We start from the raw sequence: 70203 nt of genomic DNA, 5'->3' as shown, positions 1-70203 counted from the left end.
GAGCAGCCCCCGATAGGTTTAATTATTTGCATTTTGGTACTTCCTTTTTTTTTTATATATATATATAACTTTTATTATTCGACGGCGTTAGCAGCAGCCGTGAACTGTTATGGCGGGAAAAGGACAGGGGTGCGCGGGGCCCACCGGTTGGATGCCATTTGCCGCCACATTACGGAACCCGCGGGGCCCACCCTCCCCAATTCCCCTTCGTTAATTTCCGTGGACCACATCCCCACCTCCACACCTTGTGGTATCATTACCCCCCAAAAAAATCTATAATTTTATTTTATTTTAGAAATAAAAATAAAATACTATATATTAATAAATATAAATGATCTAATTAACTTATATAATATGCCACTTATTAATAGCAAAAAATAACACACACACACACACACACACACACACACACACACATATATATATATATATAAGAGAAGAGAATTTGAATCAATATAATGTAAATAAAAAAACAAATTAAGCTTCAATTTAATTTATATGGTAATTAAGTAAGTTCGCATTTCGCCTGAGTTGCATGCACTGCAATTTAAAAATCTACAGTAATTATTAATTCATCAAACTTGCGGTAAACTAATTAAGTGCTGCATCATGAAGAGCTAGTACTCATGAAATAAAAGCGGCGTTAATAAAATTGTACTAAAACTGATTGGGATTAGAGATGCAAATGGATTCGGATTCTTGGAACTCAGTGAGAAAAAAAGATAATTCGTATGTTCTGAATCCGTCCCGATATATCTGCTGAAGAATTGGAGTGGGAGGCAGATCGAGGTTCGACCTATTCCTTCTCGCCCCGACCGCCTGTGAATGGATCGACGATCGAATACGAGCTAGTTCGCCCTGCCCTGCTAGGTAAGCGGGACGGGAGATGGGGGGACCTTTTCTTCCGCCCCCAGATCAACCCTGTTTGCATCCTTAATTGGGATGGGACCAGGTTGGGAGGGAAAAGCAATGTGTTTTATGAGATTGGAACCAACTGCTCGTCACAATCACAGTGATAGAGCTACAGTAGAGCATTTTGGGAGATAAAACGTCTAAAACTCCAAACAAACACAATAATTGCAACGGCCATTGTAAGGAATGGTAGGGCCATATTGGGAAGAGTCCTAAGTTAATTTATTGGCTCCCAAAATTTTGGACCTGCATGAGCCACTGTTCATTTGGCCGAGTCACATAACTAATATATATATATATATACCTCAGTAAATTATTAACTAACTATGGTTGCTACCTGTTTTCTTTTTGCATGTTTAATTACTTTTGTCTCTTAATTCATATGTAATAAACTTTGTTTTTACGCCAATTTGATTCAAAATATAATTTATTGTAATAACTTGTGCCTTTGTAATAATACAAATGATTGATATATATTGTTTAGCCATTTATGATCACGAGATTTATTGCAAGATTTACAACGATCGATCTTATTTGTTGCCAAACATTATTATTGCGACTAACAGTTACCAACTAGTATGAGAGAACAGATCATCGGAGGTACAAATGTGTCTTAGCTCTGGTAAATCATGGATTCAAATTCCTTTGTATTTCAAGTTGTGATATTTAGTTACTAGATCTCTATGTTATATTGTCAAATAATTAAGTATTTTTTTGGAGAGATATAATAGATATCTACAGTACTTAATATATTCCAATTTTAATTTTTCCTCTTTTAGATCTATTTTATGAAAAAGAAACAATGTTAATTAGTTGAATCTATCTCTATATCAGACAATGTTAATTCATGAATATATATCTTCTATATATATATATCTCCTCTTTTTTTCAGTGAAAATTAGAAACGAAAACAACCCCATAGAGTATTATAAAAGAAAAACGATAGTTACAGCGAGTATTATTATAAAAGAAAATTAAAAGTTAACAGTATAGAACACCATCGAAATGAAAAGTTTCGTTGACAAACTCTTAAAACAATGTGTCACAAAAAATGACCTGCTATTAATTTCCTCTCTCTTTCTCTATCTCTTTTAATTGTGGTACCAATGTGAAATTCCCTATGTGTTGATTGGACTTGTAGAAAGAAGACAAATGACTGTTTCCACCTCAGCATATGAACATCTCAAAGTTTCAGAATGGGGACAAAAAAAAAATCTACCCTCTTTCCTGATAACTTAGAATCGCAACAGGGAATGCATCGAATTCGAATTTACTTGTTTGCGTTTGCGTGTGAATATATTAATCCCCTCCCTACCTAACTCCCTTTTTGTTAATTCTCACCAAGTGGGGGGTATATCTTTGTGGTGCAACACACAAACACGCAGAGAGAGAATTGAGTTGGAATGCTTTCCGAACCTAGCACGACTCGTTTACATTATTGTGTTTAGGATTTGTGTTAGGAGAGGTCCCATTCGATCAGTTTCAAGCTACATATATGGGACTAACACAAATGTGACATGCATGTCTTTTGAAATTTGTCCATTTCAAATCTTAGGCCTCTAATTAGTTTGAACCTAATAGCTAGTCCATATCAGATCTCTTTACTTTTGATTCATATTTCATGTGGCGGGGACTAAAAGGATAGTTTTCTCTTTCTCTCTCTCTATCTCTCATCAGATAGAATTGATTACGATACTTTAGAAGCTAACGCGTATGATAGAGATCAAGTGATTCATCGTACCATGTATGCCGACGTACAGGAGAGGTAACAAAAGCAACAAAAAATAAAGAATTTATACCATTCAAAGATCTGAAACTAATTAGAGCGTATAAATATAAAAACAACATTCTCTATCAGTTTAAACTTTTAGAGAATAATGGATGTTTTATATAATTTCACATGGTATCAGAACAAAAGGTTCTCATCAGTTTGAGTCACGCGAAGGTAGCGATTGTTTTATATAATTTTGATAGGAAATAGCACGGTAATAATCTAACGCTAGCTTGATCGACGCGAATCAAGATTCCCACTCATCAAGCATTCCTGCACAATAATTTCATAACCTGTCTAAGGTGTGAAAAATCAGGAGTTTTAAGCAGCCAATGCAAATAAAAAAAAAATGTTGGTGGACATGTTATAAATTAAATAAATTATATAGTCGCCAACATACCTTAATATTTTACTTAATTTCCAAGGCTCGTGACTACACTCCTCACCAAACAATTTGGCTGCTTGATTCAGCCTCCTCTCCTCATTGATAGAGAAAGCTGACCCTCTTGACTTGTTTATTAATTCCATTGGAAAAAGTCATGAGGACATTTTCTCTAGAGTAATATATATATATACTAATTGTACCACTCTATGTACTACTCTACATAAGATTTTGTTGATGTATCGATCAAACTTTATATGGATAACAACTGCTGATTGATTTAGCTTTTTTAAATTTCATTTATAACAATACCTAATTGAATATCAAATGTAAAAGAGTATATGTAGTAGTGCTATGTGTATCTCAAAATGCTACCTAGCTTTATGGACCGTCGTTGTTCTTATTTGTTAATATATTATATGCGGATTAGTTGTGCAATATAGGCATGCACGTTAGCGATGACCGAGATTACCCTTTTAGTTGTCTACAAGTACTAAATTGCTCACTAGCTCTATTTTTCTTTTTTTTTAAAAATAATCTATCGCATATATGTATACTGCTGACTTATGAATAATACTTTTGGTACATTATGAGCAGTGTAAAGCTTTACTCGTTTCTGAATTCAAAGGTGCCAATCATATCGGATCAATGACTTGTGATTTTAGACAAGGACTTTCTCTCCATATTTTAAAGATTAAACTTTAGTCTAGGTATATATCCACGTATCTATCAATATGTACAAGATCCACTAGGTCAAAAGCGGAGGTGGCTTCTTCTATGATCCCAAAAGAACTTTCACAAGAGTAGTATATATATATCTTTACAAATTCTAGAAGCTAAGGAAGCTTAATTATATAGATATTAGACTCCATAGAGTGATTAAACAATGAAATCTATGTTTGCCCACCCCCACAAAGTTTCCAATTTAATTACATGGTATGACATGGCAAAAGTTGTTAGCTATTATCAAACATCACCTTGACTGACAACCGAGATGAAGCCAAATGGAGATGAAATTTATCAGAAATATTGACGGTTAAATCACTTTATAACTTTCTGCAGGACGGTGGAATCTATATATGACAGAAGCTTCTCTCAATTGTGGAAGATCAAAACTTCTCTGAAAGTTAAAATTTTTAGTTGGTTAGTACTGAAACAAAGAGTACTAACAAGGGATAATCGGTTGAAAAGGGGATGGACGGGAGAAGAGAGGTACTGGAGTGCTGCTGGAGGGCGTGCTCTGCATGAAAGAACCTGAGACGGTTGACCACCTTTTCGCATGTTGTTGCTTCTCAAGAGCGCTGCTGGAGTGCTTTATTTCTACCAAATAAACGATTCCTGACTACCTGCAATTCATCTGGTGCGCTCTAGAAATCTAGCAACGTAAAGTGGGGCAAAATAGGGAGAAGAGAATTATTTTTTTGAGAGATAGGTAGCACACTACATGTTTCGTTTATTTCATTTAGAAATAAATTTAGCTAGAAATGTGAATCAACTAGGATTCGAACTTGGGTCTCGAGTACCAACCACCAAGCCCTTTACCACTTGCTCTAGAGACGGTCGCTTCGTTTGTTGACCATTGTTTCTGCCTGGTGGGCTCTTTGGTTGGAGCAGAATAGAAGAATTTTTTAGAATAGAAAACTAACGTTAAAACAATTGTCAGTAGATTTACGCTCTTGTAGGAACCTTTGGGAGCTCTATTGCAACTTTTTCTTTTTTTTTTCGAAGCCTCTTTTGCTTAATTCACCTTCCAATTAAATGAAGCAGTAGCATGCTACCTTTCTCTCAAAAAAAAAAAAAAACTTTGTTGCATGCCTTTTCTTTTCTTCTTCTTATTTTTTTTTGGTTTCATGTTTTATTTAATTACACCTACCAGTAGATCACTCGAGTGCCCATCAATTTAAAGGCTATATACATGTTAGACCAACATTAGGAAAAACATTCAATTTGAGTGATAGTAAGGCTAGCTAGAAAGGTCCTTCCTGAACTTTCTTAGTAAATGAGATTTAATTACCACAAAAGCCCCAAAATAAATACTAAATTCAACTCAAATATTTATAAACATTAAACAGAGTCGATAGACGCAGAAGAAAATAACGTACACGTACAAGCTATTTATGTGATTCTGCCAAAAGCTTATGTACCGGAGATGGAGTGATACATTTGGGTCTAAAATTAATCAAGATTGGGACAATCTCTGCCCTATATATGTATTTTAACTGGCTCCAAGCTAGAATCTAGCAGCCACCTTCCACTTCCATCATAGATCGCAAGAAAATTTTCCGTTCAGTACTGCTCTAAAAAGTTTCGAGCCACAATAGAAAGCAAGCTGGCCCTAAGAAATTCAAGTCAATATTAAAAGAAAGTATGATTGTTAATAATTAATAGGTAAGTTAATTGTATGATTCGTCATCTAATTCAATGATTAGATCCCCTCCATTTCGTCATGATCGATGTAAAGAAACTAAAATATTCAACAAATGAAATACGAAATAGTTGGAAAAGTTGGTTAGTAAGGTATCAAGAGAGCAAATTATGTTGACCAAAAAAGGTGATCTTTGAGCACTTGGTCCCTTAATAACCAAAAAAAAAAGAAGATCTCCTTTAATTTCTACAATTTGACTAATCTAAATTATTTGAAGTTTTCTTCGTTTTTTTTTTAGCATAAAGGGAACCCCCAGAAAACTATATTTAAAAAGAAATTATACAAAAAAGTTTCACATGATCAAGTGAACCAAAAAACCGCATAGATTTCAATCAAATAAACCATAAAAGAAGCTGCCGTTACCTAACATATATGTACCCCCAAAAAAAAAAATATAGTTATTTGAAGTTTTCTATCACAAGAAAAGTTCAATCTTATTATGAATCTTTGTTTTTGTATACCTAATTCATTCTATGTAAATGGTGAGAACGACAGGTTAATTAGTTTCTATTGAATGTACAATTTGTTGACTAGCTAGAAACAGCCATTTTAATTGTTGACGTCGTCGACGATCAAATTAATATCTAAATGCTTATTATCGCCAAATTATTTTGAATGGATCAACAAATATTAAAAAATAATAATTAGGAGAGTGACTATATTTTTTTGAGAGAAAGGCCATTAGCCTGTTACCCACTTCGTTCATTCTTTTTTTTAAAAAATAAACTTAACTAGAAATATAAAATAACTATGGTTCGAATTTGAAATATCGGGTACCAACTAGGAAGTCCTTTGGCACCTAAGCTAGGGACGGTCAAGGGAGAGGCTAAGTTACACTTAACATATTAGCACTGCTCTTTCGTTTATTTTTGATTGTGTATACAATATTGTAACTAAAAATACTTTCAACAACTCCGTGATGAAGTTAACGTTGGAGTCAATTAAGATTTCGTTTGGGATTGCGGGGAGATTGCATTACGTGCGGTGAGAAACGATGATGGAAAAATATCATGTTTGATTCCGTATGTAATATAGCGTTCCGCTTATCGCAATGAGTCGGTTACGATATATTTTCTGCGGTCCCATCGGAGAAGGCAGAAGCATATCCCTATATGCTTTTTCCTCAACTCCATTTTATCTAATAGCGTTAGATAAATCTCAATACCAAACTAAGCCTAAATATGAGGTTGACGGTTTGAATTGATTAATCAAGCAATATTCAAAGAAATTTCTTTTATTAGCAAGTATATATGCATGGAATGATGAAGTGGTGGAAACTTTAGCTCTTTAACCCATAAAGTGACCCATATATTTTGCTACTTACTGCTACATATCATGCATGGTTGTTTAGAGAGAAAAGCGAAATGGTCCAATTGCATGCTATATATATGCATGGTGAATAATGTGCCAATGCCTAATCATTGGATGATTTGAAAGGTTGTTATCCACTAGTCTTTGTGAGCCTTTTGATGCATGGGGATTCTAGCAAAATCCACATGCAAAGGTTCGCTTAAAATTTTGTGCTTAATTGCCATTATTATAGGTCTTAGTTTATATAAGTTTAATTTTTTAGGCGTTGATGAATTGTAAAATAGCAAAATGATAGAAAAATGAAAAAAGGGAAAAAAATAAAATAAAATTAAGGCTTTGAAAGTTTATATCCACGAACGAAGACAGAGAAAGTTTTTGATTTTACTTCTATAAGATATAAATTAATAATGTTCAAGTAATTGTTACTTATTAATCGTCATGAAAACTAAGGGGTTTAGATGTTCACAAATAATGGATCCAAATTAGATTAGAATAATCTAATCTAATCTAATCTACTCCCACAATGTAGGGTAGATTACTTGGCTTGAAAAATTTGAGACAAGTCGCACAACTTAAATAAATATATTCTCTTTTCTTTTCTTTGCTTAGGCCAAGCGCGTAGACACACACAGAGAGGGCACTCTTAAAGTATGTGCACATTTGACCATGTGCATCTTAGCTAGTTGTACCAAACAACAAGTGCAAAAGGTTGTAGCAATATCTGAAGAGAGCGAAATGATTAAAGTTGTTGTTGGATGCTTTATTGCTAGTGGGGTACACAATACGAGTACATACACATCCTTCTCAATGCATGGTCCTTACTATATGTATAGCTACTTTAATTCATACAATATGTATATAGATATATGCATCATAAAATATTATTAGTATTAACAATATTATTTTTACTCTTGGGTTCATTTCCACGATGAAATGTGACATGCAATGAACCATGCAGCATCCTCCCTAGTTAGTCACTTTCTACTCAGAGTACCTTAAATATACCCTAGCAACATTCTCCTGTAACTCACCAGTGATCACTCTATTTCATCTCTCCTCTCCCCCACATGTACTACCCTTCCCTATCTTTTTCATTGTTCCATGAGATAAAGGCAAACCAAAAGGACTATTTAAAGATAACAAAAGTAAGAGAGAGAGAGAGAGAGAGAGAGAGAGAGAGAGAGAGGAATCAAATTAAATATTGGTGCTATGTGGTAAAGAACTGAGTCTTATATATATCCAAAGGTTAAAATGAAAGTAAGTGATAGATGATTAAATTGTTGCATAATTTATTTTTTTTTGAGGAAAAAGTTGCACGCTACCCGCTTCATTCATTTCGAAAATAAACTTGGCTACAAACAGTGAGACAATATGGCATGGAGAAGAAAAATATAGCTCAAATTAAGAAAAAAGAAAAGAAAAATAACAACAAAAGTAATCAACAGTTTATTTAATTAGCTCAACAAAAGTCCCTCCACTCTCTTACTAATTCCTTGATATGCCCGACTACGAAGAGAGGGTCTGCAAAGTGGCATTGTTGCAAAATATTATATAGCAAATAAATTTCTACAGTTTGAAAAACTATTGTTTTTAGAATATCCATTTTAACACAAGTTCAGTATGACTAGACGTCGCGAAGCAGACGAAACGAAATTAGGAGAAATGGATGAACAAGGTTTCAAGATAGCTTAACTAAAGAAAATTATTCAAAAGCTTAAGCTGATAGAAAGAAACCTCTCATGCATCATATATATTTATATATACGCATATATGAGTGAGAATTCTTATTTCTAATGATTAATATATGACTAATATTGGAAACGGGCACCATAAACGGGCACTTTTGTGCGTCAAAGCCAGGTGGGTAAGGACACTAGTGAAATTATTAAAGTGCATGTGGCACTTGGGAGATGAATGCGAGGCCGACGTGGACCAATCGCGGCTGCCGCCGACAGGGATGGACACGGCCACGTGGTACACGTGGTCCCCCCGGCGAGTGGTCCACGGTGGGCACCTGTGGACGATCGCAGGGACACTTGGCGCGACGCGAGTGGCGCCAGGCTGGGCAGGTTTGGTACAGGAGAGTTTAAGCAAGCATGTTTAATTAGGGGGAAGTTTAATTTGCAGTAGCTCATCCATTACATATATGTATGTGTACATGCATGTGCGTGTGCGTGTGTGTGTGCGCGAGTGTGTGTGTGTGTGTGTGGGNGTGTGTGTGTGTGTGTGTGGGGTACGTACGTGGTGGTGTAATTTATGAGTACATGGGACCCTCCTTTGTCTACACAGGAGCACAGTGGCCAACTTGCCCTTTGTGTTGTCCACACCTCTCACTCTATATATACATATATCCTGGGCCCATGCATCATCTTTTTAGCTAATTATTTAATTAATTCCCCAGGAGAAATTATTAATTCCATGGACTTGATGCACCATGTCATGCTCATGCACTGCCCAACGAACACAAATTGTTAAGATATCATTCTTTACTAGCTTAAGTTCAACAAGTTGTAGTTTTGTTTAGACAATCAGACTGAAAGTATGAGATATGATGGGCAGTATTAGATCGGTTAAGCCAGAGAACCAAGTGCGCGCAATCAATAATTTCTCCTTCTCAATCAACTTAATTACTCAAGCTTGTGTTATGGGCTAGATTCAATTATGCGTAGATATGTGAAGATATAAATGAGCATTCCTTTAGCCAAATTAGACACAATTTAGTTGAGCAGCTTTGGACAAACCCTAGTATTTGGCACGCAACAAAAGTTGTGCGTGATAGCTATGCATGCATTGTCCCATCTCCATTGTCTTCTTCCACTCACTGATATCTTGCGATTTCTTTTTAATTATTATGGAGATCTCATAGGCATGCATTCTTGTACTGCACAGAAACTGTTTCCAATGTGATAGGAAATTAAAAGTTTAGTTATCAACATACATAATTGCATGAATTAAACTTAAGTGCCAAAATTTTAATGTTAATTAACCTCTATTTTTCCTATTGAAATTGTTTCACCTCTATTAATTCATGCTATTTCTCAAGGGATTGTGAACCTTACTCATATCATACACGCTGTTCCAGGTCTCGAAGCAATCCAAAAACTAATTAAGCTGATTGATCGACAAGATACCCTACTGATCCATAGTATATATTGGTCGGATCCTTTTCGCTATAGATCGAATATAGGATTAATATATAATTTTTCTTAAAAAGTTTGAATCCGACAATTCCAAAAGCTTGGGATACGAACTGAGGCAAGTTCGTTTTCTAAGCTCGACAAAGGATTCTATTCATCTACCAGTCAACTTTTTCTTTTTATGATTAATAATAATTTCTTTCTCACGGATCAAAATTCAAATGTTTGGTGCAATAATGAGAAGTTGATTGGCTTCGCCCGCAATTCGAAGATAATGAAATTAATATATTTAGAGTAAATTTTATTATTGACAAAGTGATAGGATTCAAATCATCATAACTAGATATAATTTATCCCTTTTACTAGTATCAAAAATTACTGTGGATAGATAAAGATATATAGCTATAGGTTGCAAAATTCGATGATTAAATCTTTAATCTCTTTTGTTAGGCTGTTTTTTAAATTGTTTTTTTTTTTTAAATTAAATGTATTGTGCATGCAACGATTTATAAGTTGGATTAGTAAAGAAATTTCAGAAAAATGTAGGCAAAAAAAACAAGAGACTCCAATATATTTTACATTATTCACTGTTAATGGCCCATACTTTAGGTAAGGAGAATTTGAAGGGAAATTAAGTGGACCTTAGCCCATGATCATATGGCCCCTTAATTAATTGTTCTACTACCTAAATTTATATTTAAAAGTCCATGAACAATCCTCCACGTTTCTTTTCGAAATTTGAGAAACTTCATCAATTTGCATATGATTTTTGATAAATCTATGGAATTATCTAACCTTTTCTAATAGTTGATTGTTGTTTAAGTTATCCAAGAATACTGCTAAAAAAAGTGTTTTCAACTCTTATTTTGTATTTCGAATGATTGAAATTGTTCCCATCATTAAGCTGAAAAATCACAAACTACTTTGTTGTAAGCTTGCGATAATACATTTGCCGCGCAACTCGAGATAAACAGAAGGTTCTATTCTTGCCCAATCAGAATTTTTAATTTTTTCACTCTGTTAATTCTAAATTTTATGATGACTTATGTGTCAAATACATAACTTTTGCTTCTATTTTTTTTGAATATAGAAACGCACTTTACCATAGCACTTCACTAGTACGTACCCCGATTGCGCATCCACATTCACCAGGGACTCGAACCCGTGTCCTTGCCCAACCCCAATATATTCCTAGTTATTTGGCCCAGATGAGAAATAATTTTGCAACAATTAACTCAAATTAAGGACAATATTGCTTGGCCCATGCAGCGGCCATGAAACTTTCAATAGTACAAATCCAAAAAAGAATTAGATATATACGCATTTCGACAACACTAATTGTAGTATTTTTCTTTTATTTTTAATTTTTACAAGCTATATATATATAGAGAGAGAGAGAGAGAGAGAGTAATATAGGCAAATTAATTAACTAACGACTCTAACGCCCAAGCTTAATAAATAAACCGTGCATGATATATCCTCTTTAATTACATGCGAGGGGCGTCTACGTGCGTACGCTGTAACTGTAACCTACAGTAAAACATTCTCCAAAAAAAAAAAAATGATAAACATGCGCATTAATTTCACAAACATACGCACATTAATATTAATTCTTCTACCAAATATATATTTTAGGTGTCCACAACATCTGTTCTCACCACACAAGAAAGAAGAAGACATCTAAAAACATCTCCGAAACCAAAACAACAACACCACCTCCTCTCCTTCTCCTTCTCCTTCTCCTTCTCCTTCTTCATCTTCTTCATCTCTTCTTCTTCTTCTTCTTATTCTGCTGCTGATGATGATCATGATCATGATCTGCTTCCTTGTTCATGGAGAAAGTGTAGCTCCTCAGGAACTGCTGCCTCCAAACGCAGTTCTCGTGCCATGTAATAGTAGTAGTAGTAGTTCGCTTCGCCGCGGCCAAAACGCACTTCTCCTGATCTAGATCATCTTTCGCGGCGACCAACCTTAAGAACTCTGCGTCGTACTCCGCCCACTTGCTTAGCTTCACAAAGCTTACCTTTGTTGGTGCCTCTGCGTCCAAACATGCTCCTGAGATACAACTAGAGCTCACCATTACCCCCCTCCCTCTCTCTCTTTGCTCTCTCTCTCTCTCTCTCTCTCACACACACACTTAGCTTCCTCACTTTAAATTAGATTCTAGCTCTACAGAGAATAAATTAATTAGTGAATACTAAAAAAAAAAAAAAGGGTCACCTCAAATATAATAATATTTAAATACCGTTCTATGTCATTTTAACCTTTTAGAGTATGAAAGATTGTTTCATATAATATAATTTAACATGATATTAGAGTATGAGGTTCTGTATTCGAGTCACACTAAACTTTCAGCATTAATAATTTTTTCTTATTTAATTCAAATCCACGTCATGAGTCTAGCGAAAAATTTCAAGTCCATACATAAGGAAGAGTGTTGAATAGAAAAATATTTAAATATCATTTTCTACTAGCTTAACTTTTACAATATAATGGTTGTTTCATGTAATTTAACAAGTCAGGATAAAAATATACAGCTACGCCCTCATGTATTGGCTATTTTTGAAATTCACCCATATCAACTATATCTGTCTCAATTTCCAATTGTTTGATTTAAATTATTTGTCTTAATCAACTAAAGAGATTTAATTAAATTTGTATCTTTGAATTAGTTTAAGCTACTAAATTTGCGAATTTTCCTAACTGATAATCGCCGTTAACAGTTGGGGAAAATTATTTTTGATTGTTATTAATAGCCAATTTTCAATTTAGAAAAACTAGCTAGTCAAATTCAAATATTTTAATTGAAAAGTTATTATTAACTAAAGAAAAACACAAAATAGTAAAGTTAAAGGGTCTGTTTCAAAGCATAGTATACGCTAGCTAGGGGTCTCCATGCATTTCTTGTAGAGGGTGTGTGAGTGAGAATATATATATATATATATATATATATATAAGGATAAGCTTTAAATACCATCCTTATGATTTCACACTTTCTCATTTTAATATTCTATAATTTAAAGTATATCAATTTAGTATCTTGTGGTTCTATTTTTCTCTTTTTAAATATCCACCTATAGTTTATCGAATATGTATTTTAGTACTTTTTAATTTTAATTTTATCACTGATTTAGTAAGAAAAATTGATTGATGAGATAATAAAAAGAGAAAAATAAAATCACAGAGTATGAAAGTGATACACTTTAAAGTTTAAACCACACGATACTAAAGTAAAAAAAAAAAATCACATCAGTATTATTTGAAGTTTTTCCAATATATAATAATCTTTTACTATTGTTTTTATCTCTTCCTCTACTGAGATAAATAGTGGGTCAGTAAATAAAGAAACAAGCAGAGAGTGTGATCAGAATATATATATATATATAATTGAGCTTCTATACTTTTAAAAGTACCAAGCCATTAGTGCTTGTAAGTTTTTAGCCTTTAGATTAAAAAATATATGGTTAGGATGATGTGGGTCCCCTAGGGTTGAGTGGGTGGTTGGTTAAATAGTATAATCTAACGGGTGTAAATGATTAACAGTACTGATCTAACGGTTAAAAACCTACAAGTACAAANATATATATATAGAGAGAGAGAGAGAGAGAGAGAGAGAGAGAGAGAGAGAGAGAGAGAGTAATATAGGCAAATAAATTTAGTAACGACTCTAATGCCCAAGCTTAATAAATAAACCGTGCATGATATATCCTCTTTAATTACATGCGAGGGGCGTCTACGTACGTACGCTGTAACTGTAACCGACAGTAAAACATTCTCCAAAAAAAAAAAAAAATGATAAACATGCGCATTAATTTCACAAACATACACACATCTATACCTATACATTATTTCTCCTAATTTTTTGCCACGTGGCTAATTCTCCTTCACTCTTTTCTCTTCTCTCTTTCCACTCTCATTTTCACCCAATGTTTCATCTTCCTAAACCTCCACTCAATTAATATGTTTACATAATACCATCTCCATCCAATGCTTCATCTTCCTAACCCCCCTATCTCTCAATTAATATGTTTATATGGTTTCATACAATGTTTCATCTTCCTAAACCCCCACTCAATTAATGTGTTTACATAATACCATTTCTACTCAATGCTTCATCTTCCTAACCCCCCCTATCTCTCAATTAATATGTTTACATGGTTTCATCTCCATTTCTTCATATCTTTTTTTTTATATTATTTTTTTTCTCCCCCTTATCTCTCAATTAATATGTTTTCATGGTTTAATCTCCATTTCTTCATATCTTTTTTGTTTCTTTTTTTCTTGGCGCACAAAAATGGCTCATGTTTTGTAACTTTTTAAAATTTTTTGTTGTGTGTAGATTGAAATTAGGGTTTCGAGGATCGCGACGGAGCGCTGCAGAAGAAAATGGTGATGGATTTGGAGTCAGTGAGAGAGAAGAAGCAGTGGATGTGGATACGGGATTGATATGGTCGTGACTAAAGAGGAGCTGGACACTAGCGGCGAAGGCGATGTAAAGATCGGAATTTGTCTCTCCGATGTCGATAGTGCAATGAAGATGTGTATGGGGTAAAAAAAATTTTATTGCTTATTTTATTATTATTATGTGTGATTTATTTATCGAAATTATAAATTTTATTATATCTATACCTATATCTATTTTATATTTTATACTTGTGTTTATTGAAGTCCCATATCAAATCAAAAAATTTAAAACTTTTATGTTATTTATATTTTATATTCTATAGTATCATTCCGCCGCAATGCGCGGTAACTTCACTAGTTAATATTAATTCTTGTACCAAATATATAATTTAGGTGTCCACAACATCTATCCTCACCACACAAGAAAGAAGAAGACATCTAATTAAAAACATCTCCGAAACCAAAACAACAACACCACCTCCTCTCATTCTCCTTCTCCTTCTCCTTCTTCTTCATCTTCATCTCGTCTTCTTCTTCTTCTTATTCTGCTGCTGATGATGATCATGATCATGATGATGATCATGATCTGCTTCCTTGTTCATGGAGAAAGTGTAGCTCCTCAGGAACTGCTGCCTCCAAACGCAGTTCTCGTGCCATGTAGTAGTAGTAGTAGTTCGCTTCGCCGCGGCCGAAACGCACTTCTCCTGATCGAGATCATCTTTCGCAGCGACCAACCTTAAGAACTCTGCGTCGTACTCCGCCCACTTGCTTAGCATCACAAAGCTTACCTTTGTTGGTGCCTCTGCGTCCAAACATGCTCCTGAGATACAACTAGAGCTCACCATTACCCCCCTCCCTCTCTCTCTTTGCTCTCTCTCTCTCTCTCTTTCTCACGCACTTAGCTTCCTCACTTTAAATTAGATTCTAGCTCTACAGAGAATAAATTAATTAGTGAATACTAAAAAAAAAAAGGGTCACCTCAAATATAATAATATTTAAATATCGTTTTATGTCATTTTAACCTTTTAGAGTATGAAAGATTGTTTCATATAATATAATTTAATATGATATCAGAGTATGAGATTCTAAATTCGAGTCACACTAAACTTTCAGCATTAATAATTTTTTCTTATTTAATTCAAATCCACGTCATGAGTGTAGCGAAAAATTTCATGCCCATACATAAGAAGGAGTGTTGAATAGAAAAATATTTAAATATCGTTTTCTACTAGCTTGACTTTTACAGTATAATGGTTGTTTCATGTAATTTAACAAGTTAAAGATAAAAATTTACAGCTACACCCTGATGTATTGGCTATTTTTGAAATTCACCCATATCAACTATATCTGTCTCAAGTTTCCAATTGTTTGATTTAAATTATTTGTCCTAATCAAATAAAGAGATTTAATTAAATTTGTATCTTTGAATTAGTTTAAGCTACTAAATTTGCGAATTTTCCTAACTGATAATCGCCGTTAACAGTTGGGGAAAATTATTTTTGATTGTTATTAATAGCCAATTTTCAATTTAGAAAAACTAGCTAGTCAAATTCAAATATTTTAATTGAAAAGTTATTATTAACTAGAGAAAAACACAAAATAGTAAAGTTAAAGGGTCTGTTTCAAAGCATAGTATACGCTAGGGGTCTCCATGCATTTCTTGTAGAGGGTGTGTGAGTAAGAATATATATATAAGGATAAGCTTTAAATACGACCCTTATGATCTCACACTTTCTCATTTTAATATTCTATAATTTAAAGTATATCAATTTAGTATTTTGTGGTTCTATTTTTCTCTTTTTAAATATATATCCACCTATAGTTTATCGAATATGTATTTTAGTACTTTTTAATTTTAATTTTATCACTGATTTAATAAGAAAAATTGATTGATGAAATAATAAAAAGAAAAAAATAAAATCACAGAGTATGAAAGTGATACATTTTAAAGTTTAAACCACACGATACTAAAGTAAAAAAAAAATCACATCAGTACTATTTGAAGTTTTTCCACTATATAATAATCTTTTACTACTGTTTTTGTCTCTTCCTCTACTGAGATAAATAGTGGGTCAGTAAATAAAGAAACAAGCAGAGAGTGTGATCAGAATATATATATATATATATATAGAATTGAGCTCCTATATTTTTAAAAGTACCAAGACATTGATGCTTGTAAGTTTTTAGCCTTTAGTTTAAAAAATATGTGGTTAGGATGATGTGGGCCCCCTAGGGTTGAGTGGGTGGTTGGTTGAATAGTATAATCTAACGGGTGTAAATGATCAACAGTGCTGATCTAACGGTTAAAAATCTATAAGTACAAAATGATTGGTGCTTTTACAAGCACCATAGCAGGACTCTATATATATATATATATATATATATATATAGAGTGTATTTATACATCTAGTGCGAATAAAATATTCTCCGATAATAGCTTTTTTACATTATTATAGCAGCAATGGAGTGTAAAAAATTAAATATTGTAATTTATANGATTTAAAAAAATTTTAAAACCAAAAGTAGCTAAAATTCATTTCTTAAAATTCGATTCTGATTTTGGACTCAAATTTTAATTTCAAATTTAATTTTAAAATTTGAAATTTGAAGTTTTAATTTTTATATTTCAAACTTTAAATTTTAAAAACTAAAATTCAGGTATAAAATTTTAAATTTAGATTTATAATTTTACATTTTATATTTCAAATTTCAAATTTTATATTTAGATTTAAATTTGATTTTTCAAGTTCTAAAATTAAAAAATTTAAAATTTAAATTTAAATTCCACATTTTAAAATTTTAAATAATGAATTTCAATTTTGAATTTTAAGTTTTAAATTTTAAATTTAAATATGAATATTACATTAAAATTGTAAATATTAATTTTATAAATTTTAAAATTTTAAATTAAAATATCAAATTTTAAACTCTTTATCAATTTTTAAAATCAAAATTTAATATTTAAATTTAAACTAAATTTGAAATATTAAATTTTAAATAAAATTTAGTAATAAAATATTATTATTTGTAAATAGTAAAAACATCTTACCAAACAATTTCTATAAAATTTATTGAGAAAATTATCTTTTTGATAGACTTAGCCAGACGGTCTATAATTTTTCACCAAAATTAATTTTAAAAATCAAAATCAAGTTCGGAGAAATTACTTTTTCAAAAATTAGGCCAAAGCCCATTATTATTGTTGATGAACTTGTTTGAATAATTTCATTCTTAATACATAATTTCCAGTTATTCCTGATACTAAAAATTAAAAAAGCATAATCATGAATACTTAATTACTCCGTGTATAAACACTAGTAGTTTAATAGTAAGATGTATAGTATAATAACCACTTGATTATTTGTTTTTTTATAAAAATATTTTTTTTTTGCTTGAAAACATTGTAATTTTTAGCCTTAAAGCCCGGCCCAAGTGAGGCCCAATAGCCCAATAGATCTCGTCGATATCGGCCCATCTCTTAAGCGCGGCCCATCTCTTAAGCGCGAACTAGTCGAGTCAAATTCGGATTGCACCAGAATTTCAAGCTAAGCCCAAAGTAAGCTCCACCACATTAAATACAAATATTTTTATTTTATTTTATTTTTTTATCGTTTTTCTCGAGCTTTGACAATTGATTTGAATATATTTGTTTAAATCAAGGAATTTTAAAAAAGAAACACCAATTGAGAGACTCTCCTTTTTTTTTTCTTTTTTTTCTTTTTTTTTTTTCCATACCTCATTTTTCCCTTGACCAGACGCAGTTTTTGGTCCACTGCGCAGTGTAAATGTGTAATTCAATTGTGATTACATACTTTTGGTCAAACTCAATATATGAATAAAAAAAAAAAGCACAAAACTCAAAGCATGCATTGAATTTGTTGTTTTCCACCATTATTTGGAATTTAAAGGCCCGGTTCGGTAACGGGTCGACGCTGCTGCTATTATTTTTGCAATGTTATGGTGAATAGAGTAGTTTGTATTAAGTTGTTGTCAAAATTTTTTCCTTTGTCTAATTAGTCAAGCTTGATTGTAACATTTTGAGTGTACTTTAATTGCGTATATAGTATTGCAACCAATAGTCAGATACCACGTGATTTTCGTAAATCACATGATCCACATAGATTCCCAAGTACGCAATGTTTTTAATGACGTGGATTTTCTGTAATATATTGATCAACTTATTATGTTGTTGCTGTCTAGTACAGTTGATCAGTATTTTTTATTGCCGATCAAAAGAGGTTAGAGGTTCGCTTCGCATGGCGTGCAGCATATTACTCTTATCAGATCTGAGATTCGACCCTGTAATCTTTTAAAAAAATTCTAATATTTTTTTTAACACAACTCCAATTTAAAACTTGTATCTATTGTCAGAAAAAATTATTTAAAATTCTGAAAATTTTACATAAATCGTAAGAGAATTCCAGGGAAAAAAAAAAGAAGAGAGAGAGAACTTAAATGCTACGATTTAAAAAACCAAGATTCTGTAACAGCAAGCCGCGATTTGCAATTGGTGAAAACAGCTAGGACTATTCTGCAAAGTGGCCAATCACGGAGCATTCCCACCCTCAAAAAAAATGGACGGTCAGAAACACGCGGAGCATCCTTAGACACACGTACATTCTCCCTTTCTTTTTTTCTCTTTTTTTTCGTTGTTGTTATTATTATTTTTCCCGGCTTGGTGACCGTCCATTGCAATCAGATAAATCGGACGGCTGCTATGCTCCACCTATTAAAAGAAGCCACGTGGCGTTTTCGGATGTTTCCAGAAGCATGTATTATCTAAGCACGAATTAAAGGTGGATCACGCACGTAAGGAATGTCATGACAAAACGCAGCTAAAATTGTCGAGAGCATTAAAATTACAAGAATATACCTATACTAACATTAAATTAAATAATAATAATAATAATAATAATAATTTAGTGGAGAGTCCTAACTAGAGAAATATAACATACACCAGGTTCACAAGCAAGTGCGTTTGTTTTATCAAAGTAGAGAGAGGTGAAGTAATTTCCAGCCGTAAATATTTACTTCTATTACGTGGCTTACAGTAACTTCATTTTCCGTCGAAATTCAAACTATCTAAAATACTTTAATTGACTTTTGCTTGTTACGGGCCAAAGTCAATTTTTACGTCAATTTTTGCGTTATTTATTTCTGCCAAATAAAATAAATAGCCGAACTAAAAATACTATAGTTCAATAACATTGAAAACAAATAATAAAAAATAAGTAACTTTTACTTGAATTTTAGTTCATCAACTTCAACTTCATCTTGGGCGAAACAAGCAGATAGAATAGTTGGACGGTGCATGAGTGTACGGATGCACCAGGTGTAGCGTACATCGTGCTCGTGAGACGAAGGAGAAGAGATAAATATAGCAGCGCCACTCTCTCTCCTCCCCAATTCCAAAGCTTCGTACATCTGCTCCTCCTCCTCCAATGGCGTTCTCGACGCAGCTCGCGCGCTTCTCCCCAGGCCTCCTCGTCCCCGGCGCCGGCACCGGACCCCGCGCCCGACCCGGCGCCAGGATCCCGGTCTCCGTCCGCTGCGCCGCCGCCCCAGCCAGCGCCGGCGATGGATCGGCAGCCGCCGCCGCCGCCGCCCTGGATTCCGAGTTCGACAAGAAGGCCTTCCGCCACAACCTCACCCGCAGCGAGAACTACAACCGCCGCGGCTTCGGCCACAAGAAGGAGACGCTCGAGCTCATGAGCCGCGAGTACACCAGTAAGCGCAATCGATCGATCCGTACGTCATCGTCTTCGGTATTCGTTGTGGCGGATTTTGGTGATCAGGGTTAGGGTTTTGGTAATTCTCTTTGTAGGCGATGTTATTAAGACGCTGAGGGAGAACAACAACGAGTACACCTGGGGGGAGGTGACGGTGAAGCTGGCGGAGGCGTACGGGTTCTGCTGGGGGGTGGAGCGCGCCGTGCAGATCGCGTACGAGGCGCGGAAGCAGTTCCCCGAGGAGCGAATCTGGATCACCAACGAGGTCATCCACAATCCCACCGTTAATAAGGTTCGGATTCCACAATTTGGGGCTTTTCCCATCCGTAATCAGCATGACCAGCATAGGAAGAGTAAATTAACTTTAATTTCTAGTGAATTATGATTTGTTTGATTTACAATATTAGCAGGAATTGATGGAAAGAAACTAATATTTAATTCAAGTTGAGTTTTTGCAAAGACTTTGGAAGGGTTAAGTAGAGAGTTAAACTTGTCGAATTACTGTGGAAATCTCGTTGTTGGTGCCGTAAATATCATACATAGGAGGAGTCATATGCTTGGAGAATTTTGTCCTTACCGTCCTGCAGGTTAAGAATTGAACATGAAGTGAACAAAGTTTTGATGTCTGGGCTTGTAAAGCATCAAAATTACGCCCTTTACTCTGGGATTTCAAAGAGGAGGAGGGGATGCTCTTGACCGTATAGATTGTCTCATAAAAGTTTGATGAATTGGGATAAAATCCTGCATAGGAAAGCTAGCCCTACTGCAAAGAATAAGTTTGTGGGATTATTTGTAATCAAATTGTCTAAAAATTGGCTTGTTGCTTTTTTATGCATACAAGATGAAGGAAAATTCGTGAAGCAGCAGTTTGTATCCTTCTCCTTTCTCCTTACATGTTGAGAGGAACTTCACTTTGTCCTTCCTTGAGTGAATTAGCTTAATCCGGCTGAAGTAAGATGATGCAAGCTTCACCAATCTATTGCCCCTATAGATTTTGCGAAAAGCTCTTTTCTGGCGTGCTTTGCTTTAGTTTAAATTTTAGCATCATTTATGGTGGGTTGTCGTTATGTTTAGAAACAGTCCAAAAACAATTTAGTTCTCTAATATTTTAATTGGGCTCTAACTTATCCTGTATTGGACTGAAATGGTGATAATTGTATTAATATAATGGTTGATCAGAATAAAGGAAACAAAGGCCAACTGTATCAAATGAATTTAAGCAATAAGTCTATGTTCTAGTATAGTAAAATAGCTAGTTAGCTACCCTTTCAGAAAAAATATCATGATTAATAATCTGCATGGCATTGATTTGGTGATATGTATGTTGATTATAGTGAACTATCATCTTTGTATGATTTGCAAATGCAGAGGTTAGAGGAAATGGAAGTTAAAAACATTCCTGTCAAGGATGGAGTAAAGCAATTTGATGTTGTCGATAAGGGTGATGTCGTGATTTTGCCTGCATTCGGAGCTGCTGTGGATGAGATGTTCACTTTGAGTGAGAAAAAAGTGCAAATAGTTGATACAACTTGTCCATGGGTGTCGAAGGTAGAACAAGTTACTTATTGCTCTATTTATGACTCACTTTCCTGATTCGACGTTAATTAATGTTATCCATTTGTTATTTCAGGTATGGAACACTGTGGAGAAGCACAAGAAGGGTGATTATACCTCAATTATTCATGGTAAATATTCTCATGAAGAGACTATTGCCACAGCCTCTTTTGCAGGAAAGTATATTATTGTCAAGAACATGTCAGAGGTACACTATACATGTTTCCAATGAATTTTTCCTGAACTTTTGTACATAAGAGTCATTTAGTGAGGAACTGAAAATTTTGTTATTAAACCTGTATAAGAACAGGCAATGTATGTATGTGATTACATTCTTGGAGGTACACTTGATGGATCTAGCTCAACAAAAGAGAAGTTCCTTGAGGTATCAAGTTTGTGCTGTAATTTTTATAAACAGGTACCTGGAAAAGATGGTGATGTGATAATGTTTCTATCTCCATTGCAGAAATTCAAGTTTGCAGTTTCGTCAGGATTTGATCCTGATGTTGATCTAGTGAAAGTAGGCATTGCAAATCAAACTACAATGCTCAAAGGCGAAACTGAAGAAATCGGTATGTCATGCATCACTTGATTACTTTGGTCCTCTTTCTACCAATATTTTATATCCAAAAAGCTTATTGGCTGGAAAGTTGGTTAGGTTAAGTCTTACTTAAGCATGGCATTATCATGGCATGATAAAATTTTTGATATCATTCACTGTGGATTTCTATATTTCATTCTCTAAAATATGTAGGTTCAGTTTTGTTAGTACATCAAATGAAACTTTTTGATTACATATCAAAAGGAAAAAAAAAAAAATCTCGATTCGAACCTTGCTCATCCAGGTTTTAAGACCTTGATATCTAGTTTTTCAACATGCTATGTGGTCTCACTGTTTTTTCTTTTTTTCCACTTCTCATTATCAGGCAAACTGGTTGAGAAGACTATGATGCAAAAGTATGGAGTTGAGAATATCAATGAGCATTTCATTAGCTTCAATACTATTTGTGATGCGACTCAGGTAAATTTTAGAAATATTAATCTCCAACCAAATTGTTATTCTGCAACTATTGCGTAGTGACTTTTCCTTCCAGCTGTCTTGTAGTATTTTGACTAGTATTTTGACCAGTTAACACTGACAGGACGTTCTCTATCTTCTGTTTTTCATATATTTATGAGGCCATTGAGCACACATCTGGAAATCTGTAAGAGGACTAAAAAAATGCGGTCCTCTTATATTCAACAGAAACATATTTCAAGATAACATTTTTCCTACATCAGCAGCTATGTTTTCTTCCACATATTTAAGACTCTTGTTCAGATGACTACTGTTGTTCAATGACCATTTCCGTCAACTTCTGCTGGTCTTACGCAGTATTTCTGTGTTCATTTGATCATTAGATTTGGCATAACACAAACAAGATTATGTGGACATCCCTGTGTTTTATTCTCACGCTTTGCTTTATCGATGCTCTGTACTGTGTGTAAACCATACTAGTGTCGTGCCTGCATCATTTTGTGAACACTTTAGAGAGAAAACCGGAGTTTAGAATTGAACTGTAATGTTTTGCCCCTGTTTAAAAAAACGTGCATTGGTGAATACTTTTGACCGTGATGTTGTGTTTCCTTCTGATGTTGCAATGTCAGGAAAGACAAGACGCGATGTATAAGCTTGTGGAAGAAAAACTGGACCTAATGCTTGTAGTTGGTGGATGGAACTCCAGCAATACCTCACATTTGCAAGAGATTGCGGAACTGAAAGGGATTCCCTCATATTGGGTTGATAGCGAACAAAGAATCGGACCTGGAAACAGAATAATGTACAAGCTAAACGTAGGCTTTCTGTTGTCAACAAATTCATCTTTAGCCGCAAGACTTCTCTCGCATACGGTTGTTAAGTTGTCAATATTTTGTCCCTTTTCAGCACGGAGAGCTTGTAGAGAAAGAAAACTGGCTACCTCTCGGCCCCATCACAATCGGAGTAACTTCAGGCGCTTCTACCCCTGATAAGGTGACTTCATCAAGTTTAATCAGCATAATAGAACCTATACGGGCTATGGAATTATGGATATGTTATTCCATGTTTCTATCACTTAACAGCGGATAGTGTTTCTCGGCGGACACCACAATACCTAAACTTTTCAGTAGACTTAACTATGGAAATAGGTTAATACGGTTAACGATGTCTTTTGTGCTGCTGATGCAGGTTGTGGAGTTGGTCCTTAACAAAGTCTTCGACATCAAACGCGAAGAATCCTTGCAGGTAGCCTGATATTTGAGGGCTCGGCTACACGGATGGTGCCACCGAAAGGTATTTAACAGAGTAGTATATAACACCGCATTGTACAACACCAAACCGGGCGATACGCCCTTTGCGATGTAAGCAGATACTGTGTCCAAGAATTAATTGATTTAAAAGCAAGCGGCAAGTTTTTCTCTCCATCATATGACCTAACAACATCTAATCATGCTTTAAGAAGCAGGAAAATAGCTTGGTCTTGTGATAGAACACCAAGAAATGGAGAAGTGGTAGATCACTTTATTTGGTAGAGTAGGAGATGAATTAGAAGCCAACACTCTTTGAATGAATTGACTCTATAGCCAAAAATGATAATGACGAATCATGTGTTAGTCAAGTTGGGTAGGTAAATGTCACTATATTTTCTCACAAAATGTGTGTGTAAATGCATGTGGTGCCTACATTACTAGTATTGCCAAATGCCCATTTTTATTCCTACTGTCTATTCGGCCAAACTAGATACCTTTTCATGTTGTTGTTTGAGTCGAGTTGTTTCAAAAAAATCGTAATATATTTTGGTGCTTTCTTGTAGTCTTTTTCTTCTTCTTCTTCTTCTTCTTTTTTTTTTTTTTTTTTTTTTTTTTTTTTTTTTTTTTTTTTTTTTTTTTTTCCTGTAGCTATGTGGCTAAACCAAACCTTAGACAAGTAAAGCGGGAGAAAAATAGGGGGGCCTATAATAATATTTAGTTGTATTATCAGAAATTTGAAGTGAATTTTATTCTTTTAAAAGTATCAAGTTAATGGTATCAGTAGGTTTTCGATTTTTGGATTAAGAGATATACTGTTAATATGGTGGTAGTCCTTTAGGATTGAATTGGTGGTTTGTTGAATAGTATGATCTAAGCAGTGAAAATAGATCAAGAAATAGATCTAAACTTGAGAAATTTACAAACACTAAATGTTTAGTGTTTTTAAAAGCATCATAGTCGGGCTCTAAAAATTTAACTAAATAATTAACAAATTAATCAACGCTGCATATGAGAATACTTTTTATGACGAAGTAGTCTAATTAATCTCAAATTAATCGTTCATCACTGACAAAGCTCTGATGTTAAAAATAAACTGACCAGCAGTTTATTTTCGGAACAAGAAATGTAAAAAATTATTTAGCTAGAGAGTGACGTGGCAATGCCACTTGGCCGCGTCAGCGTAATCAGATAACCGCGACCCATGCAGGCTCGCAGTACCAACTCACGCTTTCTTTGTGTGCGGGGGACTCGTGGGTTGTGCCCTTCCCTTTCTATGTATTTTGCAACTTCCTCGTGATCACTTTACCCTTTAACATTGCAAAATTTATATCTGTGGTACTTTCCTTGTTGAAATCTAAAATTAAGTGCCATCATTTTTCGTATTTTTTCAAATATGAATTCTATATAATTTGATATGTGGATATTGATTAGCTTATAATACGGTACTCTTGCTAACAGGTGAAAAATAATTTATTTTAAAATAATTTTAAAAGCAAATGAAAAATTTTATTTTATATTGTCGCACAAATATTTTGGATGTAAAGACTAATACTAGACGAGCCTTGGAAGAATTATTTATTTCTATTTTATTTTTGATGATGAGATATTCAAATCAATAATTTTATACCATGAGAATTTAGGTTATTACATTTGAACTTTTCGTAAACTGAATTTTGTGCTTTTGCAATATCAATTAATTTATGTAGTGTTTTCATGTGATCTAGAAACCATTTTGGACAAGTAAACTTTAATCATAAATATACAGAAGATTATATTATTGTATTTTAACTGGTCACGCAAGGGAATGGCCCAAATCGAGGAAACAGTTTACAACCCCCATACCTAACCAGATTCTTCGAAATTATGTAGATAACAAGAGAATGAAACTTTTGAGAATTTGTATCTACACACATTAAACCTTAATTAAGAGATATATATATATAGTACATCAATATTCTTAATATCTCTCTCTCTCTCTCTCTCTCTCTCTCTCTCTCTATATATATATATATATATTTATTCCCATGCAGTTCAACCACCACTTCCCTATAACTTGCTAAGAAGATACAGCAACAACAACAACAACAACTTAACTCAATGGAGTCTCCCCTTCTCCTGCTGCTCACCTTCCTCTTCTTAGGTAATCTTATTATTATTCTTATAGTTACTGTTATTATTTCATTCCCATAATGCATATATGCATCTAAAACAACCAACATTTGTAACTCAAATTCCCAAAATTAATAATAGCCACATTGCTAGCTAGAATTATCTGCTCAGGATGTCCTTGCAGGGGCATTGTGGGCTAGTTCGGCGGCGGCGGCGGCAATTGTGTTCACTTTACACAACAGCTGCCCCTCCACGGTGTGGCCGGGCACGTTGTCGGGAAACGGCGCGGCCGTCCTGGGCGGCGGCGGCTTTGAGCTCCCCTCGGAAGCCACCGCCTCCTTCTCCGCCCCTCCCGGGTGGTCCGGCCGCTTCTGGGCCCGCACGCACTGCAACTTCTCTGCGTCCTCCTCCTCCTCGTCGTCTTGTGCCACCGGCGATTGCAGCGGCGCCCTCCGTTGCACCCTTGGCGGTGCCACCCCCGTCACTCTAGCCGAGTTCACCCTCGCGCCCGCCTCCGGAGGCCAAGACTTTTACGATGTTAGCCTGGTCGACGGCTACAACGTGGGCATAGGTATTCTGCTGCATGTTAAGACTATTTCTGAGCTATTTTCTCTCGGTTTCAAAAAATTGCGAGTTCAATTCCGAACATCAGTCATGCTCTCTGTATATATAATTAATGATTTTCTCTTCTTTTGATCACCTTCGTCACTGCACGTGGCATGATTCATATTCAGGTATAACAGCAATGCCGCCACCCCATGCGGCGGCGGCAGCAAAGGTCGAAAGCGGTGCTAACACGACGGTGTGCGGGTACGCGGGGTGCTTGGGGGACGTGAACGAGCAGTGCCCGCCGGAGCTGCGGGTCACGTTGCCGACACTGTCAACCTCCGGGGCGGCGACGAAGGTGGTGGCGTGCAGGAGCGCGTGCGCGGCGTTCGGGGCTGCGGAGTACTGCTGCACCGGCGCCTACGGGGACCCCAGCACCTGCAGGCCCACGAAATACTCCCGGATCTTCAAGATGGCGTGCCCGGCGGCATACAGCTACGCCTACGACGACCCCACCAGCACCTTCACCTGCCCCGCCGGCGCTCGGTATCTCATCACCTTTTGCCCCACATCAAAAACACCGTCGACAACAACTCGCACCGGCCGATCATAGTAACAATGATTCTATATTATGAGAAAATTAGTTATTGATATTAGTCGCATTCAGCTTAGCATTCCATCTTTACTTTCAATCTGTATTTTATTTTTAAAAATATAATAGTAATTTAGTTTATTTTGGGTCGACTTTCATATTAATATTAATTGTTCTTATAATAAAATCGTTGATTCGTGGACATACATATATTAAAGTCAAAATAATTTCTCCTTGATTGGTGGTACTCTCAATATTTCCTACCTGCTCACTTCCTAACTCCATATGATTTTATTTAGTGTACATATATTAAAGTCAATACGAGCTAGTTCCCCTATTATATTTACAGCTGTGCGTAATTAAGACACCTTAAAGTTGTTGATGTAGTTGGAGCTAAATGCAAAATGAAGCTAGAAGATATATAAAAGAGTTGTAAGGCATATTTATTCACATATAATATAGTATGATACATATATGTTAATGTAATTTACTGGAAGGAAAAAAAAACCAAGAAATTTTTTTATTTTTTGGAAGTGGATAATAATCATATACAATTGAATGATCGTTTCTTACCGCAAATTCTAGCGCAGCAGATCATAAAAATATACACCCGAAATTGACACGATCTCCCTTGCTTTTCATACACCAACCGAAAAATTAAGCGGATTGTGGTGATATTTCTACCGTCTCTTTTCTCATATTAAAAAAGAAAGAAAAAAAAACTATACTAAGCAACAACTTCATAATGCCAGGCAGAAAACATAGAAAACCAAATTCCATTAGAGGTGAGAATTCATTAAATACAGAACATTATTTTCGTGTCATTCTTGGCCCATTTTCAACATATTTGGTTGGTTTAGATGTATTGTATATTATACTATACTGCTCTTCCTATATTTGGCGAAACCCCTCATTCGTACCTATTCCGATTATCTCTCGAATCATAAGTAATGAAGGAACACGGATCTCTCAATGCTGGAACTAGGCGCGGCTGGGATGGCGCTTTATTCTGTTGTGGTGTTCACAACCGCTCGTCTAATCGAAAGACGCGGACAGGCTGTCGATGCTTAAAGACTTTGCTATCGGGACACTTCGACCTATGCGACAGACCGACTCGTAAATGGCGTTGGACGCTTCAATCATAGCTATTCACGTTAAATCCATCTTACATTCATCATAGGACTCCTGGATCTGCGTTCGTCCGACGAATAAGCACATCAGGATAGCTAAAAATTCCTGTTAAAATTAAATCTTCATTTGGCTATACTACTTCGAAAATAATTACTCATCAGTTCGACAGATTGCTCAGGCCGAGGCATGCAGCTGTAGACAAAAATCTGTGCTTCTGCGCAGTCTGCACAGAAAGACTGTGACCATACTTATCAACGCACTGTGTGTACGTTCGGTACTCTTCTTCAATAGGAGGAGTGGACGCACGTAACACGACAACTTCAGCTGACGCTCCGAGTTCTGGCCAAGTACGAAATTCCTGTCGAAATCGTCAAAAAACATGCTTGAAATTGTTCTGCTGGCAGACTTGATAGGTAATCTTGGGATAGAAACAACATATGTTTTAATGGAAAACCCTAATGTCGTCGCGACTCTAGAACGTTTCAAACTAGCTGGACAGCTGAATCACTATGCTTCTGAGCCCTCCTTGTACTTTAATCTTGACGCTTCCTTTCTTTTCTTTAGCTTTTTATTTTAATTTTCACTTTTTGCCGAGCCCCTCGGGGCCTTATATGCTTCCAACTTTGTTATGCTCAGTTCATTTATTAATGAACTAAGCAGATAGCTTTGCTGCTATTTCTCTAAAAAAAAAAAAAGAGAATCTACCTAGGCATCGTTCCTGGTGTTAAATTATCTAAAAAGACCTTAGAATTATACAATTTCTATCTTGGTCTTAACATGGAATTATATATAGCGTAATTTGAAAGAATTCTATAATACTCCTTGTACTAGGAGGTAGTTATTATCTAATATGGTGATAATACTCCAAATTAATAAGGAATTAATAATGAAATCAACATCGAAAATTCTTTTATTTTTTATGCTATCATTACGGCAAATAGATCTTAAGATGTATAACATTGCACATTGGTAAGATGAAAACATTATTCATTCAACCAAAAAAAAGAAAAAAAATTCATATGTTTTATTGTTAAAAAGAAAAAATTATATAAAATTAATGTCTGAGGCCGGGATCGAAACCGGGGACCTCTAGTGTGTGAGACTACGCGTGAGACCAACTACACCACCAGCAGACCTCTAATGAATGTAATAATGTTACAACAACTAAATGCATATATATTAATACGTAATCTATAGATTCCGTAAATTAATGTTTTATTTAATAGATTATATCAACTTGTTTGAGTGATGCTCTTGTTGTCACTTTGTCAACTCTGTTTATTTTTTTTCAAGTGTCTGAATAGATCATGTCTTTTTTATTCTTATCAAGCATTGATTCCTAGTATTGATTCCCTGATGAACAGCTTTGGCAACTATAGATGTTTGTGATATCAAAAAAAATTAATTCTAATTTAACTATTCTTACAAAGTTTAAATTTTCAAATTTATTCCTTAAAAAATTTAGTGATATTCATATTTGTCCATTTGGGTCGTTACAGTTAGCTTACTGTTTATTTTTTAACAGAATATAGGTGAAATATCATTTTTGTCATCACAATATGGCCCTTTAAAAATTTCAACTATTAGAATGATATGAAATTTATGTCCTTCCAAAAAATTCTCAATGGTCATTTTATTTTTCTATAAAAACTAATCCAATCCATTATTATTGTAACCTCTTTTCTACCTCTTCTCTCACTCCTTTTTTTTTTTACCTATCTAATATTGATTCCCCTATGCTTGACATGGAGCGAAGCAACACGCGTCATGGGTAAATGGGGACAGAGAAATTCTAATTACAGAAACTATCATGAATGTTTTCCTCAAAAAAAAAAAAAACTATCATGAATGAGAGAGATTATGTCTTTAACCTTTTAAACAACCATTTGAAATAATCAACTTATTTTAAACAACCATTCAAACCAAATTGAAGGCACTAGGCTTTACTCTTTTAAGTGTGGTGATCGATTTGTAATTTAGTTGAAGTTTAGAGAGATTATGTCTTTTCATTTTTTTTCTTTGTCACGAGACAATCACACGCTGGTATCAGGCAAAAAGTTTTATGAAATAAATTGTTCACGTGATAAATTTTCAATCTTTTAAGTTTCAGATGGCAATTTACGATCATATCAAGATTTTTGCGAATCTGATACTTTTTTCAGTGTCAAAAAATTTTTGAGACAAATAATATGACTTTTTGGCTTAGTTTTGTCTTCAAATTTTCCTCTCCATTCTGAATTTGGTTTACTTTTTTCATTAGTTATCTTCATAGAATATGTGCTCTCTCTCTCTCTCTCTCTCTCTCTCTCTCTCTCTCTCTCTCTCTATGTGTGTGTGTGTGTGGAGAAGGTAACATGCTTTGCTACAATATATATAGTACAGCATCAATCCCAAACCTAGTCGAAGCACATATGCTAGTGGAAAAAAAATTTCCATGAAAAAAAGAAATTATAAGAAAATTCGGAAACTTACTGACAAAAACAACGAAGGGAATTAAATAGCGTAGATTGTTCTTTCAAATGCATGTCAATACTTTATCAAACAGTATCATACCCTACGTCGATGTGGACAAGTTTAGCTCATGATCACATTTGCGGTCATGTTGAGTGGTCTCATTGTTACATTGACGATCCGCAGATATTGTATACAGAATATTGAGCCATCGATCGTTGTCCGATAGTTAGAGATGAGTCTTGTTTTATAACATGATGATATGAATTAAGGTCGAAGGTCATTTGTTCTTGGTACCGACTTAAACGCAGAATTAATACTTAGATCTTTATTCTCTATAAAAGGTTGGTTCTTTTTTGGGGATCTTGGTTTAATTTACTATTAACAGCAGCTTTTTAGCAATTAGTAACTGGACAATATCCATAGCATCAAATTCTCTCCGATTTCTTTTCACCTTCCATGGAATTTGGTAATGTAATGCTTTCCGATTCATTGTTTCATTTATTTGTCACTTTCATTTCCAAAGGCCAATCCTATTATGGTTACTGTACTTTTGAGTTTATTGAGCAAAAACATGAAGCTAATGTCGCTTTCAATCTCCCACACTCATTTCCACCAGTAGAAGTCGGTAGAATTTAGCGAATGTTCTCAAAATACGCAGATCCAAAGAACTAAGAAGTACGTACGATTTAAATGTAGAACGTGATTTAAATGTAGAACGTGTTCTCAAAAAGGTTAAGTTTCACATTCTGTAATACAGTATCAGAGTAAAAAGTTTTAAATTCGAGTTTTTTTAAAAAAATTAAATATATAAATTAAGAACACTGTTCTATAAAACTTTTTGAGTTTTTAAAAGAAACGACTATTTTACACCGTAAATGATAATAATAACTAGGAAAACCAAGGGTTAAAAAAACCAATTTTTATGTTTTAAGTGCCGGGATCTTTTGCACATAAAAACAGAACCTTTTGTGTTGGATAAGTTCAAACAAATTGGCCATGTTTCCTCCAAAGAACATCTAAAAGTGACATCTTAAGTTAATTTTTTTTAAACTCTTTAATTAGTTAGTTAATAATACATAGGTTTATAGCCGCGTGCGGAGCTAGCTGAAAAGGTTGCTTTTTCGGTGGCAATCACAGTAGGAGGAGGAAACAGCGGCGGAAGAAGAACTACTACAAGAGTGTTTGAGAGCAGCGGGGGTGAGTGAACCGGGCCCCCGGTGGGCTTTGGAGAGCTCGTCGAACCGGCCAAGGCTGAAATTGTGCGCGCGCATGAGGCGCTTCTGCTTGGCGGCGAAGCGGCTGTGGAAGAAGCCCTCGAAGGAGGGGTCGCGGGACGTGCGGAGGAAGAAGGCGTATCCGGCCATGAAGTAGAGGGACGTGACGAAGAAGCAGATCGGCTCCATCACGTCCCAGGACAGCTCCCAGAACGTGAGGCGCATAAAACCAATTGTTTGCAATGTCAACAGGCCCAGCCCGGCCCAAAGCTCGCGCCACACCTGGGCCTCCGCTTTTGCGTCGATCGCCGCCTTTTGGTCCTCCAGCTCTTTTAGCTCTTTGTTTCGGTGGCCGTCGTCGTGGCCCAGGGACATCACGGACGGGATCATACTCTCTATCGCTTGCGCTAACTATCGAAAGAATTTACAAATTAAAACAAAAAAAATTAGAAACTGTTTTTTTTTTTTTTTTTTGGTTTTCTAATCAAAATTTTTGAAAACTGATTTCGAAAGAAAGATAAATTATTAGAAAGAGAAAAAGTATAAAAATAAAAATGAGAAAGGCATTACCATCTCGGGGCGGAGGAAGACGACGTCGCCGAGGACGATGACGGCGCCGGCGTCGTCGAGGGCGCGGGCGAGGCCGCGGCCGCGCTCGGCGCCGGCGACCTCGGCGCAGATCCGCGCGAACTCGCCGTACGCGACGCAGCTCCGCGGCGTCCCCCTCAGCCGCGCCCGCGCCGCCTCCATCTCCGCCGCCCTCGCCGCCTTCCTCGCCGCCGCCGCCGCCGCCGCCGCGGCGATCGCGATCGCCTCCTCTTCCTCCGCCGCGTCGTCCTCCTGCGGCGGAGCGAGGCCGTCGAGGCGGATCCGATCGCGACGCGTCGTCGCGCGGATCCGGTCGATGAGCTCGTCGCCGACGGGGAGCGCCGGGAACGGGCCCGCGGGGAGGGGGACGGAGACGGCGGAGTGGAACATGGGGCGGCGCTGGAGCAGGCGCGGGGGGACGGCGCCGGGGTCGGAGTGGATGCGGCGGAGGAGAGAGGGGGAGCGCGGGGGTAGAATCAGGGTTTGGGAGAGGGAGGAGGACGACGAGAGGATCCTTGCTAGGGTTTTGCGCGTCGCCATTGTTGGGTTCGTGGGGGGAGATCGAGAGCTCTAGGGCTCGGGTGGGGTTTAGGAGGGAAGAGGAAGAAGACGACGGGGGTATTTATAGCGTCCCTTGGACGGACGAGAATTTCGCGGCATTATCTCGCGAGAGCTGCGAAACAAGCATAACAAAGGGGTAAAACGGTAATTTGGAAAATGGATTGGCTGCTTTGAGATTCGCGCCCGTTGTGCGCTGAACAATGGATGAATTGGTTTCCCCGTGTGTTGACTATTTCTCTTCAAGGCGCCCAAATGGACAATCAAGCGTATTGAGAGGCTTCGAAGAAATTTCTTCTGAAAGGGAGGAGTAAATGTCTTATAGTATAGAAAAACATATGTAAAAGAATTTGAAAATTAGCGAGTGCCTGACAGGTGACCGATGGAGGTCGAGAAAGATCTTAAGAGGCACTACAGCTAACAGAAGCTGTATGACTCAATCATCTTAGCCCTTAGGGAAAGGATTGCTAGCTTCAAAATAGAACGGAGATTGAATAGTGTGATTTGGCGGAGGAGTACTAGTGATAGGTACACTGTGAAATCAACTTATTCAACACTGAACAATAAGGGCACGAGGGACACCCGTGCACCTAATTAAGATGTGGAGACTCGGAATACCCCTCAAAGTGAAAGAGTTTACCTGGCTAATCCTTAAGAAAAGGACACCTACACTGACCAATCTTCATAAGAGAGAGTGGGCGAAAAATATAGCTTGTGTGCTGTGTGGGGTTGAAAAGGAGACTGTGAACCACTTATTTACACAGTGAATAATTAGTAGATTTCTGATCATGATGGCAGTGGAAGGGGTTTAGTCGAATGATTTCAGGGACAACGTAAGATCAGTATGGGATAAGTGGAACAGTGCTCGATCAGGCATCTCAAACCCGATTGATTGATCTGTCGGCCTGCTGGTGGATCTTTTGGGACGCAAAGAACTGTATCATCTTTTGAAAGGTTAATACCAATCCACTATTGGCACTGGATAAAGTCAAGCGGTTGGTGAACCAGTGGAAGGAATCTCTGATGCCCAAACAACTTTTTTCATAATATAATGTTTTTTTTTTCTTTTCATTGACTTTTTTCTTTTCGACAGAGGTATACTTTCTCAGCCTTTATACTTAATTCATCCTTCTTATGAAAGAAACATGTAGCATGCTATTTTTTTCTTAAAAAAAAAGACTATTTTTGTTTATATTTTTGTTCAAATAATTAATCTAGTCATTTATTCACTCTCATGATATGATTTGTGCACAAGAGATAACTCAGATTAATATTTTCGTGATGTTACGAGTAAATCGTCCAAAACATACAGTTGGGATTTATTGAATCTAATTAATCAAATTTAATCAGTAAACAAGCACGTTTTAAGCTACAAATAGTAAATTTAACTCATTTAAACATCGTATAGAGTTTGCTGGCACTATACCAAAAACTATCTTTGATAGAACAAGCTTAATTAGACTTAGGCTTAGTTTGGTATTGAGCCCTATCTGACACTATTAGATAAGATAAGGTTGGAATAAAGCATATAGGGATATACTTCTGCGTTCTCCGGTAAGACCGCAGAAAATATATTATAACCGACTCATCGTGATATATAAAACACAATATTACGTACGAAAACAAATAGAATATTTTTTCATCGTATTTTCTCACCGCACATAACACAATCTCCCCACAATTCCAAACGAAACCTTATTATATATATTGAAAACTTGATCTGTGAATTCGGTAAGCATGTAACAAACTATAGGTTCGCTTAATATCGTCTTCTGTATTTACTAATTGGTATTGACAGATAGATTTCTACACTATTTTTTCATCATAAACGAAATATTATGTTCATCTTATTTGCTCACTGAACATAATGTAAAAATGAACAAAGTGGATAATACGTTATTTTTCTCTCACAAAAATTTTAAAAAGAAAGAAAAATCATTTAGTCATTATTAATTAGTGTTCACCATAGCCTATTACAATATTCTAACATATTCTATTAACTAAAAATATTTTGATGAAATTAAGTGAAATAGCTGTTATATGATCAATACCCTATACATTTACCTTTTATTTTCTTAATTTACATTTTTTTTACTTGATTTGTATGAATTATATTTTGATTGACTTATATAGCTTGTAATAATGTGAAATAATCGTTGACACGGTTTGATCGATGTTATCTAGTACAGTTAGACAAGAATTTAATGGTAGTATGTGAGATTTTCACACAAACTCCAAGTTTGATTATTTTTATATTTTTAGCTGAAAATAAATCCTTTTCGATCTGGGAACATCCTTTTCTAATAAAAATAAATTTAAATTATTAATACGACTAAATTTAAACTTATCAAAAATTACGTGTATATATATAAAATGCAGCTACCTATTCATATGGATAAATTTAAATTACTAATACGTATTAATTTATATAACATAATATATAATAATAATTACACATGAAAAATGCACGAGAAGTTTATTATTTATTATGAGACCTGCGCCCCACGTGTTCGAATTATGGGTATAGTAATATATAGCTTAAATCCTATCCACTAATATACAAAATAACATATGCAAGCAATTTTATATATATAGAGTACACCACTGTTTCTTCTTATCATCGATCAATAACTGCTTTTGTTTATTATACAAATTTGAAGCTTCTTTAAGCCACAAGTTTCCGTGATCAGAAGCGCTTCTAAGAAATATTATTTCCTATAAAAGCATGGTTCTAAAACTTGTATTAATTTATTTCTCAACGCGTTTCACGGTTTCAAAAACTTCTATTAATTATTACATGCATGCATGAACTTAATTATAATTAATCATCTGTATATGTACGTCCTTTTAATTTAGGCTGTATATATACATGTATGTATTGTAGTTCTTCTTTTGACCTTTTAATGTTGGTACCAAGAGCCACTTAAAAGAGTTAGAATAAAAGTATGAAAAATTGTATTGGAATCAAAACTGTGCACACTCAGAACACTGTTTATACGATATGATGTAAAATTTTTGATTAGTTTAATCAAAAACGAAAAGCATAATCATAGTTGAAAATGAATTGGATTTAGATTAGTTTAAGGGTTATAACTTACAAGTGTGGTACATAATTGAGGTGTGTTTCACCTACGTACTACTAGTGATTAAATTTGAAATAAAATAGAACATTAATTATATGTAACGATTACATGAAAATTGGAATGTTCACGTTGAACACGTTAATGCAGCGTTTGAGACGTGTAGCACGTGCATGGTGTTAAAAAAGGGAGGATCCATCGTTTTCACTGGACGTGTCTAATGTATCAAAAAAACGCAATATTCTAAAAATAAAAAGAGTATATATATTGAGTAAATATTTGAAGAACTTTATATACTCATGGTTCAAAAAAAGAAAAAGAAAAAAAAAATAATAGTTCAAATCTTTTTCGTACTGCAATTTTCGATTTCGTTAATTAGTTTCATAATATGAAACTGATCCCCGCGTTTAGTTATTCACCGGTAATATTAGATCGGCCGGTGACAAACTTATAACGATTTAACTAGTCCATTAGTATTAGCAACTTGTTGGGTCTGGATCGGTATTCAAAATATTTTAACCATTGTGGAATTACATACATGCTCCCTGCTTTTATATTTTGACGATTTCACTGATATATAATTCAAGTTGAAGTAGATTTTATGATTAACTAGAGTTCAGGAAAAAATTATATTCCTTCTACTATTTGTGTATATATAGCTAGGGAACTAAAGATTTTCAACTCTATTATTTGTTTGGTAGGAATTAAGCAAGTCAATAATGATATTTTGGAGAGTTTGGATACGATAAATGAAACAACAAAAGTAGACATTTACGGCCGTAAACTACTTCATTCTTCTCCACTTTCGGATAAACAAGCTAGTAGGACTACTTCAGAGTATCGATGGATTGGCAATTGCTCTAGATGCGATATATTGTACAATTTAACTAGTTCAATACAATATATTGTTAATAATTTATTGGGGTCACATAATTAGCCCAAAATGCTTAATGTAAATGACTAAAACTAACATGCTAGTCACATATATGTAATATTAGGGTGTCATAAAACTAAGGGACCAAATTTGATTGGGGTTACTAGAAACTAGAATTAAGATACCAAGTGATCTTCTCCACTTGGGTCCAATGATGCAATTACCCAACATGAACATGATGTTCCTAACAGCATATAGGTGACCTCCAAGCAAAAAGAGAACGTTTCGTGCTACAAAGAGAGGAGCATGCGTATGGAACTCCATCTCATTAAACTGCTTCAATAATTCAAGGTAGGCAAAAGAGAAGAGCTCCCTCAAGAAGCACTTTTCCTTTAAGCTCTCCCTGATTTACCAAACTCTACAACACATTCACAGTACAAGTACAAAATTAAAGCCATCCAACACTCTTGGAATCCTCTTACTAGCAATATTCCATAACCATTAATTTTGGGTTTCATTAGTTAATGCATCTTTCTCTAGAGGAGATTAGATTCCTACCAAAGTGGAAAAGCTAGATGTACATACACAAGGAATTATGTTTTATATATATACATATGCATGAATCCCTAATCCAACAAGAATCCCAAGAATGAAGGGAAATTCCTCCCAAAGTATCATGTGATTGGTGGAGGGAGAAAATTATGAGCCTAACCCAACATGGGGAGATCCTGTTGAGTATAAAGTTGGATTCCACTTGAGTAACTTTAACATTAAATTCACAACATGCATGAGCTACTATATATATGTATATATAGAGGCCCACACCCACTAGTTAGTTAGTTGCTACTTGCTTTGCCCTTGTGGAGCTCTTGGGGTCACTACTTAACATGGCAAAAATAAGTGGCCTGAGTTTTGGGATGATGATTCATGGATTTGGAGTATACGAATCTTGTGCCGCGAATTACGTCGCTTGATGAAGTCACGGAAAGCGAATTCGGTCGAATCGGAAAGATTCAATGAGCAATTTGGATTCCACACTGGCTAGAAGCTACCTAGGCCTGGATATATGGATTCCAAGTTCCCAATGCTTAGTTAGTGCGATGACGAGCCGAGATCGGGCCCATTTACAAAAGTTATGAGCATGTTGGGCGCGCACCTGCGCTGTGCTAGCTAGCGCGGCGGTGAAAGCGATCTCATCCGGTGGACTGCAGATCGACAGCAAACACTAGTGTTGATAATTGCAGGGACAATGAGTGACGGGTTCTAGTAGTCTCATGCATGGTGCATTTTGCAACACAAACACCATGAACCAAAAAAAAAAGTTGGTTAATTATATATGCTTGGAGCAATATAATTAGTGAGTCACTTTGGCTAGGAAAGTACTTTATGCTTCAATATCATTTTTTTTAATTCGATATTGTTTGATATGTTGTTGTCTTATTGCTATGTGTTGCCTTTAATTAGGAAAACAAAAGCTCTTTATCAACTTTGTTCATCTTAGTACGTACTTTGTTTCACTATTCACATTTCTATTCAAACCAACTCCTTAAGTCTTCTTAAGGGATCTTTCTAATAGGCTATATATATAAAAAAAAAAAACATAACTATATATAGATAGATATTTGCATCTTATTTATATACATATATATCAGGTATTTATACATTATTTTAACATTATGAGCTAAAGCTACACTTATTACTATAGGATAGGACTTGTAGGTGAGCCCAAAAAGAAGGTTCTTACTTGCTTTAACAAATAAACTAAATCTCCATAATTTAAAATCATTAATTAGTTGTAAGAGAACTTAATTAATGTAGTGTAAGTCAAAGTAAATAAAGTTCCTAAGGCAAACTGAGGTACCACTAACAAGAGAAAAGGTACTCATGGCAACTAATTGATGCTTTACTTTGGCTCCATGATGTGTCCTTAATCCCTAAACAATGGGGAAAGCTAAGTTAAAGATCCCAACGCTAAGTGTAAGATGCAATTAATACTCCATTTGATCCATGTCATCACTTAATTGCCTCTCGCTTTATCGATCCCTTGTGTATCACAACGGATTTGAGAGTAAATTAGTATCTTAAGATGCTTCTCATGCATAAGATGTCAACGTGTCGTCGTGCTATTGGGAGGTTGTGGCTAGGATTGGGGGTAGTGAGGGGATCATGAGCAAAGGAATGCATCTACATTAAGGCAAATTAAGCAACTTCACATATGTGGACATGCATTGATCCAACATTAACAACGAACAAAATATTATCGGCGTTAGTATTAGCAATTAAGTTTACTTAATAATTTGCTAAAAACAATGTTCTCATATTGGATAGAAAAATGAATCATGATCTGTATATACATAATGTTGAGGATCATTATCTCAACTTATTTGCTTTAGTTTTTGGGCAGGTTTTGAGCCTTTTATCACTCTTTTCAGGTTTGAAAAGTGCGTATGGATTTCGTACATAGTTAGAATTGTACAATCAATTAGTTTTATACATGAATATTATCTCAAAGGATCGAGGACAATTTTGTTAATTATATGCCACCCTCATGAGCTAACTTTTCCCCTAATCTCTTATTTTGACATATAAAGAAGTGGGAACAAGCCAACATGGTTAAAAGTAGGGCCAATTTTGTTGATAGTGTTAATCTATGTTAGCATCCATTACTGGATCGAGTAGATATTTGATCAATTATAAAATGTACTACCACAGAAACTTTGTTGAATAAAATTGAATTCAAAAAGATCCTCTTCAAAATATAGTTTTCTTAAAACACTTAACGCCAAGCCCACTTTTGATTTAAATAGAGATCATTAATTGCATGTTCACAAAATATCAACACCAACTTTACAAAAATCCTTCTTGGTTGTCTCATCTCTGTAGCCTAATTCATTTATTCAATGAATGAAGCAGGTAGCGTGCTACCTATTTTCAAAAACTTTACAAAAATCCTCTAATATATATGTTCACTAATCAGTGATGAGTAAGATACTTGAAATTGGGAGCTTTCGAATGCATCGAGCTAAATTAATGCTTCTTATTTCATTTGCTGTACCGAATGTATGATCATCTGTACACAATTGCGCGAGATTGGAAATTTTGTTGTAAATAAGAATTACTTAAATCTATTCTTCTTTGGCTTAAAATTTGATCATGCACACAGTATTTACTAAAATTTCCTATAACAAATACGTGACAGAATTGCTACGTGCGACAAAATTATTAGGCCCAACATGGATCAGGTTAGTGAAGAATATGACTTGGCCTCCAAAATCCTCTAAGAAAGCAACTTTGATTCTCAGGAACAAAAACAATGGCATAATATGGAAGAGGTGAGATAAATTAATATGGGAGAATAATTAATGCCATCAAAGGAATATAATTCCTTATATATGCTTTGTTGTTTAAACATTTTGATTCATATATAAGAGTAAGACTACTATGCTTCTGGAAGCACGGAGTTTTCCCTGCTTCCAGGTCGTTTTCTATGTTGCGACTTTCGAATCGTCGATCGGCTTCGTTAAATTTGATCTAGAGTATTTGAAGTACCTAGAAAATAAATTATGCGACTTTTCGATATTATTTGCCTAGTGAACGAAGGGGCTCAAAATCAACGGCTGAAAATAAAAATCTTACAAAACGTGATAATATGACATTAAAATTTTAGATCAAAGATATTGATCTTGTTTTATATGGTATAAAGAATTTTCTATCAAAATTTCACGTGATTTGAATATTTCTATACCGTTAAACTTCCACACGGCTCACTACGACCATTAAAATTAGTAATTTTGAGCCCCTTCGATCACTAGGCAAATGATATCGAAAAATCAAAAAATTTATTTTCTAGATACTTTAAATACTCTAGATCAAGTTTAACGGAGCTGATCGACGATTCGAAAGTCGCAACATAAAAAACGATCTAGAAGCACGGAAGGCTCCGTGCTTCTAGAAGCATAGTAGCCTCACACCATATATAATAGCACAATTAGAAAAGTATGTGCCCTATATATATCTCTATCATATGTAATGTCAACTAGCTCACATCCTGTACATGAGGATGAGTATAAGGTTTTCTCGCAAAGGGGATTCCTTTTATACAAATGGTGATGATGTTTAAGGAACTTGATTCCCCTTGGAGATACCCTAAGCATATCTAAGAAAAGTGTACGTGCACCACACATTGATTACTAGCTAAGGATTTTGTTAAGGGTGCGTTTGGTTCGTACTATGAAAGATTACTAGCAATAAAAAGATATCCGAGAATCTTATTCCTATTCATCCTATTATTAAGAATGTAGGATTCCTGTGTTTGGTTCGTACCGTCATATTATTTAGTCATGTTATTTAAGTTTACAAAAAATATACAATTAATTAATTTATTTATTTATTTAATTTTAGATAATACTATAAAAAAAGAGAAAGAGAGAGAGCTTAGTTTAGAGAGAGAAAAAGATAAGTTTAGAGAGAGATATGAGATTAGAGTGTAAAGAAAAATATAGCCGGGGGTATGAAGAAGAAAAGAGATTAGACATATTATGATTATCCCAATCCATTAATATGAGGATACCCACCATTCCTCAAGAGAATGAGATTAGTACTTTGGGATGAATCTCATTCCCGAGTAAATCCAATATTACCAACTAGATTATTTAGTACGTTTAGCAAAAAACGTATCATCATATTTTTTTTTATTCTTATTGGATTACTAAGAATCTTAAAAAGATAGCGCGAACAAAACGCACCCTAAGATTAAGGCGCTATTTGGTATTCACTGTTGGATTGGATAATGTAAAACAAGAAAGTAACCCCAAGTGCCAGATTAATTGGAATTACCGCATGCATCCTGCGAGCTAGATAATCTTGTTAGACAGGATTATCGAATCTGACACAAGAAGTAGTGATTGAGCAAGATTGGATTAGAAGAATTACATTGAATCGGATCTTCGAGTCACTGAGAGCTCATTTGATGTTGAGGGTCCCCTATCGCTTTTGGACAAAATGGAGATCGACTGAAGCATAATACATATACTTAGTTACGTCTTAATCCAACCAGTATGATTTGTGTGAATCGTTGTACAATTTTATTTTATTTTTTTCATTGCGATTTCTCATTGAACCCTCCCTCTATTGCAATATTACTTCTAGTCTTATTCTATTCATTTCAAACTGCTAATTCAATATCTAAAAAGGAGCTTTTAAATCACAGGAGGGGTCAAATAAACTCCTATATCATAAAATTGTAAAAAATGTATGTCAACCCCTGAACTATAGGCCATTTTGAAATAGTCCCTCTCTCTCTCTCTCTCTCTTTTGTTGAGACCACCTCAACTTCTAATTTTTCGAATCTGGGGATTTACATGCATAATTAAGTTAAGGTTTTTATCGAACTAATGACTTTATTAGTTATTGAGTCTCAATTTAGTGAAATCATCAATGAATTTGATAAAGTTCCCGAACCTACTAACAAAAATCACTTGATCATTCCGAAAATTTAGAAGTTGATGGGGGCCCCAATCCAAAAAAGGGTTAAGTTGAGGGGGCTCTATACATATTTACCCTAAACATAATAGGCCCATCTAGGCCCGTTATCGTTGCTATCTTTGTTTGGGCTCATAAGCCATTCAATTGTTACAAGGCCTCACTTTGGATTCTTTTGGGCCGGATTCGGACTCGGATCCAACATGATTAAAAAAAAAAATCCGAATCACATTCTTATCTATTGAATTGACAAATTAGTGTTCATCCAAATATAATCTTTGGTAAAGTGCTATTCAGTGAATAATATTTGATTATAAAGTACTGAATTTAGTAATGTATTTTTCAAATGAAATTGTTGAATTAGTCTTATTTTTCAAGGCACAAAATTTTATTTCTGTTATTGAACAAAAATACCAATAAATAAAATATTTTTTACATGCGCATGATTAATCCTGGCAAACGGATAGATTGGATAACCCACGAGAAGGTTTACTGTACCCTATATTAAATGGGTATGGATAAAATTTATCCATAAATTTTTGGGTAATTAATATTTTTATTCATATCCGCCAATTTTTTTCTTTTTTTACTTCTATACTTCCAAATTCAAAACACATGTATAAATTTTTTAAAAACATAACATAACTTTCTGTTTGAAATATCATAATATATAATAAACAATATAAAATTTTTAAAATATATACATTACATAATATAAAAATATTTTACCATTCCAAATTTTATAATATAAAATTAATAAAATTATTATTATTATTATAGAGTCAATATTATAAAAATGACATATTTTTTAATCTAAAAAATATATAAACAGATACCTATGAGTATTCGTGGGTTGTCCAAAAATACCCACCACTCAATGAATACTTATTTATATTTAAAAATTAATATTCGTATCAACAAATTTACGAATAATCTAAGAATATCCGCAAATATGAATAGAAATTGTCAGATCTACGCACACGGACGTAGTCTATCCGCAGCCCCAAAAAATAAAAAAATAGAGAAAACCTTTAAAAAAGCATTAATGAATCGTGAACTTAGGTTTCCCCGAATCAAAAACTCGCATTTATTAATAATTATTATTATTATCGTTCGATTCCTCCGTCCCCACAAGAGAAATCCTAAGTTCAAAATATGTATAGAAAACACCTCAACTATAGGCGCTTCTCAAATCGCACCCTTTGACTTTTTCTTTTTCATAAACTATATAGAATATTTTATTAAATTTGTTAGCAAGTTTACCAAATTTAATAACTTTTGATTACTTTTGAACTAATAAAATTAGATTAATTAATAATTTAATAGTTAAATAAAAACTCACATAATAAAAAAGTTATCTCAGTTATGGACCATTTTAAATTAAGTATCTGATGATTTTACAATGCAACATTTCAATTTATTTGATTTGAGTCAGTCGAATAGTATTTTAAAGTTTAATTTATTTGTTATTATAGATTTAGTTAATATATTTTATATAATTTTTGCAACTATAATTTACTTAAATAAGTAATTAGTTTAAATTTTGAAAGTTAAAGTGTCATTAATTGATTCAAATCAAATAAATTAAAAGGTTAGATAGTAAAATCAAAATAAAAAAAAAATCGGATAGTTAATTCAAAATGATTTATAGTTTGGAAAAGTTTTATCAATTATTAAGTTAAAAAGGAAAAAAAATAGTTGAGGAATCTGTTTCAAGAGAACGTATATTTGAGGGGGTCTCCATGCATTTTTTATCGGCGGAGAAATTCCCTCCCAACCTCTCTCTCTTTCGCATCGGCGCAAATAAAGAAGAGGTTTTGGTTGGAGCAAATCATCGAACACCTTTCGCTCAGAGCCGTGTTCTACTTTTCCATATAAAGAAACCAAGCCCCGAAGAAAAGGAGACTCTTTCGACCCCTTCTCCGCCCCCCCCCAAGCGCTCACCTTTGTCCCCTCCCATGGCCGAGTCCGGGGCGATCGGGCTCTACGCCGACGACTTCGACGAGTCCTCCTCCGCCAACTCGTCCTCCTCGCCTTCGTCATCGTCGTCGTCGCCGTTCTCGGCGGCGAAGGGATTGAAGGGGCGGAGGCTGTGGAAGCGGGTCAAGTACCAGCTCGTGGAGTACCATTCCCTGCCCGCGTATCTCAAAGACAACGAGTACATATTGAGGTATTATCGCTCCGAGTGGCCGCTGAAGCAGATCCTCTTGAGCATCTTCACCATCCACAACGAAACCCTAAATGTCTGGACGTAAGTTTCTCTTTCGTTTGGGAAAAGAATGAGTTTTTTTTTCCTTCCCACGATCAATTCCTTGTTGTTAGGGTTGGTTGGGTTTGTTTTAAGGGGACGAGTTGATTTTTTTGGGAAAAAATTAGAATGAATTGTGGTGAATTGAAGCGAATTTTGAATCTTGGGAATGGTTTGGTCCATGATACACAAGAAAAAAGAAAAAGTAATATTTTGGCTAATTTGTTTAGGATAAAAGAAGGAACTTTTGTGCGGGATCCATTCCAATTGGTTATGCTCAAGGTATTCAAATTCCTAAACCGATTAGCGTCAGATTAAGTCTAAGTTCACTTTGAATTTTATTGATTATGAAGAGAAGATTATTGACAATTTCAGAAAATTTTGGTTTAGGAGGATAGTAGACATTAACCCTATATTAGTTATAAATAAAATTTGATAGAGGAGAGATGCTGAGATGTAAATAAACATAAAATTAGCAACAAATGGATGGAAGGATGTAAGAATTTAAATAATATTTAGTATTCACAACCCAACTATTAATCAATGACAGAGTTAGGCAACACAAAATTAGCTTTTCCCGCTCGTCAATCAACTGCGACATCTACTGAATGATTTAGGAGTAGAAGTTTTATCCATGGTCGACAACTCGTGTTTTGAGATTGGCCGATTTATGTGATATTTGTGAGCATAGTAAACATCTTGGGGCTAAGAAGTTGTGGACTTTGATTTATTAGATTGCAGGCACTGAAAAGTTCCTTATTCTGTACTTAGTACTAAACTATTTGAAGGGATAAACTTAATAGCATCTGCCGCTTCAATGTTTATGTTATCCACCTATCCACATAGTTAGACTAAGCAGATCACCTAGATATTTACTAAATGATGACTGAAAAAAACTTCAGAAACTCTCCTTATAGCCATCATACAGTTGCTGTTTCAGGTTTTTGTCAGAATCTGCCTTAAAATCTACCTGACTCGTGAGTACGGCTTGGGATTTCATATTTTAGAATTAGCACCTAACTTTCGCCGAAGGAAAAATTCTTTTGTTCTTACTTCCTCATCTTCTATATATTCTGTTATTGTCTCTTAACAAATCTGTTACAATATTTTTTCTGATAGTCTGAAATTCGAGCATTCTATCGTTCGTAAGAGAAATTAGTTGTTGTTTATTCTTCATGAATGCAATTTGTTGGCTGCAGTTTAGCTTGAGTGTTCTCTTTCTCGAGGAGCAAAATAATAATAAAAAATAATCTGTTTTTTTCTTTGAATTGACTCTGTAGTAACCGGGAGCACATAATATCTTGTTTTCTTTGTCATCATGTTATTTTGAGTCCTGTGTTATGTAACCTTAGTATATTTCGTTCTCCAACTGTTTGTTCATATCCGATTGTTCTTCTCGTGGCACTAACACTGCTCTATTTGTATTTATATTCTAGGCACTTGATTGGATTCTTTCTATTCCTTGCTTTAACCATATACACCGCGATGAAGGTTCCAAAGGTTGTCGATTTCCAATCGCTACAGCATTTGCCCGACGTGCTGAGAAAAGCCGACCTACAGAAAATTCAGTCTGAGCTTCTGGCCTGTCTCCCTTCGTTGCCTCACCTCTCTGATCTACACAAATTGAAAGATGAGTTGAAGACCTCCCTCTCCTCTATCGATATGCTCCCCTCCATATCATCGCGCTGGCATCTTCTAGAGCTCCTGTCAAGCTGTTTGCCCCAGAGATTCACCCATTTAAATCAGACAAATGTATGTGTTCTGGTAAATAAACACTTTTTCATCACTTTTCTTATCTTTATTCAGAGTTATTTAACTGCAGTTACTTGTATAACCCTGCAACATTATCTGCGTTCATATTTATATCTCTGCCAATTCTGAACTTCTCGAAAACTTAATTTGTTTCATATATACCTTTGTATTTTAGCATGTTCCTCCTGTTTGCAAAACATTTTTTGTAATATAAAACCGACCGACTTTCCCCAGTTGAATTCTGTGACTCAACTTATCTATTCTTTTCTTTTTGTTGTTTCAAGTTATCTTCAAGATAAGCGCATTCTTCTAAGAAATGCACTTTGTGTGTTATGTTTTATTAGATTTTGCAGGGGTAAATATGTAATAAGATAATATGTGTGTTCCCTTGTTTCGGGGCTTTGAATATGATAATTTAACTGTGTGCAGCGGAGTGTGAAAGAGGATGTGGCCAACATGATCGCACCATTGCTTGTGCGGCCGATCGCACGGTGGCCGTTCTTCGCATTCCTAGGTGGGGCTATGTTCTGCCTGCTGGCGAGCAGCACGTGCCACCTCCTCTCCTGCCACTCGCGCCGCATCGCGTACATCATGCTCCGCCTCGACTACGCCGGAATCGCGGCCCTCATCGCCACCTCCTTCTATCCCCCGGTCTACTACTCCTTCATGTGCAACCCTTTCTTTTGCAACCTCTACCTTGGCTTTATAACTCTTCTAGGGATCGCCACCATCTCCGTCTCTCTTCTTCCAGTCTTCCAGAGCCCAGAGTACCGGACCATCAGGGCAAGCCTCTTCTTCGGGATGGGATTATCAGGAGTCGTGCCGGTTCTTCATAAGTTGGTTATGTTTTGGCATACGCCGGAGGCACTCCACACGACCGGGTATGAAGTTCTAATGGGGCTTTTATACGGGCTTGGTGCTCTGGTCTACGCGACGCGAATCCCAGAGCGGTGGATGCCAGGAAAGTTCGACATCGCCGGGCACAGCCACCAGCTATTTCATGTGTTGGTGGTCGCCGGAGCGTACACGCACTACCGGGCCGGTCTGGTATACCTTAGATGGAGGGATCTCGAAGGGTGCTAGATTTGTTGTATGCATATGCAATACTTGTTCAGTATTAACAAAGAAAAAGGAACAAGAAAAAAGAAAAAAATGAATTGTATTGTTCAGGATTTGAATGTCCAATGTATCAGAAATCATTCAAAACACTGATTTTGCAGTTGGGAAGTTGCATGGGTTAATGTAAATGATATATTTGGTGATGATTTGATGTATCAAGGAGAACAATGCTAGCAAACTTTGGCATGATTGCACAAAAAGTTTTGTAAAACGATTAGTGTGGAGCTCCTACTCTCCTGATGCAGATTATGTTTGGAATAGTAATTTGAATTGGTTCTCAGTGGGAGGGGGTTTGTTATACTTTGTTCCTGAATTTCTCAGGCTAATTAAACTTCATGTCAGCACATCAAGTGATCTTGAATTTCCAGAGCAGATTTTGTTTTTGAGCATATATGTACATGAATAATGAGAAGATGTCTTACTGATTCAATGAACATTTTGTTAATAAATCCTACTTCACATGGAGCATGCAGAAGAACCATAAACAAAGTAATTCACTTCCTGTTCTTTTCCAGCCAATCAAGGATGCCCTTCTCAGTCTCAGAAAGCAGCTCCTCTTTCTTGCCTTTTACTGAACCTTCAATGAGCCCAAAGTAATCCTTGTAGTTCCTCTTGTAGTAATCCTCGAGCCTCTGGAGAAGATAATGTAACAATACTAAGCTACTGTACTCTATCCTCTAATGCGAGGCGCCTAACATTTTCGCAATCAACACTTTCCTCTCCGGATACATGTTTTAGTTCTCTAATTCGTTATCGGCGTAAGGGTGATCCATAGAGGAAGTGATGATTTTTGCAAATTTTAGCCAAAAACAAATGAAGGGTTAGAGGAGTAGGGGAATGCTAACCTGCTTATCATTTTTTTCTTTGTTTTCTTTTGACCTCTTCAGAAACTCTGCATGCACAAGTATTAGGCAAAGATTTAGTCCTCTCTAAATCACTACAAACCAACACAGAATATGAAGCAATAGGTACCTTGAAGGAGAGCCTTCTTTGATTCATTCACGTCAGGGAGCGCCGTCGCAAAAACAAGCATTGGTAGAATACACCTTCTACCGATTTCATTTAACTGAACCGATTTTGTTTGCGGCAGGATGTTGAAGATTGCTCCTGTGGAAGATGAAGATGCAGAGGGTGGCTTATTTAATGGAGATGGAGCACCCTGAGGAAGAGCCATAGATGAACTAGAAGTGCATTAAAAGCTGGAAGAATATAGTTCATAGAAGCCACAAATAAGTTGCCAATATCACTAGAGTGACTGGGATATGTAGAAGCTGAACCACATGTTGTGGATGAGAAGAAAGATAGCTATCTATTACATATAGAAAAATATATGTACAATCTGAATACTAGTTTGAGTGGGTCCTGACACCCTAACATTCAACTGGACCTTAGTTACCCTGAAATAACCTTTCTCTCTCTCTCTCTCTCTCTCTCTCTCTCTCTCTCTCTCACACACACACACACACACACACACAGAGGGCTGTAGACAATCAATTTAAGCAAACAGCTTTATCAAGTCTCTTTGACAGGATACTGGGATCAGTTATCATTCAGCTTTTGTTCAACCATGGTTTTTTCTTCTTCTACTTCTTCTTTGTATGATGGAGTGGAACAGGCAAAATAAAGATAACAATCTTTGTACTGCCGTAGTCCACCTATATAGCTGCAGAACATGCACTAGCTCACAGAAATAAATTAAGCATAACAACATACTGTCAATATCTGCATTAGACAATTTAGTTTCATAGAGTCGAACGAGACGAATGTACATCAGCAAAACCAAATATATGAAACAAAAAGTAAAGGTTATAGCTCACAGTTGGGACAAAAAACAAATTTTGAATTGCTTTGCTCTCGCATCTGTACACAATGTTTGACTATACAAGAAGTCGGTCTTCATTATCTTAATTACAATTTCATAGCACTGCAAGGAATATCATTACGTGATCTCTCACACTTCTATGCAATACAACAGTTGCAAATTTGGATCTTTGCCGACCGGTGCCTTCATGGCTTCACCCAGGACAATCCAAGCAGCTCCAAATCTAAAGCATAATAAAGAGACCTTCAGCACAACACTAAACTCTTAAGAATAACTTCATAAAAAGAGAACAAAGAAATTACCGGCAGAGATGCAACGGCAAACTACAGTCCATTTGGCACAAATCCATCAAATTTAATCTTCTTTAGTCACATCAATTCTTTCTGAAGATCATCAATTCATCGTTCTGATCAGGAAAAAAAAAAAAATTTCTAATTCTGAAGCTCTTAGTTCTCCTAGCTTGAACCCAGCATTTAATTTGCTGAGTGCCCCAATGATTTTTCATCTAATGGTTTCTTTTGGCCATCGGAAAGTTGATTTTCCTGATCTTGATAACCTTCTGGCAATAAAGGTCCAATAACTTTTCTTCTAACTGTCGCGCCTTCCTTCAGCTTCCTTTTCCGAATCCTCTTCCTCTGAGCCCTTGTGAGTGTCTTCGAACCACAATCGCTTTCACTGCTCGATGAGCGTTCCTTTCTCGCATAATCCCCGTCTTCTGCCAAAAACACGAGATAAAAAAAAAGAAAAAAACATTTTCTCAATTGTTTTTTAGTACTTCACTATTCTATTTAAATGTACTTCGTACCTGGGTCAAACTCCAGGTCTGTGTCTCTATACAACACCTCAACGGATTCCGCTTCATCTAACTTGATGTATAAAACGAAACCATCATTAAAATCACTTCGAAAACACCATAACCAAGTAAATAAAACCAAGATCTGAAATTAGATAAACTTAAACAGTGGCTTTTTAAGGCAAAACTCAAATGTGATTGAACTTAAAAATGTAAATGCTAGAGATAACTGGTGGAATTCTATTAGGGCTTGGGTTGCAATTGCACAGTAAAGTTGCTCAAAGAGTCACTTTTAGGGATTACAATGAGCTTTTCTGGTGCTTTCTCCCTTTTTTCTAAGAAAAATTCCTTTTTCGTGCTTTTAGGGTAATCTAACAAAAATCTGAAACCAATGGAGATTTTATAAAGTCACCACCAACATTTATCCATTTGTGATCATGCTAATCATAATCGTTCACATGAAAACAATAATTTTCTATCCAAATTGCTAAAAAAGACTACAACTTCACTTCCAAACTCTACCTATTTCCCATTTCGACTATTGTACGACACGGATCAACAAAGGAGAAAAATTTGAGTCTTAAAGGAGAAAAAACGAAAAGAGAAGGGATTACGCGAGGAGGGGAATCGTGGGGAGGAGGAGGAGGTGGGGGGTGGTAGAGATTGAGGAGCGCCTCGTGGAACTTTTTCCTCTTCGCCTCTCTCCGCTTCTCCATCGTCAATGGCGACGACGACGACGACGAGACCTACGAGCTCTTCTAGGGCTCAAAATTCCGAAACCCTAATTATGCTCTACTTACTCCATAGAAGTCGGTGACGACCTACCTTCTCTGCCGACTTTACGCGTTTCAGCTACACTGAAGTCGTTGACGAGACTCTCCACTTTGCTTCTACTAAACGAAGCAAGAGTCGTCGCCGAATTTGCAACTTCACCGACTTCGAGTAAATTCATGTGTATGTTGCCCGTTTTGTAGAAGTGCTTTTCTTTTCTTTTTTTTCTTTTTTTTTTTGCGTTACCAACATTGTAAAGGTGTAGTGCTGTTCGAAGAAGTGCAGTATGGGGAAATACTATATCAAACTATTCCGAACAGTTATTCTCTATAGCGGAAGCAGAAGCAGAAGCAGAAACAGAAGCCATAGATTAAAAGCTTTTATTTTCATGCTTTATTAGAGATGGTTAATTGCTACTGAGAGCAGAAGCTAAAATTGTAAACAAAATTTCAAAGGAGGTAATGGTCCTCAAAGGATAAGTGATCTTTTATTGCGCTTTAACGCTTTGTTCCACTTAGTAGGAGATTACAGAGAGCTCTCCTATGCCCAGCAAAGGGGAATTATGAACTTTACAAATGAAAAGGAGTAGCCCCAGTAAAATCTTAGTAAGAAGTATAATAAGTGTATAACATTCCCAAATTAGATCTACAGTATGTGTCAGTATCATATAGGAACACCAGATAACCATCTTTCCAGCATGCTGAGGCTTTCCTTTCTCTTGTATTCTGGAGCAGTGTGTCCTGCACCCTGCATTTAAAAAGAAATCCACTCTCAAATGCTTAGTTACTGCAATTTATTTCAGTAAAAAAAGAAAAAGAAAAAAAGATTATATGTTAACCTTTACGGTTGCAAATGTGAGGTTGTTCGAGTAACTCCTCGTGAATCTGAGAACGCGAAGATGAGAGTTCAATCGGATTGTTCTTAAAATGAGCGTAAAAAGCGCTTTCTGAGAATGAGTAATGAAATGAAGCTCACCCTGCAACTTGGCCATCTACGGACCACGGTCGCCACTCGTCCACTATTGAGAAATTCAGAGACCTGATCCATGCTTGAGTGCCCAGAAACGGTATCACAAAGTCGTGGTCGCCACTGCGATATACAATTTTCATCTCTGAGCGTCGAAAACTCATATCGTAGCATATCATAAAAGAAAAGCTTCCATAGTGAGTGTCAGAACCTGTAAACCAATGCCCGGTAACCTTTCGTTGTCACCTTGAGATGATATACTACTGCGCTCGGGATATCTTTCGTATAAGGTAAATCATAATTGCACCTTTTCCAGGAAGGAACCGTTCCCTGCGCAACATTGATACTAAAATTTTAGCCGAGTACAAGTTGATCAATAACGGAGTAAAGAACTAAAGGAGGAGCTCTAATCGATCATTTGAATGTTCACAATTCGCAAGCCATTCTACAAGCTTAGATCACATGCAGATTCAATGTGATAAAATGATCGAGCGCAGTGAATCATTTTTCTTTTATTCTTGGCCCTTATTCGCGCGAATCAAGCGGAAGAACTAAACTGCTTTTTCAGAAAGTGCATGCAGTAAGTAGCTGCTTGTGCTTTTTTAGGCTGTGCAAATAGCATCGTATAATTCTACGCAAGAAATCAATCCGACAGGAAATGGTCTATAAATCTACGTAAAACCTGTATTCACGTGCGTGTTGATGAGCAAACACGAAATGTTGGCAAAAGATGGGGAATCGAACTCGTGACCGTCAACTCTCAATCTCATTAGAAACGACGAAAAAACAGGTATAATATGCATAATAGACCTATGCTACAAAATCTATTTGATTGTGTTAGATCCACCTGATCAGGATTACAGAATTACCTTACGAATGCCGAGAGCCTCTCTCACTGTATCATTGTCTGCCCAATATTTGGATAGCAAGTACCCATAAGTCTGCAACAGGTATCAAACTCGATATTACGGATTCAAAACGGAAAAAAACGAAATAAACAATCGACAAAAAGGAGGGGACCAACCCTACAATATTTAGGGATGCTAGATTTCAGCAAAGAGAGTTCTTCAAATTGCTCTTCTAGCATTTTCCTTCTCTCGGCGGAAACTGTCAAAGGATGCGGGCTCGCGAACTCGCATTTCGGCTCCAAAATATTGCCTTCATTGATGCCGTTTGTACACTGCATATTTGAAAGGCTTTTTCGGGTTACAAGAGTGAAAAACAAAAAGAGAAACGAAAAGAAAAGAAGCCGCGCAAACATATTACTACCTCATCCACGGCCTGGAGATAGTTCGCACATTGTGCATTTCCCGGAGCAGTATATTTTCCGCCGCAACTTTCCTTTGCTGACTAAAGAAGGGAAAAAGTACACTTTGATAAAGTTTGTGTCATAAAGTTCATAACATAATTGAAAGGTTTGATTCAGTAGTTGCAGAGAACTAATGCGAAAGAGCCAATTTCTGAAATTTTGATTTAACAGGATTCAGATTTTGTGCGCTGAAAAGAGAAATGGTCGCTCGAAGTTGATGTTGATGGCTAAATGTAACCTGATACCGAAGAATGATCGAAAAATTGTTGCATCACCTCATAAAGTTCGTCAGAAATAAGCGCCATCCCATGAGCAAATGGTACTTTCGCTCCTTTGTCGAACTCTTTGTCAGTTACTGGATTGCCGGCCAGATAACCCTGATCAAAAGTTAAAAGTTAAATTGAGAAGAAATCCGATGGAGAACTCTTTTATTCTAAACATTTGACGAAGAAAATGATTCAACTTGAACTCCGGAACGCAACTACGTTTTATCTATGAGCTTTATTATCATTCTAGAATTTCACAAATTTATCCGAGTAAAAGGCTATATATATATGTATTAAAGAATTCATTTTGGAGATATCGCAGTTAACGAAAGCCTACAAATTAAATCGAAAAAAAAATAGTAGTAAAAGATAAGATATTTGAAGTATGCACACATTTCTCAGTAAGGCTCACAAACCTTGAGATTCAGAAGTGTCTCTTCACTCAGCTTCTTATTTCCTAGAAAAGGCGTAAAAGATTAAAAAGCGAAAAAAGGGAAAAGGAAAATTGTGTCAAAATTAACTACATAACTGTTTAAGAAGGTTGATCACTGCTTATGTTTTGCTGACGCACATTTTATTTGTTTCAAGAACAGTCAACGAGCATTGTGAGAAAATTTTCACAAATTACGTAACTTCGGTGACGTCCTTTAACTTCCGAAAGCACAAATATTCTGAAAATTCCTAGCTGGAATTTACGCAGCCCTTAGGTCGAAATTGGCACACATTCTATTCATATTATTCACACATGAAAATTCATAGTATTACATAATGTTACTAAATTTGTTGAGAAATTTTTATTTTATGAGAAAATCACATTAGAAACACACCATAATGAGCAGAAATGCCAAATATTGTCTACATTCGAAAACAGAGTTCACCAGGAACAGTGGATATATGGATATAGAAAATATACGGAAAAAATAACTTACTGTTTGCGATTTCTAGAGTGACAGCCGGAATAATCATGCCAGAATAAGAATCGCCGCCGATGTAAAGAGGATTTGACTTAAATTCTTGATGGTCCAAAAACCACTGCAGCATCAAATGACAAATAGAGTGGATTTAAAAAAAAAAAATGGCCCAGTAGTACAGTGTACTTTTACATCAGTAATCCATGATTTTGTTTGCATCAGTTAGGTGTTCTGAGGTTACTATTTTGGTTTTCCGTGAGAAATTTTCCGTCAGAACTGTTAAGGTACAAGTTTGTGTCGGATTTTGATGCAAACTCGACTTGACACTAATCAGAAGTCTAAAATTTCGGGCTTAGATTCGAATTCTAATTGAGTTCAGGTCCAAACCCGACACGAACACGATCAAATTCTGAATATAAATTAAATAGCGCTGACGCTGACGGAAAGTTACTGTCGACAGCATTGATGTACAAATGTGTTACATCATAAGTCTCCATTGTTGAAGTTTGTGCACTTGAAGAAATGTAAAATGGGAGTTAAGTTGGAATCAATGGATTTTACCTTTTTGAGGAAGATGAGGATTTGGTCAACAGCTTTTGTGTCACTTGAGTTGTAGCCCTCCTCCAACACAGAGTAGGAGAACCCAGTCCCCACTGGGGAATCAAGGAAGATGATGCTGCTCACCTGGGGTTTAAGACCAACACACACACACACACTAAGATATAACTTTGCCATGTGTGATTTGTGAAGTATTACTTTACTATCTTATGTTCGTACTTATGTGTCATCATATATACCCACAGTTAAATACTATGCTATTTAACGGTGGATTTCTGTAACGACACGAAAACAAAACCACAGGATAGTAAAGTGAAATATTTTAAACCACTAGATGGTGCTGAATCACAACGAGGCTAATTAAAGTTTCCCCGTTATTATTATATTTTGGGGCATAAACCTTGGTCCAAGAATGTGGGTTGTACAACAAAGTTGGGAGGCCTTGTGTGTATCCTTCAACATCAAAGCTAAGAGGGCCTGCACATATCAAAACAATAAAATATTTCGTATAAGATGCAAAATATTGCATTAAAAAAGTTAATTTGTGATGGTAATTAAGTAGCTAAATCATAAATAATGCAAAGCTAGATAGTAATATTGAAAGGTTTAGCACAATTTTTCTTGGAACCAACTAAAGAAATAGCTCTGGAGAGTACTCTTCAATGTATTCCTTTTGTCCTCTGTAGGTTTGATCACCATCAACTATTAATTAATTGTTCAACATTTCACTTTGTTTACTCAATTTGTCTTTTCTAATAATTGATTCCTTTTACATAAATTTAGAGTATTATATACCATTAATAGAGTTAGCTATAATGGCATATTCTTTTTAAGGTATGAATGATAATGAGTCACAACTATCAGAACAGAGAAGGTAAAAATGTGTGGATCTTATTTAAACTATATAGCATTTTGAAATACATGCTTAAACTTCAGAAACTTCGATTTTATTAATATATTGCAATATAATAGAATTTGATGAAACTTAGTAAAATCATAATTTTATGATCCTAGTATGCATTTCGAAACGCGCTACAGTTCAGATAACGTCTGTATGTATATATTTATGTTATCAAAGTCAGAACTTTGGTGCAACTAAAACCATGATGGAACTTAAAGAACTAAATTTTGCACGTAATTCGTAACCGATCTCGTAGACCAGGCCGGAAAAGGCGGAGCAGCCGGGGCCTCCGGTGAGCCACAGCATGAGAGGGTCCTCCTGAGCATTTCTCTCCGATTCTATGAAGTAGAAGAAAAGCTGCACCCCATTCTCCTCATCCACCTCCACATACCTTCCAAAGTTTCAAATGAGAATCAATCTTAATTAAGCATATGTTAGATTCAATGCATCTGTTCTGTCAATAAAACTAACTTTCTTTGAAAAGCATCATCAAGAAAAGTAGGAAGCAAAGTTCTAAATTGGAGTGTTTGCTTTGGATTCCCATAATCATTTTTTCCTTTTGTTTTTCGCCCTTATCTGCTACAACAGAATCTCCGAACTTTTAAACAATTGCTAAATATGTTGCTATAAATAACTGTAACGGAAAGGAGAAGCTAAAGCTAAAGCTACAAAGTACCTAAAAACTAACAATCTCCACAGCAACTTACCCAGTCTCCAGGGAAATGGGCAGAGGCCCATCAAAACCTGGGAGGCTTGTGATGATGCTTCTCCTACCTGAGCTAACAAGGAAGCAGCTAAAGAGAAGAGGAAGAAGAAGAAGAAGAAGATCAAGGGCCATGGCTTCTACTACAAACTATTTTATTCTCATGAAACTAATTACTAAGGAGAAGTGTAAGAGTCAATCACTGGGTTATGAGTTGTGTGGTCTACAAGTATGGCTCTATTTATAATTTGGAGCAATTGCTTAATCTATCTCTGGTATTAAAAATATTCTTTTAAGGTTTTAAAGTCTTTCATATATATATATATATATATATATATATATATATATATATATANTATATATATATATATAGAGTGAGGCTACTATGCTTCTGGAAGTACAGATCCAGGTCGTTTTCGATGTTGCGATTTTCGAATCGTCGATTGGCTCCGTTAAACTTGATTTAGAGTATATGAAGTACTTAGAAAATAAATTTTATGATTTTTTGATATCATTTGCCTAGTGATGGAAGAGACTCAAAATCAATAATTTTAATGGCCGCGGTGAGCCGTTTGCAAGTTTAACGATGTAGAAATATCCAAATCACGTGAAATTTTGATAGAAAATTCTTTATACTATATAAAACAAGATCAATATCTTTGATCTAAAATTTTAATGTTATATTATCACGTTTTGTAAGATTTTTATTTTCAGCCGTTGATTTTGAGCCCCTTAGTTCACTAGGCAAATGATATCGAAAAATTACAAAATTTATTGTCTAGGTACTTCAAATACTCTAAATCAAGTTTAATGGAGCCGATCGACGATTCGAAAGTCGCAACATCAAAAATGACTTAGAAGCACGGAAGGCTCCGTGCTTCCAGAAGCATAGTAGCGTCACTCTAGCTCCGTGCTTTCATTATTTTTACCTGTTAGATTATACTATTCAACCAACCACCCACTCAACCCTTGGGGGCCCACATCATCCTAACCTCACATTTCTCAATCCAAGGGCTAAAAAACTAATAGCACCAATAGCTTTGTGCTATTGATAGTATTCCAGCCTAGTTCTATATATATATAGAGGGGGAGAGAGAGAGAGAGAGTTAAATTCTGTCAGGGTTTTATTAGTAACAGTCATTATCTCTATGAAATTACTATTTTACTCTTTTAAATATACTCTTTTATCATCACCAACTTTTCTTATTTGTCTTCTAAGTTTAGGGCAAAAAAAGTGTTTTGACTTTTTGTTTTTTCAAATATACTCTTCTACCTCATCAATTTTTCTTATTTGCACTTAAGTTACGGACAAAATAGATAATTTTTTTTTAACTACGGTAGAAACTTAACTCAGATTTAATCCGATATGACTTAACGGACACTAATCGTAGAAATATTTCTAAATAACGGAGAAATATATGAAAAATATATTTGCAATAAAAAAAAAAAAGTAGGGGCAAGCAAAATATTTCAAAGGTTTTAAGAGGTAATATAGGTAATTATCTCTTGTAATTTTAGATAAGGGTGTGTGACTTTTTTGAGAGGTAAGTGGAGTTTAAGGATCAGAAGCAAAAGCTTGGAATTAATTAATGATCAAAACAAGGAAAAATGTAGGGATTGGATTGGGCTTAACTGAGAGTTTATTGTAATCAAGTAGGACAAGTAATCTACAACTATTTTATGTTGATTTTTTTTTTAGGGTTAAAAATAAATTTAGCTGGAAATGTGAATCAATTAGAATTCGAATTTGGGACCTCGGGTATCAACTGCCAAGCCCTTTGCCACTTACGCTAGACACGGATTGTACCAGATATAGTTGTTGTCACTTAAAAATAAAAAAGTATAAAGTTCTACCTAGTGTTTTCGTCCTTTTTTTTTAATAATATTATATCAATTATGGTGTTTTATTTATTCTTTCTTCTTTTGGTGGCTATATTCAAAAAGTAACCGTAGACTCCATAAGTTTGTTTCTTTTTTCTTTTTTTGAAAGAGACTACAATTTGGCAATTTCCAGATCACAACGATACTTATTAATTTAAAGTGTAAAATGAAACCACATGGCATATGATGGTGAACTAACATAAAGAGAGAGGCTCATAAAAATCTCTCTATTTTTTTTTATGTAATTTAACTTTTGTTTTAATATACAATAGGAAATCGACACTTTGTCGATTTCCCTTTGTCCAAATTGGCTTAAAATCACCCAACCCACCCAAAAGTATGAGGCAAATAAAAAAGTATAAGTTCCATGTAACATCAAGAAATAAAAATGAAACGGCAAAAAGTATATCACAACATATACAAAATATAATATTATTTATAAAAATAAATAAAATATTTTTGTATTATATTTTTTTCACTGCACGTAACGTAATATCTCCATAATTTCAAAAAGAACTTATGAATTATTCCATACAAAATATTTTTATTTAACAAATTTACTTACATCATTATAATATTGATTCAAAATGTTTGTCGGAGACTTTTGATTGATTGATTTATATGCCATGATGTTACATTAGTATGCGGATACGATTCAAAGCATATGACTTAATAGAATTAATTATGTATTATAAATTTAAGATGGTGTAGTTGTTACACAAGATTTATCTCCTCCACAAGCATCAATGAAACATGTAGGTTAAAATTGAGAAAATTCCTCCATAGAAAAGATTGGTTTGTAGTTTTCAAAGCGTCACTTTCCATAGTTTTAAATCATATGTGGTAACGTCGAAGGAATTAATTTTGGTAATCTTAGTTATCCTTAATTATTATGTTAATTATTTTCCTTAACAAAAAATATCAGTCACTTTAGGGAAAAGGAAATTTCAATGATTAGTAATTGGTAAAAATATTTGGAGAGCCCCTCAATTATATTTGTTTTTTTTTTATTCACACCCCCGCAACTTCTGTTTTTTTTTTTTTTTTAAATGAATAAAGGTCCAATAACTTTTCTTCTAGCTAACTGTCGCCCCTTCCTTCAGCAGTTCAGCTTCCTTTTCCGAATCCTCTTCCTCTAGAGATGTCAACAGGTCAGATTCGAGACAGATTTTAAAAAATTCGAACCCAAACCCGACTCTAAACTCGAGACCCGAATCTGAACCCGACGAATTTTAAAAATTTATATCCAAACCCAAACCCAACCAAAAAATCTGAAACCCGAATCCGAAAATTTGAATTCGAAATAATTATTTCTTTTTTCAATATTTCAAAATATATTATATTAAATCTAAATTTTTAAAATACAAATTCAAATATAACATTATATATATATATATATATATATATATATATATATATATATATATATATATATATATATATATATATATATATATAGTTGAAATGGAATGCTATCGGTAGCAAACGGGCTCTGTTGCCACCCATTTGTTTTCGATGATGGAGCTTTCAAATCGACGATCGGCATCGTTGAACATGATCTATATCACTTGAAGTATTTAGAAATTAAATTTCAAATCTTTTCGACATCATTTACCTAATGATCAAAGGGTTTCAAAATTAATAATTTTAATGATTGATATGAGAAATTTTCTCATTTAACGGTGTAAAGCTATCCAAATCAATTGAATTTTGGTTAGAAAATTCTTTAAACTATTTAGAACAAGATCTATACTCTCGATCATGATTACAAAATTTCTATCATCACTTTTTAGAGGATATTCATTTTCAGCCATTTATTTTTACACCCACTTGATGGACAAGAAAACAATATCAGAAAAATATAAAATTTGATTTCTAGATACTTCAAGTGGTATAGATCATTTTCAATGATGCCGATCGTCGATTTGGAGGCTCCATCATCGAAAACAAATAGGTGTCAATGGAGCCCGTTTGCTACCGATAGTATTCCAGCTCAACTCTATATATATATATATATATATATATATAATACCAAATAAATTCGGGTTCGGGTCGGGTTCGGGTTAGGGTTGGGTGCAGTCAAAATTCATATCCAAATCCATATCTATCGGGTTTCTATTTTTGATATTCATATCCGAATACATATCCATTTAGCATCGAATATATCCGTTTCATTCGGATTCGAGTTCGAATAAAATTTCAGGTATCCATACCCATTGACCTCTCTATCTTCCTCTGAGCCCTTGTGAGTGTCTTCGAACCACAATCACTTTCACTGCTCGACGAGCTTTCCTTTCTCGCATAATTCCCGTCTCTGCCAAAAATATGAGTTTAAAAAAAAAAAAAACATTTTCTCAATTGTTTTTTAGGACTTCACTATTCTATTTAAATGTACTTCATAAAACCAAGATCTGAAATTAGATAAACTTAAACAGTGGCTTTTTGAGGCAAAACTCAAATGTGATTGAACTTAAAAATGTAAATGCTAGAGATAACTGGTAGAGTTCTATTAGGGCTTGGGTTGCAATTGCACAGTAAAGTTGCTCAAAGAGACACTTTTTTAGGGATTACAATGAGCTTTTCTGGTGCTTTCTCCCTTTTTTTTTTTTTTAAGAAAAATTCCTTTTTCGTGCTTTTTAGGGTAATCTAACAAAAATCTGAAACCAATGGAGATTTTATAAAGTCACCACCAACATTTATCCATTTTTGTGATCATGCTAATCATAATCGTTCACATCAAAACAATAATTTTCTGTTCAAATTGCTAAAAAAAGACGACAACTTCACTTCCAAACTCTACCTATTTCCCATTTCGACTATTGTACGACACGGATCAAAAAAGGAGAAAAGTTTGATACAAATTACGATTACGATGAATCTTAAAGGAGAAAAAAGGAAAAGAGAAGGGATTACGCGAGGAGGAGGTGGGGGGTGGTAGAGATTGAGGAGCGCCTCGTGGAACTTTTTCCTCTTCGCCTCTCTCCGCTTCTCCATCGTTAATGGCGACGACGACGACGACGAGACCTAACGAGCTCTTCTAGGGCTCAAAATTCCGAAACCCTAATTATGCTCTAACTTACTCCATAGAAGTCGGCGACGACCTTACCTTCTCTGCCGACGTTACGCGTTTCAGCCACACTGAAGTCGTTGACGAGACTCTCCACTTTGCTTCTACTCAACGAACCAAGAGTCGTCGCCGAATTTGCAACTTCACCGTCGAACCGAATTTGCAACTTCACCGACTTCGAGTAAATTCATGGGTATCAGTGTATGTTGCCCCTTTTTTAGTAAATGCTTTTCTTTTTTTCTTTTTCTTTTTTTTTTTTCGTGTTACCAACATTGTAAAGGTGTAGTGCTGTTCGAAGAAGTGCAGTATGGGAAAATACTATATCAAACTATTCCGAACAGTTATTCTCAAACCGTTTGGTTCAGGTATAAGCAAGAACTAGCTATTACAGGGATAGGTACAAGTATGGGATAAAAAAAGTAGCGTTTAGATGAAAATTGAGTTGTTTCCGGGGATAAGAAAAATAGTGTTTGGATAGATAATATGGAATAAGAAAAATGTTAGGTAGTTTTATATATAAACTGAAGGTGTTGATGGGAATAGTTATAATCGATTATTATAAGTAATCGAAAATTACTGTTCTCGGATAAAAAATTAGCGTTTGGGTATAAAGGGGGGATAAGGACCTATCCCTATCCCTATCCCCTTGCCAAACGGTGTAGCAAAAGCAAAAACAGAACCAGAAGGAAGCCATAGATTAAAAGCTTTTATTTTCATGCTTTATTAGAGATGGTTGCTACCGAGAGCAGAAGAAAAAATTGTAAACCAAATTTCAAAGGAGGTAATAGTCCTTGATAAGTGATCTTTTATTGCGCTTTAACGCTTTGTTCCACTTAGTAGGAGATTACAAAGAGCTCTCCTATGCCCAGCAAAGGGGAATTACAAGCTTTACAAATGTAAAATCTTAGTATGGAGTTGTATAACATTCCCAAATTAGATATACAGAATGTGTCAGAATCATACAGGAACACCAGATAACCATCTTTCCAGCATGCTGAGGCTTTCCTTTCTCTTGTATTCTGGAGCAGTGTGTCCTGCACCCTGCATTTAGAAAGAAACCCATTCTAAAATGCTTAGTTACCGCAATTTATTTCAGTAAAAAAAGAAAAAGAAAAAACAATATATGTTAACCTTTACAGTTGCAAATGTGAGGTTGTTCGAGTAACTCCTCGTGAATCTGAGAACACGAAGATGAGAGTTCAATTAGATTGTTCTTAAAATGAGCGTAAAAAGCGCTTTCTGAGAATGAATAATGAAATGAAGCTCACCCTGCAACTTGGCCATCTACAGACCACGGTCGCCACTCGTCCACTACTGAGAAATTCAGAGACCTGATCCATGCTTGAGTTCCCAGAAACGGTATCACAAAGTCGTGGTCGCCACTGCGATATACAATTTTCATCTCTGAGCGTCGAAAACTCATATCGTAGCATATCATAAAAGAAAAGCTTCCATAGTGAGTGTCAGAACCTGTAAACCAATGCCCGGTAACCTTTCGTTGTCACCTTGAGATGATATACTACTGCACTCCAGATATCTTTCGTATAAGGTAAATCAAAATTGCACCTTTTCCAGGAAGGAACCGTTCCCTGCGCGACATTGATACTAAGATTTTAGCTGAGATACAAGTCGATCAATAACGGAGTAAAGAACTAAAGGAGGAGCTCTAATCGATCATTTGAATGTTCACAATTCGCAAGCCATTCTACAAGCTTAGAACACATGCAGATTCAACGTGATAAAATGATCGAGCGCAGTGAATCATTTTTCCTTTATTCTCGGTCCCTATTCGCGCGAATCAAGCGGAAGAACTAAACCGCTTTTTTAGGAAGTGCATGCAGTAAGTAGCCGCTTGTGCTTTTTTAGGCTGTGCAAATAGCATCGTATAATTCTACGCAAGAAATCAATCCGACAGGAAACGGTCTATAAATCTACGTAAAACCCGTATTCACGTGCGTGTTGATGAGCAAACACGAAATGTTGGCAAAAGATGGGAATCGAACTCGCGACCATCAACTCTGAACCTCATTAGAAACGACGAAAAAACAGGTATAATATGCATAATAGACCTATGCTACAAAATCTATTTGATTGTGTTAGATCCGCCTGATCAGAATTACAGAATTACCTTATGAATGCCGAGAGCCGCTCTTACTGTATCATTGTCTGCCCAATATTTGGATAGCAAGTACCCATAAGTCTGCAACAGGCATTAAGCTCGATATTACAGATTCAAAACGGAAACAAACGAAAGAAACAATCAACAAAAAGGAGGGGACCAACCCTACAATATGTAGGGATGCTAGATGTCAGCAAAGAGAGTTCTTCAGATTGCTTAGCTAGCATTTTCCTTCTCTTGGCGGAAACTGTGAAAGGATGCGGGCTCGCGAACTCGCAATTCGGCTCCAAAATATGGCCTCCGTTGATGCCCTTTGTGCACTGCATATTTGAAAGACCTTTTCAGGTTACAAAAGTAAAAAACAAAAGGAGAAACAAAAAAAAAAAAAAAAAAAAAAAAAAGAGAAGCCGCATAAACATATTAATTACTACCTCATACACGGCCTGGAGATAGTTCCAACATTGTGCATTTCTCGGAGCAGTATATTTTCCGCCGCAACTTTCCTTCGCTGACTAAAGAAGGGAAAAAGTACACTTTGATAAAGTTTGTGTCTTAAAGTTCATAACATAATTGAAAGGTTTGATTCAGTAGTTGCAGAGAACTAATGCGAAAAAGCCAATTTCTGAAATTTTGATTTAACAGGATTCAGATTTAGTGCACTGAAAAGGGAAATGGTCGCTCGAAGTTGATGTTGATGGCTAAATGTAACCTGATACCGAAGAATGATCGAAAAATTGTTGCATCACCTCATAAAGTTCATCAGAAATAAGCGCCATCCCATGAGCAAATGGTAATCTCGCTCCGCTGTCGAACTCTCCGTCAGTTACTGGGTTGCCGGCCAGATAACCCTGATCAAAAGTTAAAAAGTTAAATTAAGAAGAAATCCGATGGAGAACTCTTTTATTCTAAACATTTGACGAAGAAAATGATTCAACTGGAACTCCGGAACGCAACTACGTTTTATCTATGAGCTTTATTATCATTCTAGAATTTCACAAATTTATCCGAGTAAAAGGCTATATACATATGTATTAAAGAATTCATTTTGGAGATATCGCAGTTAACGAAAGCCTACAAATTAAATCGAAAAAAAAAAAAACTAGTAAAAGATAAGATATTTGAAGTTTGCACACATTTCTCAGTAAGGCTCACAAACCTTGAGATTCAGAAGTGTCTCTTCACTCAGCTTCTTACCTAGAAAAGGCGTAAAAAGATTAAAAAACGAAAAAAGGGGAAAGAAAATTTGTGTCATAATTAACTACATAACTGTTTAAGAAGGTTGATCACTGCTTATGTCGTGAATTCGAAAATTTTCACAAATTGTGTAACTTCGGTGACGTCCTTTTAACTTCCGAAAGCACGAATATTCTGAAAATTCCTAGCTGGCATTTACGCAGCTCTTACGTCGAAATTGGCACACATTCTATTCATATTATTCACACATGAAAATTCATATTGTTACATAATGTTACTAAATTCATGGAGAAATTTTTATTTTATGAGAAAATCACATTAGATACATACCATACTGAGCAGAAATGCCAAATATTGTCTACATTCGAAAATGGAGTTCACGACGAACAGTGGATATATGGATATAGAAAATATATGGAAAAAATAACTTACTGTTTGCGATTTCTAGAGTAACAGCCGGAATAATCAAGCCAGAATAAGAATCGCCGCCGATATAAAGAGGATTTGACTTAAATTCTGGATGGTCCACAAACCACTGCAACATCAAATGACAAATAGAGTGGATTTTTTTAAAAAATGGCCCAGTGGTACAGTGTACTTTTACATCAGTAATCCATGATTTTGTTTGCATCATTTAGGTGTTCTGAGGTTACTATTTCGGTTTTCCGTGAGAAATTTTCCGTCAGAACTGTTAAGTTACAAGTTTGTGTCAAATTTTCATGCAAACTTGACTCGACACTAATCAGAAGTCTAAAATTTCGGGCTTAGATTCGAATTCTAATTGAGTTCAGGTCCAAACCCGACATGAACACGATCAAATTCTGAATATAAATTAGATAGCGACGATGCTGACGGAAAGTTACTTTCGATGTACAAATGTGTTACATCATAAATCTCCATTGTTGAAGTTTGTGCACTTGAAGAAATGTAAAATGTGAATTAAGTTGGAATTAATGGATTTTACCTTTTTGAGGAAGATGAGGATTTGGTCAACAGCTTTTGTGTCACTTGAGTTGTAGCCCTCCTCCAACACAGAGTAGGAGAACCCAGTCCCCACTGGGGAATCAAGGAAGATGATGCTGCTCACCTGGGGTTGAAGACCAACACACACATACTAAGATATAACTTTGCCATGTGTGATTTGAAAAGTATTACTTTACTATCTTATGCGTGCTTGTATTTATGCGTCATCGTATATACCCACAGTTAAATACTATGCTATTTAACGGCGGATTTCTGTAACGACACAAAAACAAAATCACAGAATAGTAAAGTGAAATATTTTAAACCACTAGATAGTGCTGAATCACAACGAGGCTAATTAAAGTTTCCCCGTTATTATTATATTTTGGGCATAAACCTTGGTCCAAGAATGTGGGTTGTACAACAAAGTTGGGAGGCCTTCCGTGTATCCTTCAACATCAAAGCTAAGAGGGCCTGCACATATGAAAACAAAAAAATATCTCATTTTGAAATACATGCTTAAACATCTGAAACTTCGATTTTATTAATATATATATTGCAATATAATAGAATTTGATGAAACTTAGATAGTAAAATCATAATTTTATAATCTTGGTATGCATTTTCAAACGCGCTACAGTTCAGATAGCGTCTGTATGTATATATTTACGTTATCAAAGTCAAAACTTGGTGCAACTAAAACTGTGATGGAACTTTAAGAACTAAATTTTGCACGTAATTCATTACCGATCTCGTAGACCAGGCCGGAGAAGGCGGAGCAACCGGGGCCTCCGGTGAGCCACAGCATGAGAGGGTCCTCCTGAGCATTTCTCTCCGATTCTATGAAGTAGTAGAAAAGCTGCACCCCATTCTCCTCATCCACCTCCACATACCTTCCAAAGTTTCAAACCAGAATCATTCTTAATTAAGCATATGTTAGATTCAATGTATATGTTCTGTCAATAAAACTAACCTTTTTTAAAAAGCATCATCAAGAAAAGTAGGAAGCAAAGTTCTAAATTGGAGTGTTTGCTTTCAATTCTCATAATCTTTTTTGTTTTTTTTTTTTTGCCCTTTTTTGCTACAACAGAATCTCCGAACTTTTAAACAATTGCTAAATATGTTGCTATAAATAACTGTAACTAAAAGCATAAGTGGGTAGCATGCTATCTATCTCTCAAAAAGCAGAAGCTAAAGCTAAAGCTAAAAAGTACATAAAAATTGTTAGAACTAAAACCGAAAAGATCTAGTTCGTCGGGTGTGAAAATACCAAAAAGAGAATCGAGAACGAGAGAAGAAAAATAAAGCACACAACATTTACGTGGTTCGGCCACCGGCCTACGTCCACGGGCAAAGATGGAGTGTTCGTTTGGATGTTTAAGACGTCGACAAATTTGAGATCGAGAAGTTTGATCGCTCTAGCAGTTTCGCTCTACGACAAGTTGTCGTTCTGATGCAACAGAGGCTGCAAAAAGGCGTAGTTGTAGAATGAGAAGATTGACACTTTAGAGAATCCCGCGGATTTGCTCATTAAGTTTTTAGGCGATCAAGTTCAAGTATTCTGTAAACTTGTTCGCATGTGCAATAGCACTTCAGGAGCTTTTGGAATTTTGGTGGAGAAGACAGAGAATTCAAGCCAAGGTGGAGATTGTTAGATATGTCTCGAATTGTAGTATTGTAAGGTTTTCTAATCCTATTCTGTTTTGAGTATCCCGTTAAGTTAAGTTTAGATTATACTTAATTTTATTGAGATATTCCTAATGGTAGTAAGTTTGTATTTCTAGTTGTATTAGAATTTAGCCACTATTATAAATATACTTTTTATTCTATTGGTTTAGTGCGAAAGATGAGAGAGGGAATATGGGTGTATTTTGAGATTAGGGTTTTGTGATAGAGGCATATTTTGTATACCACTTTGATTATAATGAAAATTTTCGCTCCGTCTTCGCCTGTAGACGTAGGCCGGCGGCCGAACCACGTAAATACTATGTGCTTTATTTTTCTTCTCTCGTTCTCGATTCTCTTTTTGGTATTTTTACACCTTACGGACTAGATCTTTTCAGTTTTAGTTCTAACAAAAACTAATAATCTCCACAGCAACTTACCCAGTCTCCAAGGAAATGGGCAAAGGCCCATCAAAACCTGGGAGGCTTGTGATGATGCTTCTCCTACCTGAGCTAACAAGGAAGCAGCTAAAGAGAAGAGGAAGAAGAAGAAGAAGATCAAGGGCCATGGCTTCTACTACAAACTATTTTTCTCTCACGAAACTAATTACTATGGAGAAGTGTAAGAGTCAATCACTGAAACGGTATGAGTAGTACATGTGGTATACGAGTAGGGCTCTATTTATAATTTGGAGCAATTGCTTAATCTATCTCTAGTATTAAAAATATTCTTTTAAGGTTTTAAAGTCTTTCATATATATATATATATATATATATATATATATATANTTTTTGACATGTACCGATATTTAAAAGTGTCGCTATACATATATATATATATATATATATATATATATATATATATATATATATATATATATATATATAAAAAGTTAAATTCTCTAACTGTACTATTAGTAACCATCATTATCTCTATGAAATTATTATTTTATTTTTTTAAATATACCCTTTTATTATCACCAACTTTTCTTATTTGTCTTTTAAGTTTGGGGCAAAAGAAGTATTTTGACTTTTTGCCTTTTCAAATATACTCTTCTACCGTCACCAATTTTTCTTATTTACACTTAAGTTAGGGGCAAAATAGATAATTTTTTTTTTAACTACGGTAGAAATTTAACTCAAATTTAATTCGAGATGATTTAACGAGCACTAATAGTAGAAACATTTTTGAATAACGGAGAAATATATGAAAAATATATTTGCAATAAAAAAAAAGTATATATGGGCAAACAAAATATTTTAGAGATTTTGAGGGATATATAGTCACTACAACAAAAATGGTTTATAGAGACACTTTTAAACGTCGGTACAGGTCAAAAAAAGTGCTCCTGACTAAATTATCGACGCTTTTAAAAAGTGTTTCTATATGTGGGATCGCTAGGTATATAGTGGCAGTTAAAGAGTGTCACTATAACCTAAAAAAAGTGCTGCTAATTTACCAACACTTATTTAAGCATTTAGCAACCGCCGGAACTCTATCTCGTTGGCTGCGGTGGCGGAGGAAGACGAGAGGGAAGGGCTCTTCGTCTAGAATTTCAATGGATTAAGTGAGGGGAGAAAGGAAGATGGTAATCGATTTTTTTTTTTTTCTTTTCTGTTTGTAATCGGGCCGAATGGGCTGGGTGGGGTGGGTTGAGTAGAGTAATCTTTTATTTTTTTGTTAGATTGGGCTTTATATTTAGACATTAGTAAATTTTTTAAAAAATTTTGACATAAATGAGACACTTACACAAAAGTATCCAAAACATGTGTTCCTATAACCTAATTTTGTTGTAGTGAGTTAATTATCCCTAGTCATTTTAGATATGGATGTGCGACTTTTTTGAGAGGTAAGTGGAGTTTAATGAACAGAAGCAAAAGCTTGGAATTAATTAATCATCAAATTAAGGAAAAATGTAGGATTGGATTGGGCTTAACTGAGAGGTTATTGTACTAAAGTAGAACAAGTAATCTACAACTATTTTATATAGATACTTTTTTTGGGGGGGTCGTTACGTTTGGGGTAATGAGAATAGTACGATAAATATATCGTTTGTTAATCTTCACAAGATATAGTTATCGTCACTTAAAAATAAAAAAGTTTATAGTTCTACGTAGTATTTTCGTCTTTTTTTTTTGAATAATATTATTAGACAGCGCTCGATATCAAATATGATATTTTATTTAACTTTTTTTTCTAATATACAATAGGAAATCGACACTCCCTTTGTCCAAATTGGCTTAAAATCACGCAACCCACCCAAAAATATGAGGCAAATAAAAAAGTATAAGTTCCATGTAACGTCAAGTAACATATACGAAATACAATATCAAAAAAAGTACTTTTGTATCTTCATAATTCGAAACAGAATCTGTGAATTATTCCATACAAAACATATTGATTATGGGAGACTTTTGATTGATTGATTTATACGCCATGATGTTACATTAGTATGCGGATACGATTCAAAGCATATGACTTAATAGAATTAATTATGTATTATTAGTGAAGTTACCCGCGTATTGCGGCGGGCTGATGCTATAGAAGACAGAGGATTCACAAAATAAAAATTTTAAATTTTTTGAATTGCCAAAAGACATTAATAAATAAAGATAATATATATTAACATATATACAAATAAAAAAGATGAAACAGATATACGTACAAATATAATA

The 70203-nt window shown here is 35.3% G+C and overlaps 8 protein-coding genes and 1 long non-coding RNA gene across 12 annotated transcripts; 3 read left to right on the top strand and 6 right to left on the bottom strand.

Annotated features, from left to right (window-relative positions):
* On the top strand, positions 19740 to 24067 carry LOC109721338 (4-hydroxy-3-methylbut-2-enyl diphosphate reductase, chloroplastic). The gene is made up of 10 exons (XM_020248896.1): positions 19740 to 20069; positions 20167 to 20363; positions 21440 to 21619; positions 21702 to 21833; positions 21936 to 22010; positions 22092 to 22197; positions 22552 to 22646; positions 23273 to 23458; positions 23550 to 23636; positions 23832 to 24067. Exons 1-10 carry the CDS (start codon positions 19784 to 19786, stop codon positions 23895 to 23897), a joined length of 1410 nt encoding a protein of 469 aa, XP_020104485.1. The 5' UTR covers positions 19740 to 19783; the 3' UTR covers positions 23898 to 24067.
* Positions 25865 to 27342, top strand: LOC109721339 (pathogenesis-related protein 5-like). The gene is made up of 3 exons (XM_020248897.1): positions 25865 to 26033; positions 26187 to 26573; positions 26737 to 27342. Exons 1-3 carry the CDS (start codon positions 25991 to 25993, stop codon positions 27159 to 27161), a joined length of 855 nt encoding a protein of 284 aa, XP_020104486.1. The 5' UTR covers positions 25865 to 25990; the 3' UTR covers positions 27162 to 27342.
* LOC109721100 (calcium uniporter protein 2, mitochondrial-like) lies at positions 31632 to 33067 on the bottom strand. The gene is made up of 2 exons (XM_020248518.1): positions 32510 to 33067; positions 31632 to 32350 (listed from the first exon to the last, which is right to left on the bottom strand). Exons 1-2 carry the CDS (start codon positions 33065 to 33067, stop codon positions 31826 to 31828), a joined length of 1083 nt encoding a protein of 360 aa, XP_020104107.1. The 3' UTR covers positions 31632 to 31825.
* Positions 44277 to 47839, top strand: LOC109720895 (heptahelical transmembrane protein ADIPOR3-like). Of its 2 annotated transcripts, none has more exons than XM_020248243.1 (3): positions 44277 to 44771; positions 46205 to 46520; positions 46950 to 47839. In XM_020248243.1, exons 1-3 carry the CDS (start codon positions 44479 to 44481, stop codon positions 47601 to 47603), a joined length of 1263 nt encoding a protein of 420 aa, XP_020103832.1. In that variant the 5' UTR covers positions 44277 to 44478; the 3' UTR covers positions 47604 to 47839. The 2 variants fall into 2 exon arrangements, with proteins under 2 accessions (XP_020103832.1, XP_020103831.1); XM_020248242.1 differs by having other exon boundaries at positions 46205 to 46532.
* LOC109720900 lies at positions 47991 to 48942 on the bottom strand. The gene is made up of 3 exons (XM_020248250.1): positions 48612 to 48942; positions 48485 to 48531; positions 47991 to 48271 (listed from the first exon to the last, which is right to left on the bottom strand). The coding sequence occupies exons 1-3, from the start codon at positions 48811 to 48813 to the stop codon at positions 48134 to 48136; spliced, it is 387 nt and encodes a 128-aa protein (XP_020103839.1). The 5' UTR covers positions 48814 to 48942; the 3' UTR covers positions 47991 to 48133.
* LOC109720899 lies at positions 49363 to 51078 on the bottom strand. 2 transcript variants are annotated; one of them, XM_020248249.1, is made up of 4 exons: positions 50869 to 51078; positions 50267 to 50327; positions 49764 to 50173; positions 49363 to 49684 (listed from the first exon to the last, which is right to left on the bottom strand). In XM_020248249.1, the coding sequence occupies exons 1-3, from the start codon at positions 50968 to 50970 to the stop codon at positions 49935 to 49937; spliced, it is 402 nt and encodes a 133-aa protein (XP_020103838.1). In that variant the 5' UTR covers positions 50971 to 51078; the 3' UTR covers positions 49363 to 49684; positions 49764 to 49934. The 2 variants fall into 2 exon arrangements, with proteins under 2 accessions (XP_020103838.1, XP_020103836.1); XM_020248247.1 differs by having other exon boundaries at positions 49764 to 50176; positions 50869 to 51062.
* LOC109720897 (serine carboxypeptidase-like 7) lies at positions 51473 to 56897 on the bottom strand. 2 transcript variants are annotated; one of them, XM_020248245.1, is made up of 14 exons: positions 56644 to 56897; positions 56182 to 56327; positions 55436 to 55512; positions 55039 to 55161; positions 54491 to 54598; positions 53983 to 54015; positions 53576 to 53677; positions 53261 to 53341; positions 53016 to 53171; positions 52861 to 52932; positions 52203 to 52321; positions 52001 to 52114; positions 51864 to 51909; positions 51473 to 51772 (listed from the first exon to the last, which is right to left on the bottom strand). In XM_020248245.1, exons 1-14 carry the CDS (start codon positions 56772 to 56774, stop codon positions 51689 to 51691), a joined length of 1392 nt encoding a protein of 463 aa, XP_020103834.1. In that variant the 5' UTR covers positions 56775 to 56897; the 3' UTR covers positions 51473 to 51688. The 2 variants fall into 2 exon arrangements, with proteins under 2 accessions (XP_020103834.1, XP_020103833.1); XM_020248244.1 differs by having other exon boundaries at positions 53983 to 54023; positions 54496 to 54598.
* Positions 59520 to 61563, bottom strand: LOC109720901. The gene is made up of 3 exons (XR_002219092.1): positions 61434 to 61563; positions 60734 to 60834; positions 59520 to 59655 (listed from the first exon to the last, which is right to left on the bottom strand). It is a non-coding gene; the product is annotated as an uncharacterized LOC109720901 (long non-coding RNA).
* Positions 62391 to 68153, bottom strand: LOC109720898 (serine carboxypeptidase-like 7). The gene is made up of 14 exons (XM_020248246.1): positions 67969 to 68153; positions 66611 to 66756; positions 66261 to 66337; positions 65865 to 65987; positions 65333 to 65435; positions 64863 to 64900; positions 64453 to 64554; positions 64138 to 64218; positions 63871 to 64026; positions 63716 to 63787; positions 63058 to 63176; positions 62856 to 62969; positions 62719 to 62764; positions 62391 to 62628 (listed from the first exon to the last, which is right to left on the bottom strand). The coding sequence occupies exons 1-14, from the start codon at positions 68094 to 68096 to the stop codon at positions 62545 to 62547; spliced, it is 1389 nt and encodes a 462-aa protein (XP_020103835.1). The 5' UTR covers positions 68097 to 68153; the 3' UTR covers positions 62391 to 62544.

This window comes from Ananas comosus, linkage group 15, assembly GCF_001540865.1.
Source record: "Ananas comosus cultivar F153 linkage group 15, ASM154086v1, whole genome shotgun sequence".
In the NCBI taxonomy this organism is placed as follows: Eukaryota; Viridiplantae; Streptophyta; class Magnoliopsida; order Poales; family Bromeliaceae; genus Ananas; species Ananas comosus.
This window is presented reverse-complemented; position numbering and strand designations above follow the sequence as displayed.

Coding starts and splice junctions, on each gene's coding strand:
- LOC109721339 (XM_020248897.1), top strand. CDS start 25,991: ATGGAGTCTCCCCTTCTCCTGCTGCTCACCTTCCTCTTCTTAG. Junction 26,034..26,186: donor GCTCACCTTCCTCTTCTTAG/GTAATCTTATTA, acceptor ATGTCCTTGCAG/GGGCATTGTGGGCTAGTTCG. Junction 26,574..26,736: donor CGGCTACAACGTGGGCATAG/GTATTCTGCTGC, acceptor ATTCATATTCAG/GTATAACAGCAATGCCGCCA.
- LOC109720895 (XM_020248242.1), top strand. CDS start 44,479: ATGGCCGAGTCCGGGGCGATCGGGCTCTACGCCGACGACTTCGACGAG. Junction 44,772..46,204: donor GAAACCCTAAATGTCTGGAC/GTAAGTTTCTCT, acceptor TTTATATTCTAG/GCACTTGATTGGATTCTTTC. Junction 46,533..46,949: donor AGACAAATGTATGTGTTCTG/GTAAATAAACAC, acceptor AACTGTGTGCAG/CGGAGTGTGAAAGAGGATGT.
- LOC109720899 (XM_020248247.1), bottom strand. CDS start 50,970: ATGGAGAAGCGGAGAGAGGCGAAGAGGAAAAAGTTCCACGAGGCGCTC. Junction 50,328..50,868: donor CCCACGATTCCCCTCCTCGC/GTAATCCCTTCT, acceptor TTATACATCAAG/TTAGATGAAGCGGAATCCGT. Junction 50,177..50,266: donor AGACCTGGAGTTTGACCCAG/GTACGAAGTACA, acceptor TGTTTTTGGCAG/AAGACGGGGATTATGCGAGA.
- LOC109721338 (XM_020248896.1), top strand. CDS start 19,784: ATGGCGTTCTCGACGCAGCTCGCGCGCTTCTCCCCAGGCCTCCTCGTC. Junction 22,011..22,091: donor CAAAAGAGAAGTTCCTTGAG/GTATCAAGTTTG, acceptor TCTCCATTGCAG/AAATTCAAGTTTGCAGTTTC. Junction 23,637..23,831: donor GCGCTTCTACCCCTGATAAG/GTGACTTCATCA, acceptor CTGCTGATGCAG/GTTGTGGAGTTGGTCCTTAA.
- LOC109721100 (XM_020248518.1), bottom strand. CDS start 33,067: ATGGCGACGCGCAAAACCCTAGCAAGGATCCTCTCGTCGTCCTCCTCC. Junction 32,351..32,509: donor TCTTCCTCCGCCCCGAGATG/GTAATGCCTTTC, acceptor TTCTTTCGATAG/TTAGCGCAAGCGATAGAGAG.
- LOC109720897 (XM_020248244.1), bottom strand. CDS start 56,774: ATGGCCCTTGATCTTCTTCTTCTTCTTCTTCCTCTTCTCTTTAGCTGC. Junction 56,328..56,643: donor CCCATTTCCCTGGAGACTGG/GTAAGTTGCTGT, acceptor AAACTTTGGAAG/GTATGTGGAGGTGGATGAGG. Junction 51,910..52,000: donor GTAGATGGCCAAGTTGCAGG/GTGAGCTTCATT, acceptor TCGCGTTCTCAG/ATTCACGAGGAGTTACTCGA.
- LOC109720900 (XM_020248250.1), bottom strand. CDS start 48,813: ATGGCTCTTCCTCAGGGTGCTCCATCTCCATTAAATAAGCCACCCTCT. Junction 48,532..48,611: donor AAAGAAGGCTCTCCTTCAAG/GTACCTATTGCT, acceptor TTGTGCATGCAG/AGTTTCTGAAGAGGTCAAAA. Junction 48,272..48,484: donor AAGAAAAAAATGATAAGCAG/GTTAGCATTCCC, acceptor TATCTTCTCCAG/AGGCTCGAGGATTACTACAA.
- LOC109720898 (XM_020248246.1), bottom strand. CDS start 68,096: ATGGCCCTTGATCTTCTTCTTCTTCTTCCTCTTCTCTTTAGCTGCTTC. Junction 64,555..64,862: donor AGACACTTCTGAATCTCAAG/GTTTGTGAGCCT, acceptor ACTTTTGATCAG/GGTTATCTGGCCGGCAACCC. Junction 62,629..62,718: donor TCACATTTGCAACTGTAAAG/GTTAACATATAT, acceptor TTCTAAATGCAG/GGTGCAGGACACACTGCTCC.